The following is a 72,089-nucleotide window of genomic DNA, read 5'->3' as shown; positions in this document are numbered from 1 at the left end:
TCTACAACCCAGCCTCTGAGGTAGGTGATAATTCTTAGGATCGGACAAGTTTCAGAAATGTTGGAGTATTGTAATGCAGTCCTGTGGCCAGTGCTGCGGAAGATGGAAAGGGGGCATTTACGTGTTTCCTTTCCATACTCTATTTGAGAGGACGAACCACGAACGGGAGAGGGGAATCTTAGGTGCCATTCATTTTGCGGGTGTGGTTTCTGGGAGAGGACCCCCTTGCCATCCCCTGAATCGCACCTCTCCATCCTGCCCACTCCCCAACACAAACCTGCGTGTGTGTCGAACCTTTCACCTGGACACAAATGCCCACTGTCTAATTTCCTGGCAGTGGATCACCCCTGCTAGTCCCTAATGCATTTTCCCCTTTGTGCAACTAACTTCAAGGTGAAAACATAAAGGCAATACAATAACATTAATAAGAAAAAATAGCTTTTCTTTTTTTTTCTGCTTTCTCTGTTGACCCACCTAACAATTTCTCATATAGATTTTATACCAAGTGCTTATGCCATATTGCCATATTTGACCTCACCTGGTGCTTGGGTTTTTGGTGAACCCGGTGTTCACAAAAACCGGGCAGAGGCACAAGGTTTTGATACCAGTTTTCCCCACGGCTTCAAGTTCTGCTGTCAGAGCTCTGTGGAAGCCAACAGCCGCAAATTTGCTGGAACTGTAAAAGAATTATCCAGCACTGTTAGGTCAGGGGCAGCGAAACACATTCCTCAGCTTCCTGTGAGAAGAAAAGGTTGGCTTGAGAACAAGTAAAAGCCAAACCTCCAAACCTTCCACGTGTCACCCATTTCCACTTCTGTTTTCATATATGATTTCACTGAATTCTGAATGTGCCAATTTCTTTATTAGCAGCGATAACCATAGAACAAATCCTAGTAGCTTTTACTGACTGGCTTAACTGCTCCCTTTTCCATTCTACATGTAGGGTTTTCCATTCAATCTTTATTTTTTAATTTATTTTTTTGCTTTTTAGGGCTGCGCCGCAATGGGAACTCCCCGTTCAATCTTTAAACTGTTTTCTAATCAGCCTTTACTGCTGTTTTTATTTTGAAGAATGTGAATCAGGAAAAACGTTTAGAAAAATAATATAGCTAGTATTTATATTCACAAACTTCTATGGGACTCTATACATTTCCCCTCTTAATAGTTTCTCTCTTGAATTGTGGAGTCCCCTTTGGCTTCTTAATTTCATTGTGAAGGTCTGGAGTGAAAACACTGCAGGTGATGTGGGTGCTGGTGTGTGCAACCTTCAATACATCACTTTGTCTTCTTCCTTGGATTTTCTGGTCTTTAAAAAGCTGGTGGGAGTTCCCTTCGTGGCTCAGTGGTTAACGAACCCGACTAGGATCCATGAGGATTCCAGTTCGATCCCTGGCCTCAATCAGTGGGTTGAGGATCCAGCATTGCCGTGAGCTGTGGTGTAGGTTGCAGATGTGGCTCGGATTCTGCATTGCTGTGGCTGTGGTGTGAGCCAGCAACTGTAGCTCTGATTCGACCCCTAGCCTGGTGACTTCCATATGCCACAGGTGCTGCCCTAAAAAGCACAATCAATAAAATAAAATGCTGGTAATTAAATATAAGGCTGTCTTATACGAGATCAATTTGGTTTAAGACGTGGTATAAGAAGAAAAACACAATATCATCAGTGATGGTTTCTAACTAAGACCTTCAATTTGAATTATAGACTATAGATTTCCCAGGGTCAGAGGCACAAAATAAAAAAAAATAAGGCTGTCTTGGAATCAAATAGCATATGCATAATAACTTTATTACCTACAAGGAGCTGTGTACCTGTTAATCATATTTTTGACCCAGATGACAATGAGTAATAAAGTTAAAGGCTGGCTGCTTTCTTGAAGGAAAAGAAAACCTTTATTACATCATGTTTCCACATTTCTAAACATTAAAACAAAAGTAAATGTTTAAGTTGTGAAAATTCTTTTGTGTTTTAAGATGGTAGAGGCAGCTTGAAACAACCGTATGTCTGGGCAAGGACACCTTAACCTACAGTGAAATTTTAATTGCAATGAGTGGCTATGTCCAGTGTCAGAAATAATATGGTCTCTGACTAAATTTAACCTTGAACATGGATGTGTAGGTAAATAATGAACCAACTGACTATCACCCCCACATCCACTTACCGACATGCCTGTATTGGCGGTTACATTTTGGGGGGCCAAAATGTTCACAAGTTAAATTTTTCTATGAGGTTGATATAAGGCAGGAATAACAAAATGACAAGCCATTAAAGAAGCTTCAAGGAAAAGATATTTTACAAGTGTTGTATCCTTAGGGCCTTCCCATTTTCTTTTCTTTTTGTCCTTGGTAGAGCATGGAATATGCTATCTGCATCTTTTAATATAGTAGAGGTTTTCTCTTAAAATCTCTCTCTCTCACACACACAGACACACACACACAGACACACAGACACACAGACACACACACACACACACACACACACACACACAATCTTTCATGGCACAAGCACGCTGGAAAATGTTTTGATCCAGGGGCCATTCTGTTTAGCTTATCTTGGGTGCCCAGGCCACGGCAATGATTTGTGTTCTTTGGACTTCTGCATGTTTTGCTTCTTAGTCTGTGAGTTCCCTATTTCTTTTATCGGCAACTACTCATTCCAGGGTACAATGGAAATGGGCTCAGCATTACTGATTTCTTTCATTGCTCTGAAGAGTTTTCAGAATTCTGAAAATATTTTAAATGATTTCAACCAGTTGCCTTGTTTTAGGAGAAGTCATTTTTAAAGTTTATTCTAAACTACAACATAAATTCTGTAAATCCAAATTACCCTGCTATGAGGACTGGAATCTGAGGTCTAATAAGCCTGAAAAGTATGAAAATATAAAGCGTTGCTAGAGGTGAATACTTACCAATATGGAATAAGATAAGGAATCACTCCGTGACCACACACTGAAGCCACTGTGACAACGTGGCCATGGTTTCTGCTCATCATCGATGGAAGAAGGGCTTTTGTGATCTTCAGGATCATTGCAGAAAGAAGAGAAACAACGACACAGGTGTTAGTTTTCCAAATTAGGTAGTTTTATTTTTTAAGACAAAAGGACAATTGAGACAATGTTTGCAATGAAATGGAAGATGAAGCAAGATTCCATGATGACTTCTGCACAGAGGACATAAGTGGTGACTGAAATTATTGGTTTGAGTTGGCCTTGAGTGCTGTGCACTGTACATCACATGCCAAGAATTCATCCTAATACCCCCCGTCATCCCTCCAGAGGGAAAAATAACAAAATCTCTTTTATGGGTGTGTCATCTAAACAATATTATTAAGGGGAAAATTCAGAGTTTTCAGAATTAAAAAATCCCCATGGTAATCTGGTAGCGTGTGATCAAGGGAGGTTGAGGCTTTTATCTTTGTAATGAGGAATCAAAATCTTATATACCTATTTCATGCTGAGTAGAAAAGGCTGACCTCTGGTCAGTAAGCATCAGGATTGGCTCTAATATCTCCCTATTTGCAATATAGCGCATTATATGTTGATGTTACAAAGTCTTCCTTTACCTGCAAAAAGCTTTACTGTTTTAAGAGAAATATCAATAATATTTTATGAGAATTTTATAAACCCACCCTATGGACCCAATGCGAATGCTTAGAGACAGAACTACCAAACCAAGCAACCCCCACATTCCTCACCCACAGAAACTGTGGAGGAAAAGGAACATTTATTGTTGCTTTAATCAACTACGTTGATATAAAGTGTTACGCAGCTACAGACAATGAAACACCTGGTCTCTATGTCGCGGGCGGGCGTAGTAATCAATTCTCATCAGCTTGTGTGATGGGCTTGGGGAAAAGGGGGAACACAGTTCTGTTTTTCCTCTCTCTTCCCGTATCCAGATTTTCCTAGGTTCTATACCTTCCGCTAATAGAGGCACTGGAAGATGAATTCATAAAAACGCTCTCTGCATTTCATATATCGGCATATTTCAGTCTCTCACAAAACCAAGCCATTAAGGTCTGTAGAGCCATATCTCTAAGCCCCAGCCTAGACCTAGAGCTTGTCTCAGAGTCCTGACCAGAGGAATTCCCAACCCTACAGACACCCAGGCAGTGAGTTTTGCTGTCCTTTCCATTCTAAAATTCCATGACGTGAGGTCATAAGTGAATGTGCATAGTATTTTCTCCAAAACACCAAAAAGACCTCATTCCATGATGTGAAGTCATAAGTGACTGTGCATAGCATTTTCTCCAAAACTTTGACGAAGATGAACAATCTTCATCAAAGTTCCCCAAACACTTCTTGAGCGCTGGTACATGCCAGGCTTTGTGCTAGGTGCTCTTGGATAAGACTAACTCGCCTACATTCTGGTGAGTTGTGTCCCCTTGAACTCTGTGTCCTTCCGTCAGAGATGCAAATGCTTGATGAGTGTTGACTTGAGGCAAAGTTAGGGGGTTTCCCCAGAGGGATGGGAACTCAATTGTGAACTTCGTGTACCTTAAGAGGGGGTGTCAGACATGCACAAACTGGGAATGTGTCTGACTCACACTCACCCAAAAATGTCCTAGAATGTTGACCTCAAAAGTTTTGGTAATCTCTTCGTCCTTTGTACTAAGAAGGTCAGCTGGATATATCGTTCCAGCGTTATTCACCACGATGGTTATGTCACCCACTTCTTTCTTTACCTTTTGAAATAGAAAGAAATTCATTGGAGGTATTGTAGAAACTCAGACTTGGGCCTGATATCATCCAGGGATTAGTTCTTATTTCTATTTGATGAGAGCTCTCAGAGTTCAGGCAGGAAAGAACTTTAGCCTAAATGGTGGTTGCAAAGGGAGTACTGTCATGAAGCTGAGACAAACTGTTTTTCACTTTTTGTTGTTGTTGTTGTTGTTTTTGTCCATGTCCGTGGCATGCAGAAGTTCTCAGGTCAGGGATCAAACCTGCCACAGCAGGGTCAATGCTGGATCCTTAACCTGCTGAGCCACCAGGGAACTCTTAAACAGTTTTCTAACATCTAAATTTCAGTGCCCAGTACCTCATACATTTTAAAAACTAACCAATAAAGTGAAATTAATACTTGTCTTGATTAGCTGATATATAAGTTCTAATCAAACATTTAAAAAGTACTAATTGAGTAATCCTGGTTTCACCACCTACTGTGAAGTGAATCTCAATCTGCTCATCTGTCAAATGAAGTTAACAGTGTTTGTAAGGATCAAATTAAAGTGTGCAATCATTTATCAGAGTGCTTGGTCTATTATAAGCATTCGATATTTACTCTTAAAACTGTTATAGGAGTTCCTGCTGTGGCACAGTAGGTTAAGAATCCAAATGCAGTGGCTCATGTTGCCTCAGAGGCTCAGGTTTCATCCCAGTCCAGCACTGTGGGTTAAAAGATCTGGCTTAGTCACAGCCATGGCTCGGATTCAGTCCCTGGTCTGAGAACCTCCATATGTTGTAGGTGTGACCATTAAAAAAAAAAAAGAAAAAGAAAATTGTTATAATAATTATTAACAATATATATTTTTTTTACAGAAGATTAGATTGGCACCAACATAAATGAAGTCCCAAAGAGGAAATAATTAAAGGAAAAAATTAAAGAATTACTGCAAAAGTAAGAGCACTAAAATGAAATTAGAGAGTGAACTTTCTCCCTGATGATAAATCTTCTGCCACTCTGTACCACTGCACACGTCTGATCAGAATGAAATGATTAATAATATGAAACAATAGTAGTAATAGGCGAAGTTGAGTGGATTACATGGAAGGAAGACTTGCATTTCTTTCCTGGTTTACACAACTACCTCAGTTAGCAGAAGATAAAATAAATCTAACTTAAATTAGGCAGTCACGAGAAAACTTTTCATATTTCCATGTAAGGGGCCATAAAAGTACGGGAAGCAATTTGTATCCTGCAGTCTCACCTGGTTTACAGAGTTGTAAATCTCCTCTCTGTTACTGCAGTCTACCACAAACGCATGTGTAGTGGCCCCTAGTTTTTTGCATTCAGCTGCAGTTTCCTCAAGACCATGCTGTAATTGGAAAAAAAAAGTTCAGAAAGATGTAGGTCAGTTAGGGCACAAGGCTGAAGGAGAAAGCATTGGAGAAGAAACTTTTTGAAAGATTAAAATTCATGCCCAAAATGTCCTCCTTGTTTGGAAGCAAGTTTCACGAGAGGCACTGTTTACCTAATTTACAGAGATCCTACCTGACTTTTCTGCCAGGGAATGCTCGTCGTAGTGATGTGTTTTCACCTAGTTTTGCTACATTCTTATAAATTAAAGAACATGCTTGAGGAGTTCCTGTCATGGCTCAGCAAAAAGGAACACGACTAGTATCCATGAGGATGTGGGTTCGGTCCCTGGTCTCACTCAGTGGGTTTAAGGATCCAGCATTGCCGTGAGCGATGGCTTGGATCCCAAGTTGCTGTGGCTGTGGTGTAGACTGGCAGTTGTAGCTCTGATTCTACCCCTAGCCTGGGAATTTCCATGTGCCACGGGTTTAGCCCTAAAAAGACAAAAAAAAAAAAAAGAACATGCTTGAAAGAGGTTGTTCTTTGTGGCGTCATGAAAGGAGATGTTTTAGTAAGGAGAAGAAACGAAAACTCAACAATTCATTTAACATATTTGCTGCGCAGCACAGGGAACTGTATCGAGTCACTTGTGATGGAACGTGATGGAGGATAATGTGAGAAAAAGAATGTGTGTGTATACATATATGACTGGGTCACTTTGCTGTACAGCAGAAATTGACAGAACAATGTAAATCAGCTATAATAGAAAAAAATAAAAATCTAAAAACACACATATTTGTTGAGTACCAACTTGTAATAGGCGGTAAAGCCCCAAGCAGCAATTCTAAACTAGTGGTAATTTTAAACTTTGCCCATCATACTTTTCTCGACCGTTCTGATTTAAGCCTCTAGGAGGGAAGGAGAAAGAAGAATCCTTACTTGAGAAAAGCTTTCGTGGGCAGACAATGCCACAGCTCTTGCGAACATAATATTACATCCTTCAATTGTTCTGGAGCGTCAATGGACAACGGGCACTGGATGGGTTCTCATCTATGTAACTGTTTTGCACATCGATCCAGGACATACGGACAGAGTAACTTATTTTCAGCCTACATGCAAAGACCTCTTTCCTGAGACAAAATCGCCCTGATGTGTCTTGACCTGCATTTCTGGAAAATTAGAATTATTTTCACGTTTTGGCATCTGTTGACATTTATAGAAAAGCTTATAAGGTTTTTAAAAGGGCTGAATCTGAGCTGCAGCTGCCGGCCTACCTGCCACAGCCACAGCAACACCAGATCCGCCTCTGCAACTTCCACAACAACGTGCGGCAGTGCTGGATCCTAAACCCACTGAGCGAGGCCAGGGATTGAACCCACATCCTCATAAATACTGGTCGGACTTGCTACTGCTGAGCCACAACAGGAACCCCCTGTTGTGTGTTCTCTTTTCCCTTGTTGGGATGTTAGTGGTGTAGCTGCTGTCTGGGGTGGTCCCTAAATGGGTGGCTGGTGGTTTCCAGTAGGGTTGGGGGTGGGGACCTCCCCCGCAACCCTGATCCCCAGGCCCTTGGTAGTTCACCCCAGCGAAACCCTGGAGCAGCACTCTGAAATCCCGAAGAACACACCCTCAGAGAGATTAGGACATTCTGTCACAGAGCCAGTGTCCCTCACGGCCTCTTGGGGAGTTGCAGAGGCGTAAAGAAGAACAGGAGGGTCGTTCATGATTGAGGTTTCCGCTAGGAGTTTGCTCTTTGCCCGATTACAAGATTTCACTGTTTTCTCTCTAGATTCAAGGTCAGTAGAGAGCCTAGTAATCAGAGCGTTCATCAGATGCTGAACCAGAGCACTGCAAAATGCAACACCTCGCCTTCTAAGCAAAATGCCTCCTTTGGCTTTCAACTCCAGTGTGCACTGTTTACTTAGTACAGTGTTGCTGAAGCAGCAGTTCAGATCGAATGTGAGCAAACTGCTTGCATGAGGTGTTGTGTAAGGCAAAAGAAGCCAGCATTAAAAAAAGGCAGTTGGCAGCACCTTCCATAGGCAAACGAGATCTGAGTTACAGTTATAGGCTTAGTGTGAATCATTTAATACCTAAAATGTTTAACCATAAAATTCAAGGACTCAGGAGGACCCAGTAATGTTAGGTGTTCCATTCTACAGGCAGACTCTTCAATAAGTCATTTTTATTTCATCACTGGAATTTTAAAAGTATTTAATAAATATCAGGTCTCTCCCCAAAAGTACACATCTGGAGGGATCCAAAGGTTAGATTTCATCAAACCTTTTTCATGGATTTACACTTATTTATTTTTTTTGATAAATGCCTGAGAACAGCAGGCAGTAATTTTCTCAATTCATAAATTCTTGTCCTCTTCTAGAAAGTGTATCGAAATCTCTTCAAGGACCAAACTGATGCCAAATCACTTTTATGCTTATCAACTTATCTATAATACAAAGGCCCATATCTATTACATAAAAACGTATCAACTTTTTCTTGTATAATATCCTTTACTATCTAGAAGGAATCAGAGAAGAACAAGTTTTCTAAATTCAAGAGACATTTTCGAAGGCCTTAAGAAAACAGTGCCAACTAGACATGACAGCAAAGGACATAAAAGAGTAATAATATGATGGCAGTTAAAATCTCACTGAGATGTGTGAAAAAGCTTATTCTCAAAAACCAGACAACTTTTTTCTAATATTAAAATTCTGTAAACATTTTTCTGGGCCTATTTTCATGGCAAAATCAGAATTCAAAAATTTAGAGAAAAGAAAAACCTGACTCTCTGCATGGAGGTTTTATTTAACATGACAAATATTTGCTAGAGCCAGACATTGTTCTAAGCACTTAAAATATTAATTTGCTTAGTCCGCCTTTCTGTAAAGAGCCAGAGAGTAAATATTTTAGGATTGTGTGCAAGAGGAAACTAAGGGGCTCTGTAATATGATTTTGGTTTTTTGTTTGGTTTTTGCTTTGACAACCTTTTAAAAATGTTAAAAAAAAAAATTCTAGCTCATCAGGCTGCTCAGGGACCAAGTTTGGTCCACAAGTTACAGTTTGTTAACCCCAGTTCTTGCCTGTCCTGTGAGGTATTATCCCCATTTCAGAGATAAGGAAATTAAGTGATTGCTCCGTTTAAACAGTTTGGAAGCAGCCTGGCTCCTTAGTCTGTGTTAACAAGCCTGCCAATCATGGCATAAAAAGAATCACTGCTAATATCTCAGTTATTTATGTTCCCTTCATCAAACCATCCTGATGCATATTAGAGTAAGCTCTAGGGAATCTAGTTATTAAACGTTAAAAAAGAAAAATACAAAGAAAGCAGACGTTCAGTCAAATAATTTGTTAAACGCCTATCTCACTTGTAACTTTAAAAGATGGGCAAAGGAATCCATTACCTTATTAATATCCCACAGAACCAATCTGCTCTTCCGCTTTGCAAATTCATAGGCAATCTTCCTGCCTATTCCGTGCCCAGCTCCTGTAATGAGAACAATCTCCCCAGCTACAGATTTTCTCCTCCGGGGAATGAAAACCTTCACCAAGGATTCCAAGTAGGAGTAGATGATGATGATCAGAAGAAAGAGGAGATCCAAGACAATATTCATGGCTCTGCTCTGTACTCTTCTCTTCTGGTTCAGGCTCTGTCCAGTCCCAGCACCCTCCGCACAGAGCTCTAGGGAAGAGCTGTATTTCAGGTGTTGGTGAGACTGACAAAGGTAAGCCGCATTTACAGGCAGGCTTCGTCCACGTGTTCTAAAAACGTCAGCTTTCGAGGTGAGACCAATTGCAAGTAAAAAACTTAGCACAGGGACAAGGGAACTCTGGAGAAATACTCTCTGTACTTACTTTCTGAGAAGCAGCTCTGTATCATGTTTCACAATATCGACTGGAAAAAAAAATTCAGTCTAAAAGTGGAGAGTTATGTTTTATTTGGTGGCTGCACTGAGGACTATAGCTAGTGTTACAGCCTCTCAGAGAGTCCTGAGAAACTGCTCCTAAGAGGTAAAGAAGGGGCCAGGATATATAGGAGTTTTTGCTAGGAAAAAAAAAAAAAAAGCCAAACATCAAAGTTTATGGCCAATCACAAAAAACCCCAGACATCTCAGGTTAATGATTTTAGTGCTTTTCTATGTATGGGAAGATGCAGGAGTCTGGGCTCCTTGATGTTATTCTTTTGATCTGCATCGTAACTATCCTGGGCCAGCATCCTGTTGTTCTCTATCCTCAAGTCCCCTCAATGTGCGTGGCTAGGGCAGCTGCAGTGGCTGATGATTTGATAGGAGGGCAACATTCATTGTTCATAGAATGGCAGGCAGCATATATATATATATATATATATATATATATATAATTTTTTTTGGCCACAACCATGAAGTTTTACCTCTAGAAATAATTCTAGATATATTGCATCAGCCAACGGTCACTTGGTATCTCTCCATAAAATGTGCCACTCCCCGTAGCGGCATAGTGGAAGCAAATCTGACTAAGAACCATGAGGTTGCAGGTTCAATCCCTTGCCTTGCTCACCGGCTTAAGGATCTGGTGTTGCCAGGAGCTGTGGTGTAGGCCACAGATGGGGCTTGGATCCAGCATTGCTGTGGCTGTGGTGTAGGCTGGCAGCTGTAGCTCTGATTGGACCCCTAGCCTGGGAACCTCCATATGCCATGCATACGGCCCTAAAAAAAAAAAAAAAGCTTTTTTTTTTTTTTTTTGAAGGAAAAGGAGAAAGTAGAAATACTAGCTTAAGGAAACAAAGTATGGACTAACCAAACTTAGTTTGATTCATTTATTCATAAAAGCTCCTATCAGTATTTCAGTTAGCTGATCATTTTATAGGAGATGCCCATTTCCCTGAAAACCTCTTGAGTTTGGGGCAGATTGTAGGTTATATAAGGCAGTCGGTTCCCAGAGTTGCCGCTGTGGAGCAGTAGATTAAGGATCTGGCATTGCCGCAGCTGCAGTGTAGGTCACAGCTGTGGCTTGGATTTGATCCCTGGCCTGAGAACTTCCATATGCCGTGGTTGCAGCCAAAAAAAAAAAAAAAAAAAAAAAAAGTAGGAATCAGCTCCTTTTGTGATAATGTGGGAAAGAGCATAGATCGGGAGCCAGAAGTCTTCACTTAAAAGTGGTGTGACTTCCAATTGCCCAAAAAGTGGAAATAGCCCCAAAGTTCATCAGCGGATGAATATGGACAAACAAAATGTGATATGTGCATACATAAGGGAACAAAATCTGCCACCCCAAAATGTGTCCCCTTGGCATGAGGATGAATTTAGGCTGATTATTTTTAAGAAACAGAAGACTGGAAAACTCTTTCTTTTTACCTCCCCATAAGCTGCCTAAAGAATTTAGATAAAGGGCCTTTTCCCAGAATAGAGCTACCACCAGACATATCTACAAAGAACAGAGGCTAGTTGTGGAGCCAGGTGCTAGAAATCAGAGTCCACTCTGTATCCCATTGTCCCCCACGGCCCAGCAAACATTTGTTTACATTCACTTTTCCGTCTCAGTGTAAGTTTCCTTCCTCCTCTTTGAAATCTCAAACCATTAAGCTCAAGATCCTCTTTCTCTTTAGTTGAATTTGCATTTAAGGTGAAGTCTTCAGTCACTTTGTTGATTTACTCAATTTTTGCTTAATTTTCTCCTATTAATCTGTTTCACGCCAATTTAATTCTTAGACCAGCCCGAAGGACCTGGAAGGGTAGAGGAAAATTTCTTGCTGCCCAACACATACAAAGCAATATTATACATGCTTAAAATAAAATGAAATTTTTTTGCCACACCCATGGCATGTGGAAGTTCCCAGGCCAGGGATCAAACCCATACCACAGCAGTGACCCGAGCCACGGAAGTGACCCAAGCCACAGAAGCAACAGGGCCGGATCCTTAACCCACTGAGCCACTAGGAAACTCCCTGAAATGCAATTCTGATACATGCTACAGCATGGATGAATCTTGAAAACATTATGTTAAATGAAATAAGCAAGATACAAAAGGACAAATACTGTATGATTTTACTTGTAAAACTTGGAATAGTCAAATACACAGAGACAGACAATAGAATGGTGGTTACAGGGGTAGGAGAATGAGGAGTCATTGTTGAAGTTTTAGTTCAGGGTGACGAAAAAGGTATGGTGGAGTTCCCATCATGGCTCAGTGGAAACGAATCTGACTAGCATCCATGAGGATGCAGGTGCAATCCCTGGCCTTGCTCAGTGGATTAAGGATCTGGTGTTGCTGTGAGCTGTGGTGTAGGTCACAGACGCGGCTCGGATCTGGTGTTGCTGTGGCTGTGGCGTAGGCTGGTGGCTACAGCTCTGATTCAACCCCTGGCCTGGGAAATTCCATGTGCCATGGGTGAGTACCTAAAAAGACAAAGAAAAAAAAAAAAGATATGGAGATGAGAGCCTCATGCAGATCAATGAAATTAGAACATTCTCACACATATGCAAAAATAAACTCCAAGTTATTTGAAGACCTAAATATAAGATTTGACACCATAAAACTTCTCTTCTAAGAGAACATAAGCAAAACATGACATAAATTATAGAAATGTTTTCTTAGATTAGTCTCCCAAGGCAAAATGACTAAGAGAAAATAAACAAATGAGACCTCATCAAACTTAAAACCTTTTGCACCACGAAGGAAACCATAAACAAAAGGAAAAGACAATCTATGGAATCAGAGAAAATATTTGCAAACAATGCAACCAACAAGGAGTTAATTTCCAAAATATACAAACTGCTCATACAACTCAATTTCAAAAAAAGCAATTCAATCAAAAAATGGGCAGAAGACCTAAGTAGGCATTTCTCTAAAGGAGAAATATAGGAGTTCCCGTCGTGGCGCAGTGGTTAACGAATCTGACTAGGAACCATGAGGTTGCGGGTTCGGTCCCTGGCCTTGCTCAGTGGGTTGACGATCCGGTGTTGCCATGAGCTGTGGCGTAGGTTGCAGACGTGGCTCGGATCCCGCGTTGCTGTGGTTCTGGCCTGGGCCAGTGGCTACAGCTCCGACTTGACCCCTAGCCTGGGAACCTCCATATACCGCGGGAGCGGCCCAAGAAATAGCAAAAAAGACAAAAAAAAAAGGAGAAATATAGATGGCCAAAAGGCAAATGAAAAGACGCCCAATATAACTAATAGAGGAATACAAATCCAAACCACAGTAAGGTGTACCATCTCATACTGGTAGAATGGCCATCATCAAAAAGTCTGCAAATAATAAACACTGGAGAGGGTGTGGAGAAAAGGGAACCCTCCTGCACCATTGGCTGGAATATAAATTGGTGCAGCCACTATGGAAAACAGTATGGAGATTCCTTAAAAAACTAAAAACAGAGCTACCATATGATCCAGCCATTTCAATATCCAGAAAAGTCAAAAGCTATAATTAGAAAAGATACATACACCCCGATGTTCATAGCAGCACTATTTATACTAGCAAGACATGGAAGAATCCTAAGTGTCCATCAACAGATGAATGGAAGAAGAAGATGTGAAATATTACTCAGCCACAGAAAGGAATGAAATATTGCTATTTGTAGCAACATGGATGGATGTACCTGCACAATATCACACTAAGTAAATTAAGTCACACAGAGAAAGAAAAATATTATGTGCTATCACTTATATGTGGAAGCTAAAAAATACAGATGATTTTAGTTGCAAAACAGAAACACAGACTTAGAAAACAAACTTAGGGTTACCGAAAGTTTAAGAAGGGGAGGGATAAATTAGGAGTATGTATTAATAGATAAACACTGCTATATATAAAATAAACAATAATTCACTGTATAGCACAGGAAACTATATTCAATCTTTGATAACCTATGACAGAAAAAAAATCTTTAAAAATGTGTATAACCGAATCTCTTTGCCATACACCTGAAACTAAGACAATATTGTAAGTCAACTATACTCCAATTGAAAAAAGTTATGGAGACGGACAGTGGTGGTGGGGTCACAATAACAGGAACAGATTTAATGCCCTTGAACTGTACTTCTAAAAATGGTGCTCTCACCTCCTAGGTCAGACGTATTCCTAGGTATTGAACTTTTTGGAGTGCAGTTTTAAAGAGTTTTTTTAATAGTTCTTTTTTAATATTTCATTGTTAGTATACAGAAATGCAACCCATTTTTGAATGTTAGTCCCCCTATCTACGGAACAGAAATAGACTCACAGAGAACAGACTCGTGGTTACCAAAGGGGAAGAGTCGGGGAGTGGGATGCACTGGGAGTTTGGGGTCAGCAGGAGGAAACGATCCCGTTAGGGATAAACGAGGAAGCCCTACTGTGCCGCACGGGGAGCTACATCCAACGTCCTGGATGGACTGTGATGAAAAGTAATGTAAGAGGAGGGAGGATGGGTACCTTTGTGTGAACGACTGGGTCACGTTGCTGTACAGCAGAGAACGGTGCACCGCTGTAAATCAACGGTACTTTTAAAAAAAACTTTAAAAAATGGTATTATTAGAATGAGTATTGTAGAGATAAAGAAACTTATGGACAGAAGAGTGACGTAACTTGCCAAAGTCAACCTAGCCAGCAATCGGTTGAGTTAGGATTCGAACTCAAGAAGCCAGATTGCAGAGCCCCAACTTTTAACTTTGACCAACTGCGTTAAAAACAACCAGTCGCATAGTTCTCCACCAAGGAGACTTTTGCTCCAAAGGAGATATTTTGCTTTGTCAGGGTACACTTTTGATTGTCACACCCTAGGCAGACTAGTGGCATCTAGTGTGTAAAGGCCAGAGATGCTGCTAAAAATCTTACAAGGCATGGACAGCACTGCACATGGAAGGAAAGAATTACCCAACTCCAAATGTCAGTAGGACCAAGGCTGAGACATCCTGACATAGGCTATACCATCTTGCATTAGAGAAAGTCTGACTGGTTAAGTTTTAACCCTAAGCGTATTTATAAAAAAGAGTACTTGACTATGTCAGTCTGCAGGCAGCTTTGCAATGATGTTTATGTGGATCCATATACATGTTTAAACATTAACAAAAGTAATTTAGATCAGACCTCATGTTGGCTGCAACATCAGGAACCTGTTTTTAGGGAATTCCTATGATGGCTCAGTGGTTAATGAACCCGTCTAGCAATCACGAGCTTGAGGGTTTGATCCCTGGCCTTGCTCAGTGGGTGGAGGATCCGGTGTTGCCGTAAACCGTGGTGTAGGTCACAGATGTGGCTGGGATCTGGCGTTGCTGGAAGATACAGCTACGACAGGACCCCTAGCTTGGGAACCTCCATATGCCATGGGTGAGGCCCTAGAAAGACAAAAAAAAAAAAAGACTGTTTTTTGGTTGAATGTCTATAACGTCAATATTTCACTTGCTCAGAGTGGGACAGACCAGAGGACTCCGACCATCCAAATTCATGTACTACTCATGTACTTCTGAAAGGCCATGAAAATTTTTATAGTAGGATCTAGGTTCTTTTACCTACGAGGTTACGTGTATTAGCCAAGAATTAAACAATTTTGATAAAGAGAAAAATCACTTTATTAATGTTATTTAGTTCACATTATGCTCAAATTGTTTGGATGCTGAGAAATTTCGTTCCGCCTGAGATCACTTGGAGAACCCCCTTCTATTTATTTTCTGTTATCTTGGAGTCAGAACGTTCGTAGTCCTCGAATACAGGGTTCTACTTTCTCAAAAATGTTAGAACCGCAGAGTCTGCCCCTTGCTTCTTTGCTTCTTTAGGCTTTGGAGACTTTTGTTTGCCTGTCTTTAGGACAGGGAGTTCATTTCAACCAACTTTCGTAACAGATAAAAATGTTTCGTTTACGCTGATCATATTTTACACCATTGTTTTCCCTACTGAAATTAATGAAGGCACATTGAGTTCGCCATTCGTTTGTCTTCACATTACATTTGAGGATGAGTTGCTTTTGGGAAAGTTTTCTCAACTAACTAATACTATCTATAATATTTATTTATTTATGGCCACACTCGTAGCATATGGAAATTCCCAGCCTAGGGGTCGAATCGGCGATGGAGCGGCAGCCTAAGCCGCAGCCACTGCAGCAGGGATCTGAGCTGAGTCTGCGACCCACACCACAGCTCACAGCAATGCTGGATCCTTAACCCACTGAGCAGGACCAGGGATTGAACCTGCACCGTCATGAGTAGTGGCTGGGTTTGTTACCGCTGAGTCACAATAGGAATTCCCCATATATAACATTTAGATTCTTAATAAACTGAAATATTTTCTAAATTTTTTCTTTTCCCTTTTCAATTAATGTCTCTCTTGAGAGCCACCCCTTTGACTGCCTATTTTGGAAATGTAATGATTTTTACACAGATACAAATAGCCAGAAAGGAAAAAAGGTGGAACAGCATAACTAGCAGATTTATAACTTGGAACAGAGATAATAATGATGATGATATTAGTTATAGCATTTACACAGCAAAAGAGGGTGAAGGAAAACAGAATGTATGAGAGAACATGGCAGAAGTACCTTCCGAATTGGATTTTACGTTCTGGGCTTGCCCACTGCAGGGCTCTGGAGCTGATATGACATTGCAGTTGACCGTGGGTAGGTGCCAACTGATGGTGTAAAGAAAGGTCAACGTTAAGCCATTATTTCTTTGGAGAGCATAAAAAGAAGAAGTTATGGGATTTACACACATTATTGTAACCCACTGTTTGTCTGGTCTAGCTGGAGTTATGTGCCAAATAGAGTTATGTACCAAATAGTTGCATAACTCTAGTTAGACCAAACAGTGGATTAAAATAATGTGTGTAAATAAGAATATAGTCTTTTCAAATGAATTTTTTTCTTTCCTTTCTGGAGGGCTTCATTAGTTCATCATGAAAGGTTCTGCAGGCTGCCATTTTGATAAAGCAGTATCAGGCATTCTTTAAGGTCATATAAACGTCACCTTGAGGCTCCAAAGCCTAGGAGCCATCTAATCCAACAAACCAATTCACACTTCATGTGGAGCCTCAGAATATTTCTAATTTTCTAAAACCCCTCCCTTCATCTCTACTTCTTTCCCTGTCGTAGCAAAGAAAAGTCTTGATTTCTATAATCTGTTTCTCCATCATTCTTGTCTCCCTCATTATTCTTCTTTCCCTATTAATTCCACTACTCCTCTCTACAGGCCTTTTCTCTTTTGCTTTCAACTTTTTTTTTTTTTTTCATTTCTTCCCTTGTAAAAACATGCAGTGAAATCTTTGCCCAGTCCCTCCCTGTTGGCCATCCTGTCTTTTACATCTTACTGCCCAGTTAGTCTATGCTGACGACCCGTTTTCTGGCTACTCCCTTTACTTGGGAGTAGAAAGAGCTCTTGCCCTTTTACTTTCCACCTGGTGCGATGTGCCAGGACAGTCCTAAACATAAAGAGCTATGTGAGCTCATAGGAAGGACAAAGCAACCAGTCCTGAAGCGGGGGTGGAAGGTGAGCCACAGATGGGACCTAAAGGATGCGCTAGAGGATGAAGGGGATACAAAAGTTTCAGATAGAGGCACCGGGAGGTGAGGTCATGGCGCATTCAAGGAATGGGAAGTTCTGTCTTGGAGAACAGTGTGTGAGGTATGGAGGGAGGAGACAGACAACACAGCAGAGGCTCAGGGCCTTAGCATCAGTGAAGCTGTAAAAGGTTTCGAGCAGGAGACTGCTATTATCAGCTTTGGACATGCTGTAGGGTGGAGGATGCATTGGAAGAAGGACACGAATTAATAGAGGGAGAGCAGTCAGGAGGCTTTTTAATAATCCAGGCCAGAAATGATGGTGGCCTAATGAGGGTGGTGGCAAAGGAGGTATTTAGAAAGTAGAACAATAATAAAAAAAATAGACATTTCCTTAATAAATATATATATCAAACACTTGGTATGTTTCATGGGCTAGTCCAGGCTTCGGAGATGCAGCAGTGAACAAAATACATAAAAGCAAAAACGCAACATCTCTAGCATGCTCCACAGTGATGAGTGCAAAGGAGGAAATTAGAGAATAGAGAGAAACGGAAGCTTGTGTGTCGGCTGTGTCAGCAGCGTTGTGGTTCTAGGTATGGAATAAGAAATTCTGAAAAGACTTAAGGAGAAATACTTACCGAGGGAGTTAGCTGTGTGGATATCTGGAAGAAGAGATGCTGGAGAGGGAAGAGTGATGCAGGAGGGTCTTGAGATGGGAACATGCTGGTGGGTTCGGGAATATCACGGGACCTGTGTGGCTGGAGTGAACTGAAAGACGGTGAGGGTACTGAGATGGTTAGTCTTATGGGTCGACATGGTTAGGCTGCAGTTCCCAGTGATTCAGTCAAACGCTAAGCCAGGTGTTGCTGTGAAAGTAGTTTGTAGATGTGGTTAACACCTACAATCAGTAATCCTTAGACAAAAGGAAATTATTCTTCACAAATGTGGGTGGGCTTCACCGCAGCCGCTGCGAGTCTTTGAAAGCAAAACTGAGCCTTTTTTATGCTTCGACTGATGTTTGTGTTCCTCCAAGTTTCCTGCGTTGCAACCTCACTCCCCGTGTTAATGGTATTTGGAATTGGGGCCCAGTGATAAGGCCAGGTAAGAATCACAGGATTGGAGCAAATATAAACTGTAGCCAATACTCTAATTCATAGATTACTCCTTTTTTGCACACAGCACAGGTTAGTCAAAGTAGGGAAAATAGGAGAGGGGCTTACAAACCACTCCAAGAAGTCCGGAAAGGACCATGAGCCGTGGTCTCTCTGGTTCTGCGACAGATTGTGAGTGGCAGGTGCCCTCAGGCAGCACCTTTCTAGGACAGCTCTCAGCAGGTGGACTCGGGTCCTCCAGGGAGGAGGCTTCAGTCATTCAACTCAGTGGGATCATTTTAAGGAATCTGCGTGGTGGGTGGGGGTGGGGTGGGGGGTGGGTGTAACGTGCCAGGGGGTCTTGTCTCTGTCAGTTACTCCTCCTGCTAAGGTGAAGTCTTTGTGTGGTCACTACCCAAAACACTTCCTTAAAGCAACACATTTTTTTTCTGGCCACACCCTCAGCATGGGGAAGGTCTGAACCCGAGCCACAGCTGGCCGTGTAAGCGCCAGACCCTTAACCCTGGGACTAGCCACCTGAGAACTCCTAAACTAACAGTCTTAATTTATCACTCGAAGACACTTGCAGTCTATACCAGACCTTTCAAAACAGTCAGTAGTATCAACGTTGATAATGGCCATTTGACTCCAACTTGAACTGTTAAACATAGCTTAAAACCTATGACTTTCACACAAGCTATCTAGGAATCATAACACAAAAGAAATCACAACTTGGGGCCTTTGGAAGGTGAAGCCCTCATGAATGGGATTAGCGTCTTACCACAGAGACCTCACAGAGCTCCCCCGTCTCTTCTGTCCTGTGAGGACACAGCGAGAAGACAGGCTGGCCAGCTGTGAACCGGGAAGCAGGCTCTCAACAGACACCGAAACTGCTGGTGTCTTGATCTCGGTCTTCCCAGCCTTCGGAACAGTGAAGACTAATTTTCTGGTGCTTATAAGCCAGCCAGTCTTTGGCCTTCTGTTACAGCAGTCTGAACTAAGACACTCTGAGTAGGAAGAAATTCGCATCAAGACTGAGGCATTGGAGTTCCCATCATGGCTCAGTGGAAACGAATCAGACTAGCATCCATGATGAAGCAGGTTCGATCCCCTGGCCTCACTCAGGGGGTTTAGGATCCGGCGTTGCCATGTAGGTCACAGACGAGGCTTGGATCTGGCATTGCTGTGGCTGTGGCCTAAGCTGGCAGCTACAGCTCGGATTGGATCCCTAGCCTGGGAAGCTCCGTATGTTGTGGATACGGCCCTAAAACGGGTTTAAAGACAAAGAAAAAAGACGGAGGCATTGACTTCTGCCCAAGAGGTTGCAGCCTGCCGGCTTCCCCGACACACTTCAGATTTTATAGTCTCTACCATCATGTGAGCTGATTCCTTAATCCTTTGAAATCCTCTCTCTCTGCCAGGATGTATGTGTATGAAATCTCCTGCTGTCTGTTTCTCTGGAGAACCCTGACTAATACAGGTAGTGAGGGGGCAGGTCAAAGGCTACAGATGGCCTTGTAGGTCGTGGTAAGGACTTTAGCTCTAAGTGTTAGACGAGAAGCTAGTGGAAGACTTTGAGCTGAAGCCTAACATACTCACATTTAAAGAGTCGACCTGGCTGCTGTATTGAGAACAGCAGGAAGGGGAACAAGAGACGATGGTGACTCAGATCAGGGTGGTAGCAGTGGGAGTGGTAAGAGGTGACAGAATTGTGGATGTATTCTCCAGGGAGAGCAAACGGAATTGTTTTCATAATGGATGTGGGGACTGAGAGAAAGGAACCAAGAACGACACAAATCCTTTTGGCCTCAGCAAATGGAGTAATAGGATTTGGAGCAGGTTTGGGATAACACCAAAAGTCACTTTTAGGGAGTTCCCATTGGGGCTCAGTGGAAACGAACCTGACTAGTATCCATGAGGACTAGTATCCATGAGGATGCGGGTTCAATCCTAGCCCCACTCAGTGGGTTAAGGATCCGGCTTGCTGTGAGCTGTGGTGTAGGTTGCAGATGCGGCTCGGATCTCGTGTTGCTGTGGCTGTGGCGTAGGCCAGCAGCTGTGGCTCAGATTCAACCCCTAGCCTGGGAACCTCCGTATGTTCAGCCCTAAAAAGAAAAAAAACCAAAACCCAAAAAACTCACTTTTGGCAATATTTCTTTGAAATGCTTATTGGTCATACAGGCAGAAATATCAAGAAGGCATTTGGACATGTGTCTGGTGTTCAGAGGGAGGATTCATGCTGAAAATAGAAATGTGGGAGTGGTGATTGGTATTGAGTGTGCGTGGTGGGGATTAGGGTTTTGGTGAGGTGAGGGATGAGGGCGAGGAAAGAAGCGGGCGGGTATAGCTCTAGGTTTTTGGCTTGGGCACCTGTTAAAAGCACCATTTTCTGTTAGGGAGCATAGATGGGGTAGAGATGCTGAGTTTTTCATAGGTTGATTTATTTAAAACATTCATTTTTCACTGGAATGGAGATGATCTAAGAAACTGTGTGATCTAATCTGATCCTTTTGTAGATGAGGAAACTGAGGTTCCAGAACAGCTAGCTTCAAATAGACTGGCCAGTGCTCTGTTGGCAGTACTAGGGTGCCTGCAATTCTAAGACTATGAAAGTAAAAGGCACATCTCTCCAATTCTGAGGTCAATCCAGGCACCCCTGCACAAAAAAAAAAAAAAAAAAAGGGAGGAAAATAAGAGGAGGAGTTCCCTGCTAGCCTAGTGGTTAAGGACTTGATGTTGTCACTACTGTGGTTTGGGTTAAATCCCTGGCCCTGGGAACCTCCACATGCCCAGAGTGCAGGCAAAAAAAAAAAAAAAAAAAAAAAAAAAAAAAAAAAAAGGAAAGAAAGAGAGAAACAGAAAGAAAGAAGGAAAGAGGAAGGAAGGAAGGAAAGAAAGAAAAAGAAAGAAAGAAAGAAAGAAACAAACACCTTGAGACTGGTTAGATTGGCTCTCAGGTCAAGTACCATTTCCTATCTATTTGGGGGAATTATTTGAATTCCAGCATAGATTAAGACACCTTTCGAATATTTTCATGGTCGGCATTTTAACTTCAGGAAACTTTAGGCTGTGGTGATATTGGGCCAGACCAGGGTGGCAGGGTGGATTTTTTTTTTTTTTTTTAAGGTGGAATAATTGGGCATCTGCTTTGTAGCATTCTATTCTACTGAAAATAACCTCTAGATCGAATAGCTTCAATTGCCATCAGAGATTTTCATTTGCTGTTCTGGGATAGGTTAAATATAAATGAAAGCTTGGGTAAAGGAAGCAGAGGGTATTTAGGGAAATGGCTCAAGTCTCCAAGAATTCCATGGAGGCTGTATGATAGTGAGGTCAGCAAATGCAGGTTCAATCCTCAGCTTGACCTCTAAGTAGCTAAGTGATTGTTTCGTGTTTGGTGAACCTCTGGGCTACAGTTATTTCATCTATAGATTGAGGATAATGATGTCGCTCACACACAGGGTTGTTCCAGGAAGCAAAGCCATCGCCTAGCAGGGAGAGGAGGCTCTTAATTTCTTCTCTTCCCCACAGTAAAGTATTTACAAGCCACGTCGGTGTTGAGGGTCAATATTAAAGCTTCTCCTTGGCCTGATTCCCCACTCTTTCTAATCCTCACTTCCATTAAAAAGTGTAGATTTCTGGCAAGTGAGAATGGTGGTGTGGCGGCAGGGGTGGGGAAGACTGCTTCTGAAACAAGCATGGGAATACTCTCAAAGGGAACAGGAGAGAGGCCAGGGAGCCTGGCAGTCCCACGGCAGGGCCCCAGGGGGACAGCAAAGGCTCAGAGGAAGGCTTTACGGCAGGCCCAGGGAGGGCGGTGCCCTACCACAGTCAGGATTTTTGTACCCTGCAAAGGAGGGCTATCAGTCATCAAGATCCTGGTTTTGGACCACAGGGTACCATGACGGCTGTGCATTGGGAGACTTTCCCCATGTGCCTCCAGGCGATGAAAGCCTCTTTGATTTTGGCGAGATCCTCGCAAGTAGCTGGTTGATGGCTGAGATGGATTTTCCCACTAAGCTGTCGAGAAGTAGGTTCAAAGTTAGGACCTAACTTCATTCAAATAATAGTTGAAAGTCTTCAGACTTAGAGTCACAGGAGTAATTGCCTGATGCTGGTGAATGGAAGCACCCCCCCCCCTTCTTTTTATGGCCACACCCATGGCATATGGAAGTTCCTGGGCCAGGGATTGAATCCGTGCCTCAGCTGCGGGCTGTGGCAACACCAGATCCTTTAACCCACTCTGCTGGGCTGGGGATCAAACCTGCCTCTTTGCAGCAACCCAAGTTGCTGTAGTTGGATTCTTAACCCACTGTGCCACAGTGGGAACTCCTGAAATTTTTTTTTTTTTTGGATGCAGAGAATATTCAAAATCCCTGCAGCCTTCATTCACCTTCCAGCAGAGTAGGGCTCCAGCCTCTGGATTCTTTTGGGCGCCTGCTCACTACTGCCGTTTTCATATCTATTTCAAGTCCTGCAACAGTGTCTATGACACAGGATTGCTGGGGGATTAAATAGCAAACGGTGCCTAGCATGCAGTTCACATTGAACAAAAGGTACTGATTACCGTTCTGTTAGCATAGCATCCAAATGCCTGGCAAAAGAGAGAAGTAGTAGTAGTACTTATTTCTCATAATGGTTAATGCCCAAATTCACCCACGTGTTAATGTTAGACAAGAGTGTTAAGAGCCAAAACATGTTTACTGTGAAAAGAGGAAAAGTTATCGGTATACTCTGCGCCTTGGTTATTTTGCTGAAGTTTCACCAACAGCTTTCTCCCAGCCTGCTTCACTACTCCATCTGGCAAAGCTGGAACAGGTATAACTTAATCAAAGGGGTAAAACAACCACATCGCTTTCAAAATGAGTTAGAAGCTGATGCAACAGACTCTCCACTCTCTAGTGTCTTTCTCTGCTAACAGGATAGGGCCTACGTGACTCTATAAACTCTGGGGATTCACAGGTACTCCAGTACAGCTGAGGTATGGAGGTGAGTGTAGGTCACATGATTCAAATATAATGAAGTTTTGGAAAGCAGGGCTTTGGGGTTTTTTTTTTTTTTTGGCTTTTTAGGGCCGCACTCGTGGCATATGTTAAGTTCTCAGGCTGCAGGTGGAGCTGGAGCTACAGCTGCTGGCCTACACCACAGCCACAGCAACATGGGATCGGAGCTGCATCTGTGACCTACACCACAGCTCACAGCAATGCCGGATCCCTAACCCACTAAGCAAGGCCAAGGATCGATGCTACAGCCTCATGAATACCAGTTGGATTCGTTTCCGCTGCGCCACAATGGGGATTCCCCAAAGGCAGGTGTTTTTGACTTAAATTTACATCAACTAAATGTAGAATATAGTTCAAGAGCAATTGTGCTTTGATTTTCTGTTAGAAGTTAATTGATGGGAAAGGAGGAGAAATTTATTATAGACATGATACCTTCTGATAAAATTTTCTTATATGTTATGGAATCTATAGCATAACCACCTTTCTTTAGATTTCCATATACTAAGAAGAAAAGGGGGGAAAAAAGACCTTGGTCACATACTCCCTTTTCCTTTCGTTTGAAGGTTAAGCCATGTTCTGTTCAAAACAAAAAGATGGAAACACCAAAAGTTTAAGTTTGATCCATTTATTATTGTTGCCACTTATGGGTACACTCTCCCAATTTTCTGTCTCAAGTCCCAGTGGTGCTTTTGTATGTGCAACATATGTTCGTCCCTGGTTTCCTTGCGCTGAAATGTCTGGCACTGGAATGTAAGTGATTTCTCAGGAAACAGGGTAGAGTGAGTAGGATGAAATGTTTGCGCATCACAGGAACTCGACATGAAATGCCACTAGACAGTCCTTCATTATATTTAGCTAGCTTGAAGTTTCTGTTTTTATACAGACCAGAAAAGGAAACATGTGAATTATACAAAATTTAAGCGTAGTTAAAAATAAAAATATATCAAATATTTGTAGTACAAACTTTGCAAAGCCTTCAGATGAGCCACAAAATCTTGGAGCTTATTTACTGTAAAACTGTTTTTCTTTTCTCTGTGTTTTTCCATAAGATCAGTTCCCAAGATATTTCTATATATTCTCTGAAATTAGGACCTGCCAGAGCCTCAAAAGGTAGTTTTGAAGAAAAAAAATATATAATTAGGAAAAGCAGAAGTCCAAACATCAAAATTCTGATTAATATTAGATGAAATCAACTTAAGCTTAGTAAATCAATTTTTAAAAAACCAAGCACTCATTGTTCATTAACTTTATAACCAATAACTGCATCAAACCTAACATCGATCTTTCGTCTTAAAACTGCCAAGAAACGCTCAGGAAGGACCCTAAAAGAAAGATATAAGAAAATAATTAGGAAATTAATATTAAGTACATATGTCGAATCCTTATATTGATCATGTATCATGTCCACGGTCGTCTTAGAGAAGATTAAAAACTTCGACTCTGTGTTACTACTACATGTTTTCCCAATGAAATCTATTTCCTTTCCTAAAAAAAAAGGACAGAGGTTTAACCTTCTTTAGGGGAGGAGTGACTTGAAGGATTTAGTTTTCAAAATAAATATATTCCTTTATTTTTCAATAGATCTAAGAGACGAAGTGTATAGAACTGAATAGTTCATATGTTAAAGGCTTTTTTAAAAAGAAACCTGACACTAGAAAAGAAGTAAGAATAGGAACTAATTTTATACTTTATAATCCAAAATCTATTAAAATGTTCCATTAAGAGACTGGGGAAGCAGAACTGCTGAAAGGTGTAAGTACTTGGTTTTGAGCACAATGCTGAGCAAGTTAACTTTTGAATTTAAATTCCTCACATGTAAACGAAAGATTTAATATCTATCCCGTGGTGTTCTTGTGAAGAATCAGTGTGCTAATATCAAATGCCTTAAATGCTGATGGACACACAGTAGGTTTAGTGTTTTTCTCCCCACCTTATACTTAAGAATATTGAGGAACCGGCCATATTCCAGTAAGCCTGAGAGAAACTAAATAGAATAGGTAAGTCAGTCTAACCATATACAGACAGAGATCTGCTTAGAGGGCGTTAGAATTAAGGTTTGGAAATTGAGTATCAAACAGTAAGAGGAAAATCAGGGCAATATGAATAATAGTGGATATTACAATAACAGTGGATATTACAATATTGGTGGCATATAACATTTATTACTTACAGTAAGCTGAATATTTTAAATGCATTATTTTATTTATTGCTTATAGCCCAATAAAGTCTCGTTGTTTGTGTGTGACATGAAGAAAAGGTGAGGTTCAAAGAAATTAAGTAATTTATCCACATTCCTGTTGCAAACAAGTCACACAAGCACAGCTTCATCTAACTCCAGAATACAAACTTTGAGTCTCCATGTTAAAGGTCTAGGTAACAACTAAGTTATTCAATCAACAAATATTTTGGTGCCTCCTATGTGTCCACCAACTCTTCAAAGTTTTGGGGATACAGTGATGAAAACCAGGCAAAATTCTTTCCCACAGTTGCATTCTAAAAGACCGTGACCACCAAGTGCTTACATAATGTGAAAAGCAGAATGTGAAAATCTTAAAATAGGTTTTAATGCTTTTATTCACCAAGGAGATCCTTGAGCTTTACTACCTAAACCTCTAAGGTATTTTTAACCATAGCTCCTAGCAGAAGGAGCTAAAAAGCCTCACACAAGTCACTTATACTTTCGATCTCTTGAATTTTTCTAAGACTCTGAATTTAAGTTATTCAGAGAATTACTAGTCTAACTAGTTAAGATCTCTGAACCAATGGCTCGTTGCCTGTTAAAATAGAGATTTCTGGATCCCTACGCAAACATATTAGAATCTCTAGAGGTGAGATCGAGGTAGTGACCCCTGATGGGGAAGCTTGATTCTAGAGGCTTTTTTTTTTTCCTCTGATCTAAGGCACCTTTTCACTTTCCCAGCCTCAAAGCCACACAGCTTGCCCAGAAGGGTAACAGGACAATGTGTTATGACAAGGCATTCTTGTTTCCAATCTCGGCTGTATACTAGAATCATCGGGGAGCTCCTGCTGTGGTGCAGTGGGTTAAGAACCTTGACTGCAGGGTTTAATCCTTGGCCTGGCACAGTGGGTTAAAGGATCTGGCATTGCTACAGCTGTGGCATAGGTCACAGTTGCAGCTCAGGTTTAATCCTTGGCCTGGGAACTTCCATATGCCATAGGTATGGCTATAAAAAAAGAAGGTTGTATCTCTCTGAGACCAGGCCAAAACTCCAGACCAATTAAATCAAAATATGGGAGCGCAGATTTTAGACATTAGCATTTTTAAAACACTCAAGTGAATTCCAATGGGCACCAAAGTTGAGAACTACTGCTCAAGAGAAACACTTCTCAAATTTGAATATGCATACAAATCACCTGAGGTCTTATTAAAATGCAAATTCTGATTCATGATTCTATGTTTCCAACAACTTCCAGGTGATGCTGATGGACCACATTTGAAGTGGCAAGGCTCAAAGGTCTCTAAAATAATATTTACTAATATAATTTAATATAATATAAAATAAATAATCTTTTATTTAGCAATTTCTATGCTTCAATATGATTTTGCCCAAAGGAAGAGCTCAATGATTACATGTTGTAGATTTAAATGAATGTCTAGGGAGTTCCCGTCGTGGCTCGGTGGTTAACAAATCCGACTAGGAACCATGAGGTTGTGGGTTCGATCCCTGACCTTGCTCAGTGGGTTAAGGATCCGGTGTTGCCGTGAACTGTGGTGTAGGTTGCAGACGTGGCTCGGATCCCGCGTTGCTGTGGCTCTGGTGTAGGCCGGTGGCTACAGCTCCGATTCAACCCCTATCCTGGGAACCTCCATGTGCCGCGGGAGCGGCCCAAGAAAAAGGCAAAAACAAAACAAAACAAAAAAAAAACAACAATAACAACAACAAAAAAGTGAATATCTGAAACCTAACTGTGATCTCTTACAATATCAATGTCCCATAATTCCATTATGTGATAATGCTTAAAAACCATCCTCCTTCAGCAGAAATTGGCAGAACATTGTAAATCAACTGTAATAAAAAAATTAAAAAAACTTATCCTCCTTCATATGCATTCATTTATAAGACAGGACTTTCAGAACTATACAAATTTCTTTCTCAAAAAAACCTTAAAAACTTGGAAATTATTCAATTCCTTTACCCAACTGCTGTACCAGTCATGCTAGAATGATTAAAATGTGATTTTTAAAATGGATGGATTCCTTAAGCCTATTATTCTTACTAATTTAATTCCATATAATTGTACTTTATCATATGCCTAGTTTTAAGTCTGAGCAAAAACATGTAATAGGTAATCTTTCTTTATAATACTGACACACATAACTGTTGCTTACCTTTCTATCACGGTTAAAAAGTTTATAGAAGATGGAATAAAGATCATTTTCTGCTCAGTCAGGATCCCGTTTATTAGCCTATTCACCACTTCCTCAGGTTCCAGGGCGGGTCCCAAACTGAAATCAGAAGCAATCTTCAGAAACAAGACATTTCACTGAGGTTTCAACTTCGGCTTGGTGCAAGCTAAATTATCACACAAACCGTAACATAACTGACTTGTAGCATCTAGCCCGTCATGGCTGCTCGAAAATGGCAGCTGATTTAATATTAGTAACAATAACAAAACAAAACTATTTATTTTGTGTTTATCATGTACTGTATACTGTGTTGAACACTCTACACAGGTTATCTCACTAAAGTTTTCCAACAGCCCTATGAAGGAGATACTATGGTCCCTAGTATTATAGGAGTAACTGGGACTCAAAAATAACTTAGCTAGACTAGGACTGATGAATTAACTTTTAATTCTTTAGAGGTCTTGGGAAAGAAGCTAGATGCCACTATACAAGTTTTATTATTATATCAAGACTATTTAGTGAACAATTTCTAAGGTATCTAGAGGAATTGAAATACAAGAATATGCCCAGCTCTAAGGCCTTGATCTTCTTATGGGAACCCTTATATTTATTTATTTTTTTAAAAATTTATTTATTTTTTGTCTTTTTGCCTTTCTAGGGCCGCACCTGCGGCATATGTAGGTTCCCAGGATAGGGGTTGAATCGAAGCTGTAGACGCCGGCCTACGCCAGAGCCATAGTAATTCGGGATCCAAGCCAGGTCTGCAAACTACATCACAGCTCGTGGCAACGCCAGATCCTTAACCCACTGAGCAAGGCCAGGGATCGAACCCTCAACCTCATGGCTCCTAGTCGGATTTGTTAACCACTACGCCACGACAGGAACTCCATGGGAACCCTTATATTTGCTAGATTTAATATAATTTTCAGCTGTGTTACTTAGTTCCATGCTACATCTTTACTATGTAATTACCCTGGTATATGCATTACCGAGAAGCAGGTGGCCTTTATTATCTAGATGTCAGTGCACTTAGGATTGAGCTGCACGAGTCAGTCCTAAGTTTCTAATATTTTATTAATGATTTAGAAAAGATATGTAATTAAAATAACTCATGAAATTTGCTATTGTCACCAAATTCTTTAGGTGACCAACATCTGGGGAGGCGGATTTTAAATATGTATGACTAGATAAGAGAAGTGAGACAAAAAGAACTGGATAATATTCTTTAAGAACAACTACAGAAGAGTTCATCCTTCAAGAAAAATATGCAGTAAAGTAAAACCGGAACAACTGAAAAGTTTAGTATTATACCTAAAAGTGGGCATGATAATTGGATACCTGAAGGAGGGCCGAGCTTAAAACACATAATCTCTCATTCTCAGCACAGGTCAGTCATTAATTATTAGCATACTGTGCTGACCCCAGGGCCCTGACGCGGTAGTACTACACATGAAAAGTTTGGAGATGTGACAGGAGAGGAAATATAATAATGAGAGTGATCTTTCTTGGCTCAATGGAGGCCAAAACGAAAGGCAATGAAAGTCTGAAGAAGACTAAGCAGCCCTTTAGCCTGTGCAATAAGCAAATAGTGGGTGACAAGGAGGATGACTCTGGAAATTGAAGGATGCTTGAGTCTTGAAAAGTGTTCAGAGGGAAACTCACTTTTTAACATATTTCAACCAGACTTCGTTATTCCCAGGCTCCATCAAAGCTCACCAACACCTGTGCAAATGATGCAGCACACTCCCGTTCACACCAAGGCCTCACTAACCTACCAATCAAACGGTGTTGCATTGACTGCACTTTTCTTAGCTACTTGATCTCTTTACCTAAGGTCTGAGACTTTGTCAGAAGCATTTTCATTAAATTTAATGCAGTCCAATATCAAGATATTAAAAAGACCAAAAGAAAAGGCTTCCAGAAAAAAAATCAGTTTCGTAGCAGAATAAACTCTTAATCATTAAAATGTTAGTATGTGGAAATTTTTTTCCCCTGATAGTCTGATGTTAACAAGAGTTGCAAATCTTATTAAATAAATGTCGATAATGGATTTTAAAGAAACTACCCCAAAAACACTTAGGATCAATCTGTTGGGATAGAGAAGAACGCATGTGGGATCATAAAGATACCTAGGAAGAAGAGTACTTTCAGATAGAAGGCTGAATGATTTTGGAGATGACATTTCTACTCTTAAAAGCCAGGTTTCTGTTTTTGAGTTTCATTTGAAAAATAGAGATGATACAGTGGTATGCTGGTAAATATGTAACAACTAGGTCTCCAGGGCACAGAATTCCCAGTTTTGCAGCTGGGAATTTGATATACTTTGGTTTCTTTGGTATACTTCCACCATAGCCAATTTCAAGCTGACAATATAGCTTCACTAACTGAATATAAGCCAGCTTGAGCACTCTGCTGGTACATATAAGTTCTTATACACTTATACTATTCAAATGTTACCAGTCACCTTCTTATACAAACGTCTCCTTTTTTTATGGCACTAGCCAATGAAAACTAATGTCTTTCTGTAGCACATACACAAATTGAATATTTATTTTTTATTTTTACTTTTCAGGGCCATATCTGTAGCATATGGAAATTCCCAGGTTAGGGGTTGAATTGGAGTTGCAGCTGGAGCCTATACCACAGTAACGGGAACACAGGATCCGAGTCGCATCTGCGACCTATACCACAGCTTATGGCAACGCTGGATCCTTAACCCTCTGAGTGAGGCCAGGGATCGAACCTACATCCTCAGGGACACTGAGCTGTGTTCTTGACCTGATAAGCTGGAATGGCAACTCCAAACTAAATTTTTAGAGAAAGTAAATTTTGTTATGTATATTACACATAGGAGAGTAGATATTTTAAAATGATTGAATCAGAACATCCAATTACAATTAACCTAAGAAATTCATATTATGCTGCATTGTTTATATCACCAACAGAAAATAAAAAGATATTTAAGGGAAATACATTTAATTAAAAATTGTTCATATACTTAAAAATGAGCCCCCAAATTCTTTTTTTTTCTTTTTTTCTTTTTAGGGCCGCACCTGCAGTATATGGAAGTTCCCATGCTAGGGGCTGAATCAGAGCTACAGCTGCCAGCCTAGCCACAACTACAGCAACACGGGATCCAAGCCACATCTGTGACCTACACCACAGCTCACGCACCATATACTTAACCCACTAAGTGAGGTCAGGGATCAAACCCAAATCCTCACGATCCTAGTCAGGTTCGTACCTGCTGAGCCATGAAGGGAACTCCCAAGCCCCCACTTTCTTGAAACAAAAAGTTGACAGAATTGAAGGGAGATATGAATAGGTTAGAAATAAGGGTTGGAGATATTAATCCCACTTTCAACGATGGACCGAACAGACAGAAGATGAGCAAGGAAAATAGAAAACTTGAGCAAGAGTAAAATCAGCTGGACCTAACAGCATCTATAGAACATTATACCCAACAACAGTAGAATATATGTTTTTCTCAAGGGCACAAGAAACATCTCTAGGTCAGATCATATGTTAGACCACAAAGCAAAATCATTACATTTAAAAATACTGAAATAATGCAAAATGTTCTCAGGCCACAGCAGAATTAAAGTAGAAATCAGTACACACCAATGTTCATTGCAGCATTATTTACAATATCCAATATACGGAAGTAACCCAAGTGTCCATCAATAGATGAATGGATAAAGAAGATGTGGTATGTATACATACAATAGAATATTGTTTAGCCCTTAAAAAAAGAAATCTTGCCATTTGCAATAACATGGATAGATCTAGAAAGTATTATGCCAAGTGAAATAGTCAGAGAAAGACAAATATATTATCTCCCTTGTATGTGGAATATAAAAAAACAATAAAGAAAACAAAACAAAAATAGACTCATAGATAACAGCGAAAAAATGCGTGGTTTCCAGAGGGGAGGAGGTGGAGACAAAACAGGTGAAGGGGATAAAGAGGTCCAAACACGCAATTATGAAACCAGCCACAGAGGTGTAGTACACAGCATAAGGAATATGGTGAATGAGGCTGTGCTAACTTTGTATGGGGATAGATGGTTACTATGCTTACGATGGTGATCATTTCATAATGCATGCAAATGTCAAGTCATTAAGTAAGTATATTTGAAACTAACATTCTATTGTACATCAACTATATGTCAATTAAAAAAGAAATCAAAAACATATTGTGGAAAATTCACAAATGGGGGAAAATGACCAATGGAACAAAAAAGAAATCACAGGCAATTATAAAATATTTTGAGATGAATGAAAAAAAAACAGAATACCAAGATTTGTGGGATGCAGCAAAAGCAGTGCTCAGAGGGCATTTATAGCTATAAACACCTACATTAAAAAAAGAAGAAAGATCTTGGAGCTCCCATTGTGGTGCAGCAGAAACGAATCTGACTAGGAACCATGAGGTTGTGGATTTGATCCCTGGCCTTGCTTAGTGTTAAGGGATCAGGGTTAAGGAGCTGGTGTTGCCGTGAGCTGTGGTGTAGTTTGCAGACGTGGCTCGGATCCTGCGTTGCTGTGGCTCTGGTGTAGGCTGGCAGCTACAGTTCCGATTAGACCCCTAGCCTGGGAACCTCCATATGCCGTGGGAGCAGCCCAAGAAATGGCAAAAAGACAAAAAGACAAAAAAAAAGAAGAACTAAACCTAAAACAAAGCAAAATAAAGGAAATAATAAAGATTAAAGCAGAGATAAATAGAGAATAGATAACAATAGAAAGAATCAGTAAAACCAAAAGTTGGCTCTTTGAAAAGATCAACAGAATTGACAATCCTTTTGCCAGAAGAGACCAGAAAAAAGAAAGACAAACTATTAAAATCAAGAATAAAAAGGAATTTATTACTGAGTTCACTGCTACTGACCTTACAGAAATAAAAAGGACTATAAGAGAATACTATGTACAATTAAATACGAAAAATTAGGTAATCTAGACAAAATGCATAAATTCCTAGGAACACACAAAACACTAAAACTGATTCAAGAAGTAAGAGAAAATATGAGTAGGCCTTTAACAAAAGATTGAATTAGTAGTTCCCTGGTGGCCTAGTGGGTTCAGGACCTGGCATTGTTACTGCTGTGGCGTGGGTTTGATCCTTAGCCTGCAAATTTCCTTATGCCATGGTTGCAGCCAAAAAAACCCACAGAAACACCCCCCACCACCCCCCGCCAAAGACTGAATTAGTAATTGAAAAACTCAAAGCAAAGCTCAGGACTAAAAGACTTCATGATGAACTCTACCCAACATTTAAAAAACTAACACCAATCCTTCTCAGTCTGTTAAAAAACAGAAGAGGACAGAACTCTTCTCAACTCATTCTATGAGGCCAGAATGACTGTCACTAAAGCCAAAGATATCACCAGAAAACTACATGCCAATATCACTTCTGAATTCAGATGCAAATATCCTCAACGAAATACTGTCAAACCAAATTCAGCATCATACTAAAAGGATGATATAGCATGACCAAGTGAGATTTATTCCAGGGATGCAAGGTGGTTCATCACAGAAAAATCAATTAATATAATATGCCATATTCATGGAATGAAGGAAAAGCTCCACACGATCATCTCGATATGTACAGAAAAAACATTTAACAAAATCTAATGCCCTTGCATGGGAAAAAAAAATCACTCAATGACCTAGGGACACAGGGGAACTTTCTTATCCTGATTTTTATAGGCACTTGTATAATGTGGTCAGATCTATATAAGCAGAGAGGAATAGAGAAGATAACAGAACTTATTAAACATGGAAAGACGACTGTGAGCCTTTCTAACAATCAAAAATATACTTCTGTAACATAGAAGTACTGTTTTTGCCCCCAGCAGGTTGGCAAAGATTAAAAGCGTGTTAATATTCCAAGCTGGCAAAGGTGAGAGGAACGGACATTGTGTACCCCGCTGGTGGGAAGATAAGTCAGAACAATCCTTTCAAAGGGCAATCTAATAAATCTATCAGAAGTACATAAGTTCCTACTCTTCAACAATTCATTTCAAAGAAACAATTATAGGAGATACGGCAGAAATGAACTGACACAGCAGAAATGAACTGACTAGTACCCATGGCATATGGAGGTTCCCAGGCTAGGGGATGGAGGACAGCTGCCAGCCTGCACCACAGCCACAGCAGTGCCAGATCCGAGCCGCGTCTGTGACCCACACCACAGCTCACAGCAGCGCCAGATCCGCAACCCACTGAGCAAGGCCAGGGATGGAACCTGCAACCTCATGGTTCCTAGTTGGATTTGTTTCCGCTGCGCCACGACGACGGGAACTCCCCCTAGTTTTATTTTTTAACATTTTTTTTTTCTTTTTACAGCCGCTCTTGTGGCATACGGAAGTTCGCAGGTTAGGGATTAAATTGGAGCTGCAGCTGAGGCCTATGCCACAGCCACAGCAACACTGAATCCAAGCCACATCTGTGACCCACACCACAGCTGTGGCAACACCCGCTGAGTGAAGCCAGGGATCAAACCTTCATCCTTATAGAGACAAGTTGGATTCTTAACCCTCTGAGCCACAGAGGGAACTCCTTAACATAATTTTAAATTGAAGTTTTTCCTGAGAATCATTAAGTAATTATTTCTTTTTTCTTTTTTTTTGCTGCACCTTTGTCACGTGGAAGTTCCCAGGCCAGAGATCAAACCGGAGCCACAGCAATGATCCAAGCTGCTGCAGTGACAACAATGGGTCCTTAACCTGCTGTGCCATCAGAGAACTCTGAGAATATTTTTTTTCCTTTTTTCTCAAATACTTCATTGAAAATAGCTTTATTGCTTTTCTGGTGATACATGATGATTATAAAGAAAATTTAAATACTATAGAGAAAAGCCTCTTTAAAGATGCTCCTCTTCCAGAGATAACCACTTTATTGAAAAACTGGATTTCCAGTTAAAGCTTTCCAATTCAAGAGGCTCACTTCTTACTGCATTTCTTGTTCTGGTACATGGAAACATATATCCCATCTTCTTTCTGACTTAACAATATACTGCTGTCGGCTTTCTGTGTTGATATATAAACAGCTACTTTACTCTTTTCTTTTTCCTTACCTTATTCTTTTCATTGGTAGCCTAACAATCTTTGGATGTAGGTCTTCTCTGTTGATGGGCATTTAGATGTCAAATCTTTCATTATTGTAATAAATGCACATCCTTGTTTGTGCATGTATACATATACACATATGCGTTATGTGTTCATATATCCATATACATGTGTGTATATATGTACATGTATGTGTGTGTGTGTATCTTTGCTGTCTTTTCCAACCATTTCATTATAATTTTTTTTTTACGGCCACGCTTGTGGCATATGGAAGTCCCTAGGCTCAGGGTAGAATCAGAGGTACAGCTGCCCGCCCACGCCACAGCCAGAGCAGCTACACTACAGCTCACAACAATGCCAGACCCTTGGCCCACTGAGCGAGGCCAGGGATTGAACCCACATCCTCATGGATACTAGTCAGTTTGTTTCTGCTGTGTCACAACAGGAACTCCTATAATTGTTTCTTTGAAATGAATTGTTGAAGAGTAGGAACTTATGTACTTCTGATAGATTCATTACTACATCTAAAGCACATCTTTGAGAATTTAAGTTCCAAAATTAATATGATAGAAAATATTTTGAATTGGTCACTGAGTGGTTGGTTGTTTCCTTTTTTTTTTCTCGGGGGTGTCCCTCTGCATAAAAATGAGTTTGGTCTGAATCTCAGTTCTGCCAATTATGGGAAAGTGACCTAATCTCCCTAAGCAAAGTACTGTTACAGAGCTTAAAAAAAATCATGATTTTATTTAGGTGTCCGAAATATAAAGTAAGAATTTTCCAGTCTTCTAATTAGAACTAAGTTTCTAGGCTGAAACTTGGGAATCCACTGTACAGTCAGCTTATTTTCAAAAGGGTTCATGAGGCAAACAAGCCGCAGACTCTTCCTTAGCCAGGTTATATTCTTGTGATTAGGCCAGAATCAGGCCAGCTTCTGCTTACCCTCCCCCCATCCACCCTGCGCCCCAGGAAGCCGCCCAATTATTTTTTAATTGTATTAGTAGGGCTTTGCCAGGAGAGGGCACCCTTGCCCAGATGAAGGTTAGCTTTGTGCAGCCTTGTCCTGGGGTTAAGAATTCAATTATAATTTTAAAAATATGTCTTTTTAACTGCTTAAACACTTTAAAGCGTTTTCTAAGTTGTAGTCCCGGGTCACCTCTATCAGAATTACTTGTTAAACACACAGAGGCTCAGGCTCCCTTCTCTACCACTACTCTATCCCAACCAAAGGAAGTCAATCAACGTCTCTGAGGGTAGGATCCTTAGCATGGTGCCCTAGCACTCCTGCAGACGTGTATGTGTACTTAGGTCTGAGAATCACCACTTAAAGAAAGAAAAGAGGAAGGCTCGGCAACTTCACCTGTGTCATTCTATCTGCATTTATATATATTCTCTCTCTCTCTCTGTATTTCCCCGCAATCTACAGAAGCTAAAACTGAGGTGAGGGAAGGGCCTCAATATCAAGTGTTTAAAGGATTAAAACATTTAGGAAAACCCACAGGATGGTTCCCATAGAAATTGGCAATCCTGTTGTCTCCGTTTCTGTCTCAACTTACCTGGTACTTGGGTTTTTGATGAAGCCAGTGTTTATGAAATTAGGGCAGAGACATGTTGTTTTGACTCCAGTTCTTTTTAAGGCAGCCAGTTCTTCAGTCAAAGCTTTATGAAATCCAACAGCAGCAAACTTGCTTGAACTGAAAATAAACAGACGACAAAATAAATCAAGAAAGCTGCTGCATCTATTTAGCTCAGAGGTCTGTTTTCCTCAGTTAAGTGTGGTCCTCTGCCAAGGAGCATGGGCAACATCTGAACCTCAGGTTCCTGGCTGAGACCAACTGAACGAGAATCTGCATTCTAGACCATCCTCAAGTAAATTTATAAGCACAGTAAAACCTAAGACCCATTGGTATAACCATTTACTGTATCCCAGCATCATTTATCAGAATGAGAACTCAGTAGGCTTAAATGTCTCGTTAGGAAAATTGGTAAGGTGTTTGTTTTTGGGTCACTGTTTCCATAAAATTTAATGTTGCTATAGACTGTTCATTATTTACTATAATATGTTCATGAAATTCATTGGGAAATTCTCCTGGATAAGTTCTATTCTTCTTTTAAGTCTTAACTTCCTCAGAGAGGCCTTGCCTGACCCCTAGTCTAAATTATTTCCCCATTATACAGCAGTCTTCTGTTTTCTGTGACAGTACATCTTGGATTCGTAATTAAATATTCATTTGGGTGAACTTTTTTATTTTATTTAATTAATTTATTTATTTATTTATTTATTTGTCTTTTGTCTTCTTAGGGCTGCACCCGAGGCATATGGAGGTTCCCAGGCTAGAAGTGTAATTGGAGCTGTAGCTGCCTGCCTATGCCACAGACACAGAAATGCCAGATCTGAGCCACATCTGTGACCTACACCACAGCTCATGGCAACGCCAGATCCTTAACTCACTGAGCAAGGCCAGGGATCGAACCCAAAACCTCATGGTTCCTAGTCGTATTTGTTTCTGCTGCACCACGATGGGAACTCCTGGGTGAACTTTTTTAATGTCTCGTCCCCACACTTTTACTATAATAATCTCCATGACTGCTTTGGTCTCTAATGAACCTGTGACCGATGGCACACCTTGTGGTAATGCCAGATCCTGAACCCACTGAGCAAGGCCAGGTATTGAACCCACATCCTCACAGAGACAACGTATATTCTTTTTTCCTTTTCAATGTATATTTGTATTCTTTTTTATTTTACTAATCTGTATTTTCTGATTTTTCTTAACCAACTCCAAAGTGCAGAAATGTATCAAAACTCATAGTTAATGAAATTGCATGTGTTAAAGAAATTTTATATTTTTGAACTTCAGAGTGAATTTGTTTTAGACATACATATATGAAGGCTGAAAGTGAGTGGATTTTTTTCCTGCACTTTGAAATATTATATGAAATTTCTCCTTATTGGAATTTACATGGTGGTGCAATGGGATCGGTTGCATCTCTGGAGTGCTGAGACACAGGTTTAATCCCTGGCTCCAGCATCTGGTAGATCACAGATCTGGTGTTGCTGTAGCTGTGGTGTAGGTCACAACTGTGGCTCAGATCTGATCCCCGGCCCAGAAACTCCATATGCCTGCTGTGGGGTGGCCAAAAAGAAAAAAAAAAAAATTTCTCTTTACTATCAATAATCTGAATTAATGTTTCTTATTCCAAATTCTTTTAAATAACAGTGCTTCATGACCTAATGGTCAGGGCTCAGTTTTGCCATGTCTTCCCATTTTGGTAACATTCATGTTTATAAACTGGCTATTAAAGTTAAGATACACCAGCCAGAGTTTATAGATGAACAAAAAGAATGTTAGTGAGGACAGTCTAATCATACCCACAGAATGGTTGCTCTTAGGGAACAACACGACAAATGATCTTTATTTTGTTATTTTTCTTCATCTATATTTTCTTTCTCCCTCCGTCTTGTGGCTCAGTGGATTAAGGATCTGAGTGTTGCCACTGCGGAAACTTGTGTTGCTGTAGTGGCAGGGGTTCAGTCCGTGGCCCAGGAACTTCCATATGCCATGGGTGTAGTCAAAAAAAAAAAGAAAAGATGAAATACTGCTGAAGCAGTTAAGAATAGATTGACTGTCCAGATTACATACTGTTTCTTTCAGAGCCAGTTTAAGTTGGGTGATCAGCCCTTAGCCCTCAAACTCTAATACGATTTGGTATTTACTCTACTCCCTTGATAAAAGATAGTTTCAGCTGCTGCGGCTGCTAAGCTCATATGCTCATATCTCATATGAAAATAAGTTATTGGGAGTTCCCTTAGTGGCTCAGGGCTTAACAAACCCGACTAGGATCCATGAGGATGCTAGTTGGATCCCTGGCCTCACTCAGTGGGTTAAGGATCTGGCGTCGCAGTGAGCTGTGGCATAGGTCACAGGCACGGCTCAGATCTGGCACTGCTGTGGCTGTGGTGTAGGCCAGCAGCTGTAGCTCCAATTCAACTCCTAGCCTGGGAACCTCCATATGCGGCAGGTGCGGCCCTAAAAGGAAAAAAAAGTTACTTACCTAATTCTATGTCTATATGTTTACACACGTATCCACAGCTGCATTTACAACTACATCTATGTTGCTTCTAGAACTTAGATACTTAATCCCAAAAGAGCACAAACGTAGAAAACAAATTTGAGCACTACGGTATGCATACTTGTTTCTACAGTCACAATTCAACAATGAAGAGCTATTATCTGCTAAAATACAGCAATGGCTAAGAACTTGGCTCTGGTGGTCTCACTGATCAATTCTTCACAGCAAACAGTGGAGCACACTATTACCGGGCCCTGCGTGCTACAGCAAGTCCTCCGTTATGACAATGGTGTGGGTTTTTTAAACGCATAGCTGTGAACATTTGTTTTTACAACAATTCCATTGTTTGAATGTTTTTCATGTTTAGAACTCCAGATTATACTCTCTTTATATTGTTTTGTTTCCACAGAATTACTTTATTAAAATTATTAATATTTGTAAGTCAACTGCACTCCAATTAAATTTTTTAATGTAAAAAAACAAATAAATAAATAAATAAAATTAACACTAACTTTTTTCACAGTGCAAAAATGTTGCTCTGGTTTTAATTCCTTGCTGCTAAAAGGGATGAAAAATGCTTTAAGCACTTGGCTTCCTGTTGGATAATTTCCCTGTAGTCACCTTTAGGAAAGTCAACCTAGGAGAGTATTAATTGGCTATGCTGTTGTTTAAGAGACTTTGGCCAACTCTCTCTGCCTACTTTCGCCACTTCAAGCCCTTCGTTGTTGATGGGAATTCTCATTAAACAGGGTGAGAGGCCACACACAAGTTAAGCCTAGGAACCCAATGACAGAAACACACGTTCACCTACCAATAAGCCAGTAAGAAGGGGACCCCAGTATGCCCAGCTGCTGAAGCCACAGTGACAATATGGCCATGATTATGCTTCATCATCGCTGGAAGAAATGCCTTTGTAGTCTAGAAATAGTTTCAATTAAGAGAGAAAAACATTTTTATTTCCGATTGACAAACCCATTGGGAATATTTCAAAGCAAAGGAATATTTTGTAAACACTGCTCTTGGCATAAATGGAAAAACCTAGATTAACTGCCAAATGTGGCAACATAAGGCAACAGGATAGGATGACCAGATCAGAAAAACTAAGTAAAACAATGGACACTGAAAGCTTTGGGAATCCATCTCATTTAAATTGTTAATGTCTTTTTTGTTGTTGTTTGTTTTTCAGGGCTGAAGCATATGGAAGTTCCCAGGCTAGGGGTCGAATCAGGGCTACAGTTGCTAGACTACGCAACAGCCACAGCAGCATAGGATCTGAGCCACATCTGCAACTTACACCACAGCTCACGGCAACACCAGATCCTTAACCACTGAGTGAGGGTAGGGATCGAACCCACTTCCTCGTGGATCCTAGTCGGGTTCGTTAAGTGCTGAGCCACAAAGGGAACTCCCTAAATTGTTAACTTCTTATGTCCCCAATTCTTCTACCTGTCACTGATGTCTTTTATCATCTCATAAACTGAATAGAGTTATTAAAACAGTTTACATTTAATGTGAAACTATTAGAAAACAGTTTGGTTATATCATCAAAATACCAAAGTAATAGCAATCTTCCAATGTCACTGAATGATTCATGCAATAAATATTTATTGAGAACCTACTCTATGCTGGGGATCAAGAAAAAAATACCCTACATTTTAAGAGAGGCAGAAAGAGGCAAATTTGCAAATCATAAAAATGGATATCAGTAACTTGGGAAGATGGCATTCCTGTTGTGGCTCAGTGGGTTAAGAACTTGACTAGTATCCATGAGAATGTGGGTTCGATCCCTGGCCTTGCTCAGTGGGTTAAGGATCCAGCGTTGCTGTAAGCTGCAACACAGGTCACAGATGCAGTTTGCACCTAGTGTTGCTGCGTCTGTGGCGTAGGCCTCAGCTGCAGCTCCAATTCCATCCCTAGCCTGGGAACTTCCTTATGCTGCAGGTGTGACTCTAAAAAAAACAAAACAAAACAAATAGATGCAAACTACTGCATTTGGACTGGATAAGCAATGAGATCCTGATGGAGAGCACAGGGAAATATATCTGGTCACTTATGATGGAACATGATGGAGGATAATATGAGAAAAAGAAAATATATATATATATATAGTAGAAGTTGACAGAACACTGTAAATCAACTATAATGGAAAAAATAAAAATCATATTTAAAAAACCCTTGGGGAGTTCCCGTTGTGGCGCAGTGGTTAACGAATCCGACTAGGAACCATGAGGTTGTGAGTTTGGTCCCTGCCCTTGCTCAGTGGGTTAATGATCTGGCGTTGCCGTGAGCTGTGGTGTAGGTTGCAGACGTGGCTCAGATCCCGCGTTGCTGTGGCTCTGGCGTAGGCCGGTGGCTACAGCTCCGATTCAACCCCTAGCCTGGGAACCTCCATATGCCAAGGGAGCAGCCCAAGAAATAGCAGAAAGACAAAAAAAAACAAAAAACAACAACAACAAAAAACCCTTGTGAATGTTAATATAAAATAATACTACATTTTTGCTAATCCAATTTTTTTAAATTGAAGTATAGTTGATTTATAATATTGTATTCATTTCAGGTATAGAGCAAAGTGATTTATAGCTATGTCTATATATACACATATATACACATATGTATATTCTGATTACTTTCCATTAAAGGTTATTACAAGGTATTGAATATAATTCCCTGTGCTATACAGTAAATCCTTTTTATCTATTTTATGTATAGTAGTTTGTATCTGTTAATCCCATACTCCTAATTTGTCCCCCCCTCCTCTCCCTCTCCGCAGTAAACATAAATTAGTTTTCTATGTCTGTAAGTTTGTTTCTGTTTTGTATATAGATTTATTCGTATTATTTTTTTAGATGCTACATTTAATCTAATATTTGGTTTTGTCTGACTTAGTATGATCAACTCTATATCCATCCATATTGCTGTAAATGACAATATTTCATCCTTTTTATGGCTGAATAATATTCCGTTGTATAAATATACTGCATTTTCTTAAGCCAATTATCTGATGATGGACCCCTGCGTTGCTTCTATATCCTAGCTATTGTAAACAGTGGTGTTATGAACAACTGGGTCACATGTGTTTTTTCAACTTAGAGTTTTCATTTTTTTCAGATATATACCCAGGAGTGAGATTGCTAGATCATATGATAGCTCTATTTTAAGATTTTTTTTTTCTTTTTATGGCTACACCTGCTGCATATGAAAGTTCCCAGGCTAGGGTTCAAACTGGAGCTACAACTGAGGCCTACACCACAGCCATGGCAACACCAGATCTGAGCTGAATCAGTGACCTACACCACAGCTTGCAGTAACACCAGATCCTTAACCCACTGACTGAGGCCAGGGATCAAACCTGCATCCTCATGGATACTAGTCGTGTTCTTAAGCCACTGACTCACACGGGAGCTCCTATTTTTAGGGTTTTTTTTTTCTTTTTTTGTCTTTTTGCATTTTTTCTAGGGCTGCTCCTGCGGCATATGGAGGTTCCCAGGCTAGGGTCTAATTAGAGCTGTGGCTGTCAGCCTACACCACAGCCACAGCCACAGCAACTTGGGAACAGAGGCGCCTCTGCGACCAACCTACGCCACAGCTCACGGCAACGCCAGATCCTTAACCCGCTGAGTGAGGCCAGGGGTCAAACCCACAATCTCATGGTTCCTAGTTGGATTTGTTAACCACTGAGCCACCACGGGAACTCCTATTTTTAGTTTTTTAAGGAGCCTCCATATCTTTTTCCATAGTGGCTGCACCAATTTACATTCTGAGATTACTCATCCCAAACTCACCTCCAAGAACTTTGAGGGACTCTTTTATGAACTTGCTATTTGACCAATATTTAAACTTTCTTTCCTTTATTCTCTCTCTCTATATATATACAATTTAAGACTGTGAATAATGAGATTCATAATAACGTTTGCAATTTGGGGAGCAGGAAATAACCTGAAGCCCGAGTCTCATGAGAACCTGAGAGTAAACTGGGTTTATCTTTTATGGAATCATAGCAGGTGACTCAGATGACGATCTCTAAGCCTGTCTTTCATCTCTAAACAGGATCCCACAGAAATGTGAAATTCTAGTTTAGAATTAAAAGATATATAACAGCTGAAGTTTATTTATTTATTTATTTTTTGCCTTTTGGGGCCACACACATGGCATATGGAAGTTCCCAGGCTAGGGGTCAAAGCAGAGCTGTAGCTGCTGGCCTACACCACAGCCGCAACAATGCAGGATCTGAGCCACATTTGCAATCTACACCACAGCTCACGTCAACACCAGATCCTTAACCCACTGAGCGAGGGCAGAGATCAAACCCACACCCTCGTGGACACTAGTCAGGTTCATAACCCGCTGAACCACAATGGGAACTCCTGCTAAAGTTTATTCCTATTAATGTTTTTTTTTGTTTGTTTTGTTTTGCTTTTTTTGTCTTTTTGCCATTTCTTTGGGCCGCTCCCGCGGCATATGGAGGTTCCCAGGCTAGGGGTCTAATCGGAGCTGTAGCCACCGGCCTACGCCAGAGCCACAGCAACGCAGGATCCGAGCCACGTCTGCGACCTATACCACAGCTCACGGCAACGCTGGATCGTCAACCCACTGAGCACTGAGCAAGGGCAGGGACCGAACCCGCAACCTCATGGTTCCTAGTCGGATTCGTTAACCACTGCGCCACGAGGGGAACTCCCCTCTTAATGTTATTAACATTTTTTTGATGGATGAGAATGTTTGACAGGATTTGATCATAGTATAAAAAATGGTCTCTTTGTATAACGTTATCCCCTGGTACATTAAATTCAGTACAATACTTTAGTACTGTCTTTAGTATTGATTTGATATCCTTATGTCTGCTGACAGCTCCACTTTAAACTTAATCATTGGATTGTACAAAAGTGTATGTTTTTGTAAAAGAAGATATACTTACCCAGAAATGTGCAAGTATATTAACTTCAAAAGTCTTTTCAATCTGAGGGTCTTGTGTAGCAAACAAATCTGATGTGTAGACTACACCAGCGTTATTTACTAAAATACTAACGTCTCCAACTTCTGCCTTCACCTTTAAAAATAAAATAAGAAAAATATTTGCAACGTTAAGGGGTCTGAGATAGGCTTGCATGCAATGACTATTAAAGGAATATAATTTTTCTATTAGATGTGGGGAAAACTATGACACATATAATTTTGTAATCTATGTGTGTCAAACGGAAAAAAAAAAAAACCTTTAAAGTACTTAACTTCACAATAGCCCTATCTGTAAGTCTACTAGGAGAAATTTTCTTTCACAATTTAGTCTCTTAAAAACAAACAAACAAAACAAAACAAAAACAACAAACAAACAAACAAACAAAAATGTGGAGTTCCCGCTGTGGCGCAGTGGTTAACGAATCCGACTGGGAACCATGAGGTTGAGGGTTCGGTCCCTGCCCTTGCTCAGTGGGTTAACGATCCGGCGTTGCCGTGAGCTGTGGTGTAGGTTGCAGATGTGGCTCGGATCCCGCGTTGCTGTGGTTCTGGCGTAGGCCAATGGCTACAGCTCCAATTAGACCCCTAGCCTGGGAACCTCCATATGCCAAGGGAGCGGCCCAAAGAAATAGAAACAAACAAACAAACAAACACAATTTAGTCTCTTGATTTTGTTCCATTGATTACAGCCCGAGGCATTTTCCGAAGAAAAACCTAACCAGGGACAGATAAGCAGCACTTACTTTTTAAATACTATTTCAATAGGTAAGCAGAAAAAAAATTAAATTAATTGGCAAAGGTAAGGACATAAAAAATTATGGGTGAACCATGTAAGACTGATTAGATAAGTAAGTGGCCACATCTTCTATTACAGGTTCTATTTTTTCATTTCTGTGGTCACTTCATCTACTGCTCACCAACCTTTCCCCACCAGGTGACAAGAGGCTTAGGGGTTAGCAATGCAAGAGTATCTTCTTCCGTATTTCTGTGGTTCTTTGAATAACTAAGCTTCTGGTGTCTGGTTCCTAGAGTTACAGTACATGTTGTCATACACTGTGTTCCAAGTAAAAGCTATTTGGAGTTATTATTTGGATAGTGCTGAGTGCTGGGGGGCTGAGGGTGAAGTGGTATATAGCCCACTAAAGCCTCCCGCTCTGCTATACATTTTTCAAAATTTCATTTTTTGCCTCATTTAATTCTCACAATTCTATGAGATAGTTAACTCATATATTCGTTTTAAAGGTCAGAAATATGAAAGGGCTGTTTCTTGCTCAAAGTCATATGGGTGTCAAAGGTCACACGGAGCTGGTACTCTTTGAGATCCTCTGAACTCAGAGCCCAAGAAAAGCCACCTCAGACAGAAAGGAAGCCAGGGTGAAGGCCCATCAACACCTCAGGCGGATATTAGGGTGTCAGGAGGACATCAGTGGGTCACTGCTGAACGCTCGCAGCCGGAACTGAATTTCACCAGGTTGTACTTAAATTGTTGGTGTGTCAAGTGGAGTTGTTTGGCCCTTGATGAATACTATTTGTACCTATGTCCACATCTCAAACACAACATAAAAACTTGTTCAGAATAATGCCCTTAAGTGACTGGCAAAAACAGGACATTCTGTGTGGTTGAATTGATGAAGCTGCCATAATGCTTCCAAATTAATATGACTCAAGATATAAATTATTGTTTCATATTGTCAAAGTCATGCTTGACCCTTTCTTCATCCTTGAGCTCTCCCTCATCACGTGTTGTCTTCCCCAGTGTTTGCATATTTCTTAATAATAAAAACAAGCTGAAAGTTTAACAGTTTAGGTGACATAAAATTGTCCCAATACCAAAATAGCCACTTCAAAATAGCTACATCAATCCAGACACCTACAGTCAATTAATCTTAGAAAATGAGGCAAGAATATAAAGTGGGAAAAAGACACTGTTTTCAGCAAATGTTGCCAGGAGACCTGGACAGCCACATGTATATCAATGAAACTGGAACACACCCTACACCATGCACAAAAATAAACTCAAAATGGCTTAAAGACGTAAATGTAGGAGTGTCCGTTGTGGCTCAGTGGTTAATGAATCCGACTAGGAACCATGAGCTTGCAGGTTTGATCCCTGGCCTTGCTTAGTGGGTTAAGGGTCTGGCATTGCCATCAGCTGTGGTGCAGGTCGCAGACACGGCTTGGATCCCACGTTGCTGTGGCTCTGGTGTAGGCCGGCAGCTACAGCTCCAATTAGATGCCTAGCCTGGGAACCTCCATGTGCCACGGTAGCAGCCCTAGAAAAGGCAAAAAAAAAAAAAAGACTTAAATGTAAGACAAGACACCATCAAACTCCTAGAAGAGAACTTGGGCAAAACATTCTCTAATATCAACCTTACAAATGTTTTCTCAGATCAGTCTCCCAAAGCAACAGAGATAAAAGCAAAAATAAACCACTGGGACCTAATCAAACTGACAAGCTTTTGCACAGCAAAGGAAACCATAAAAAAAAAAAAAAGACAACTGACAGAATGGGAGAAAATAGTTTGAAATGATGCAACTGATAAGGACTTAATCTCTAAATATACAAACAGCTTATACAACTCAACAGCAGAAAAACAAACAACCCAATTGAAAAATGGGCAAAAGACTGGAACAGACATTTCTCCTAAAAAGATATACAGATGACCAACAAGCACATGAAAAAATGCTCAATGTCAAGGATTATTAGAGAAATGCAAATCAAAACTACCAGGAGATACCACCTCACACCAGTCAGAATGGCCATCATTAATTACTTCACAAATAACAAATGCTGCAGAGGGTGTGGAGAATAGGGAACCCTCCTGCACTGTTGGTGGGAACACAAATTGGTACAACCACTATAGAAAACAGTATGGAGGTACCTTAGAAAACTATACATAGAACTACCACATGACCCAGCAATCCCACTCTTGGGCATATATCCAGATAAAACTTTCCTTGAAAAAGACACATGCACCCGCATGTTCATTACAGCACTATTCACAATCGCCAAGACATGGAAACAACCTAAATGTCCATGGACAGATGAGTGGATTAGGAAGATATGGTATATATACACAATGGAATACTACTCAGCCATAAAAAATGAATAAAATAATGCCATCTGCAGCAGCATGGATGGAACTAGAGATTCTCATACAGAGTGAAGTACGTCAGAAAAAGAAAGAAAAATAACATATGATATCACATATCTGGAAGTTAATATATGGCACAACAAACCTTTCCACAGAAAAGAAAATTGTGGACTTGGAGAACAGACTTGTGGTTGCCAAGGAGGAGGGGGAGGGAGTGGGGTGGACTGGGAATTTGGAGTTAACAGATGCAAACTATTGCCTTTGGAATGGATAAGCAATGGGATTCTGCTCTATAGTACTAGGAACTACGTCTGGTCACTTGTGATGGAGCATGATAATGTGAGAAAAAAGAATGTATACATGTTATGTGTGACTGGGTCACCTTGCTGTGCAGTAGAAAATTGACAGAACACTGTAAACCAGCTATAATGGAAAACATAAAAATCATTATAAAAATTAAAAAGCAAAAAACCAAAATAGCTACATCAAAATATCTGATAATCACGTCACATTGCATGTACTCTGTTTAAGCATTTAGTTTATCTCAGAGTAAGTTCAGTAAAAACACAATGGAATAGGTTCAAATAATAAAACTATCTTTTCCAGAAAAGCCTATTCCCAGATGAATCTGGAAACAAATGTTTTCCATTTAGGTAACTAAAGATGTTGGGCTAGTAAATCCCCTTAACAAGGGCCAATAACAAAATTATACAGATAATATTGGTGATTTTACTTTAATACTTATAACTAATTCTTACAAAGTGGCTATTAAGTGCCAAGTACTGTTCTAAGAAGTGTATACCATTAATTCACTTAATCTTCATTAACTACCCTATGAGGTCAGTCTGCTGTGATCCCCATTTTATAATGTGAGAAAAGTTAGGCACAGAGAGGTTAAATAATTTGCCCAAGGTAACATATCTACTACTAACTGGAAGAGCTCGCTCATCTCTATGAAGGAAAATCACTGTTGACTTAAGTAAAATAGTTATTGTTTTTAAAAAAAAATTTTATTATACTTGATTTACAATGTTCTGTCAATTTCTGCTGTACAGCAAATCACTCAGTTATACATATATATATACATTCTTTTTCTCATATTATCTTCCATCATGTTCCATCACAAGTGATTGGATATAAAATAGTTATTGTTAAATGCAGATATTTCTTACTCTGCAGGCCAGAAGGGAGTAGAATGATATACTTAACATGATGAAAGGAAAAAAACCTCCAACCAAGATTATTTTACCCAGCAAGGCTCTCATTCAGATTTGAAGGAGAAATCAAAAGCTTCACAGATAAAGCAAAAGCTAAGAGAATTCAGCACCACTAAACCAGCTTTACAACAAATACTAAAGGAATTTCTCTAGGCAGAAAAGAAAAGGCAGCAACCAGAAACAAAAACATCACAAATGACAAGGCTCACCAGTAAAGGTATATATACAGTAAACATATGAAATAATCCATACACAATTATGCCATCAAAATCAGAAATCATGAGAAGAGAAGGGTACAGATGCAGGACACGGGAGATGCACTTGCAATTAAGAGACCAACAACTTAAAACAATCTAGTATATATACAGACTCTTATATCAAAACTTCAGAATAACTGCAAACCAAAAATCTGCAATTGATACACAAATAAGAAAAACAAACTCAAATATAACACTAAAGATAGTCATCAAACCACAAGAGGAGAGAACAAGAGAAGAAGGGAAGAAAAAAGAGCAACAAAAACAAATCCAAAGCAATTAATAAAATGTCAATAAGAACATACATATAAATAATTACCTTCAATGTTAATGGACTAAACGCCCCAACCAAAAGACATAGACTGGCTGAATGGATACAAAAACAAGACCCATATATATGCTGTCTTCAAGAGACCCACTTCACTTCTAGGGAAACATACAAATTGAAAGTGAGAGGATGGAAGAAAATATTCCATGCAAATGGGAATCAAAAGAAAGCTGGAGTAGCAATACTCGTTACAGACAAAACAGACTTTAAAATGAAGACTATTTTAAGGGACAAGGAAGGTCACTACCTAATGTTCAAAGGATCAATCCAAGAAGATGATATAACAATTTTAAATATCTGCGCACCCAACATAGGTTCACCACAATATATAAGGCAACTGCTGACAACCTTAAAAGGAGAAATCAACAATAACACAATAATAGTGGGGGACTTTAACTCCCCACTTAGAGCAATGGACAGATCACCCAGACAGAAAATCAATAAGGAAACATAGGCCCTGAATGAAGCATTAGACCAGATTGACTTAATAGATATTTATAGGACATTCCATCCAAAAGCAACAGAATACACATTCTTCTCAAGTGCACATGGAACATTCTCTAAGATTGATCACATCCTGGGCTACAAATCTAATCTCAGTAAATTTAAGAAAATTGAAATCACATCAAGCATCTTTTCTGACCATAAAGCTATATGACTGAAAATGAACAACAAGAAAAAAAACTGCAAAAAATACAAAATGTGGAGACTAAACATCATGCTACTAAATAACCAATGGATCACTGAAGAAATCAAAGAGGAAATTAAAAAAATACCTAGAAGCAAATGACAATGAAGATACTACACTCCAAAACCTATGAGATGCAGCAAAAGCTGTTTTAAGAGGAAAGTTTAGAGCAATACAAGCCAACCTCAAGAAACAAGAAAAAGCTCAAATAAACAAGCTAACTTACATCTAAAGCAGCTTGAGAGGGAAGAACAGACAAGACCTAAAATTAGCAGAAGGAAAGAACTCATAAAGATCAGAACAGAAATCAATGAAATAGAAACAAAGAAAACCATAGAAAAGATCAATGAAATGAAAAGCTGGTTCTTTGAAAAGATCAACAAAATTGATAAATCCTTAGCCAGACTTATCAAGAAAAAGAGAGAGGACTCAAATCAATAAAATTAGAAATGAAAAAGGAGAAGTAACAACAGACATCTCAGAAATACAAAGGATCATAAGAGACTACTATATGAAACTATATACCAATAAAATGGAAAACCTAAAAAAAAATGGACAAATTCTTAGAACAGTACAATATTCCAAGACTAAATCAAGATGAAATAGAAAAGATGAATGGACCCATCACAAGAACTGAAATTGAAAGTGTGATTAAAAAACTTCCAACAAACAAAAGTTCAGGACCAGATGGCTTCATAGGAGAATTCTATCAACCATTTAGAGAAGAGCTAACACCTATCCTTCTGAAACTATTCCAAAAAATTGCAGAGGAAGGGATACTTCCAGACTCATTCTATGAAGCCACCATCACCCTGATACCAAAACCAGACAAAGATACCAACAAAAAAGAAAACTACAGGCCAATTTCACTGATGAACATCGATGCAAAAATCCTCAACAAAATACTAGCAAACACATCAAACAATACATTAAAAGGATTGTACATCATGATTAAGTGGGGTTTATCCCAGGGATGCAAGGATTCTTCAATATCCACAAATCAATCAGTGTGATACACCACATTAACAAACTGAAGAATAAAAACCATATGATCCTCTCCATAGATGCAAAAAAAGCCTTTGAAAAAATCCAACACCCATTTCTGATAAAAACCCTTCAGAAGCTGGGCATAGAGGGAACCTACCTCAACATAATAAAGGCCATATATGACAAACCCACAGATAACTATCATTCTCAATGGCAAAAAGCTGAAAGAATTCCCACTGAGATCAGGAACAAGACAAGGATGCCCCTCTCGCCACTACTCTTCAGCATAGTCTTGGAAGCCCTAGCCATGGCAATCAGAGAAGTAAAAGAAATAAAAGGAATCCAAACGGGAAAGGAAGAAGTAAAACTATCCCTCTTTGCAGATGACATGATACTATACCTAGAGAACCCTAAAGACTCTACCAGAAAACTGTTAGAGCTCATCCATGAATTTGGTGAAGTCACAGGATACAAAATTAATACACAGAAATCGATGTCATTTCTATACACTAACAATGAAAGATCAGAAAGAGAAATCAGGGAAGCAGTACTGTTTACCATCGCACCCCAAAGAATCAAATACCTAGGAGTAAACCTACCTAAAGAGTCAAAAGACCTATACTCTGAAAACTACAAGACACTGATGAAGGAAATCAAATATGACACAAATAGATGGAAAGACATCCCATGCTCTTGGATTGGAAGAGGCAATATTATCAAAATGACTATACCACCCAAAGCTATCTACAGATTCAATGCAATCCCTATCAAATTACCAAGGACATTTTTCACAGAACTCAAACAAAATATTTTAAAGTTTGTTTGGATGCACAAAAGACCCAGAATAGCCAAAACCATCCTGAAAAAGAAAAATGGAGCTGGGGGAATCTGGCTCCCTGACTTCAGACTATACTACAATGCAACAGCCATCAAAACCGTATGGTACTGGCACAAAGACAGACACATAGATCAGTGGAACAGGATAGAAAGCCCAGAATTAAACCCATGCACTTACAGCCAACTCATCTATGACAAAGGAGGCAAGAATATACAATGGAGAAAGGACTGCTTGTTCAATAAGTGGTGCTGGGAAAACTGGACAGCCACATGGAAAAGAAACAACAGCAACATCCTCTCAGATCCACCTCTTAGAGTAATGACAGTAAAAATAAAAATAAACAAATGGGACTTAATTAAACTTAAAAGTTTCTGGACAGCAAAGGAAACCCTAAACAAAACAAAAAGACAACCCATAGAATGGGAGAAAATCTTTGCAAACGAAGCAACTGACAACGGATTAATCTCCGAAATTTATAAATACCTCCTACAGCTCAATACCAGAAAAACAAACAACCCCAACAAAAAATGGGCAGAAGATCTAAACAGACAGATCTCCAAAGAAGACATACAGATGACCAAAAAACACATGAAAAGATGTTCAACATCACTCATTATCAGAGAAATGCACATCAAAACCACTACGAGATACCAGCTTACAGCAGCCAGAATGGCCATCATCAAAAAGTCCACAAACAATCAGTGCTGGAGAGGGTGTGGAGAAAAAGGAACCCTATTACAATGTTGGTGGAATTGTAAATTGGTGCAACCACTGTGGAAAACAGTATGGAGATGCCTCAGAAAACTAAAAATAGAACTACCATTTGATCCAGCAATCCCACTTCTGGGCATCTATTCAGAGAAAACCATGACTCGAAAAGACACAAGCACTTCAGTGTTCATTGCAGCACTATTTGCAATAGCCAAGATGTGGAAAAAACCTAAATGTCCATCGACAGAGGAGTGGATCCAGAAGATGTGGTACATACACACAATGGAATATTACTCGGCCATTAAAAGGAAGGAAATACTGGCATTTTTAGCAACATGGATAGACCTAGAAATGATTATGCTAAGTGAAGTCAGTCAGACAATGAGAGGTCAACATCAAATGCTTTCACTGACATGTGGAATCTGAAAAAAGGATACAATGAACTTCTTTACAGTATAGATACTGACTCACAGACTTTGAAAAACTTATGGTTTCCAAAGGAGACAGTTTGGGGCGGGGGGGGGGGCACGGCAGGATGCGTTGGGGTTGTGGGATGGAAATCCTATAAAACTGGATAGTGATGATCATTGTACCACTATAAGTGTAATAAATTCACTGAGTAATTTTTTAAAAATGCAGATATTTCTTATCTATAGGCCTTGCTTTTACTGTACCCCTTTCCAGGAAAGCCATTTCCTACTACTGGCCTGAGTAATTTCTTCTCATTCTTTTGACATAGCTCAGGTCTTACCAATAATAGAGACATCAGTTTCAAATTTTAAAAAATTATAATCTAAAAATAGAAGTTAAAAATGCCCCCAAAGAGTTTCTGTCGTGGCTCAGTGGTTAACGAACCCAACCAGTATCCATGAGGACACGGGTTTGGTCCATGGCCCTGCTCAGTGGGTTAAGGATCCGTTGTTGCCATGAGCTGTGGTGTAGGTTGCAGATACGGCTCGCATCTGGCGTTGCTGTGGCTGTGGTGTAGGCCGGCGGCTACAGCTCTGATTAGACCCCTAACCTGGGAACCTCCACATGCCGCCGGTGCGGCCCTAAAAAAAGACAAAACAAACAAACAAAAAAACGAGCCCCTAAATCTAAAATTCCCTAAACAATGAGGTTCTCGAAGCCTGGTTGAACTCCACTCTTCATACTGCACTAAATCATAACGTCCAGGGGGAGGTCCAGGAATGTATATTTTAAGGAATTTGCCCAGGCCCTCATGAACCTTCTACTGGTACAGCATTTAGTCAGCAAGGATGGGGATGAGGGCCCTCAGGGTGAAGCACCATTCCATAGAGCACACCTCAGCTGCACCTAGAAGAGGTAAACACCACTTTCTAGAAACAGATCGCTATGTGATCAAAGCCTGATACACAGTTAAGTTCTTCCTAACTTCCTAGCTCCGTGGTTTTTTTTTTTTTTCCTGTCTTTTTTTCTATTTTTAGGGCCGCACCCACAGCATATGGAGGTTCCCAGGCTAGGGATCCACTTGGAGCTGTAGTCGCCAGCCTACACCACAGCCACAGCAACACTCCATCCGAGCCGCATCTGTGACCTACACCACTGCTCGTACAATGCCGGATCCTTAACCCACTGAGCGAGGCCAGGAATCGAACCTGCACCTCACAGGTACTAGTCGGGTTCATTAACAGAGCCACGACGGGAACTCTCCTAACTCAGTTCTTTGACTGGGCTTTAGAAAACCCTGTCAGTGATTCTGCAGGTCATCAAAGGACTCACCTGCCTGGAAACTGACGGGCAAGATGGGGGCGTGGAGGGTGCTGAACAGGCAGATTCCTGGCACCAGCCCTCAGCTACTGAAAGAAAACCTCTGTGGTGCCTATTTTTTAACAAATTTCCCGGAAGATTCCTGAACACACTGAAGTCCAGGAATCTCAGTTCCAGGTTCTAGTTCTGTCACTAGTTAGCTGCACAGCCTTGGGCAAACCATAAAACGTGTATTATACGTTATAACTGGGTCATCTCCGAAATCCCTCCAAACTCTGACATGATATGATTTGAAGGGAGTATAAAGCGTCACCTTCTTCGCAGAGCTGTAGATATCTTCGCGGTCACTGCAGTCTACCACGAAGGCATGGGCCTTTGAGCCCAGTCGCTTGCATTCATCAGCTGTTTCCTCAAGTCCATGCTAGAAAAAGCAACAAAGGGTAAGGGGAATAAAGTAAATGACACAAGCATATCATATCAATAGCGGAAAATAGTTAAGGGTAGCTAGATTCTTTGGACTAGGATTGGGCAAGAATTTCACTAATGTAATTTTCACAGGGACATAGGCACACTTAGCTCTCTATATTTCGCCTAGCTTCTCTTATCTGGAACTGAATTTGAAGCAAGCTTTTTTAGAGAAGACAAAAATCTTAAAATACTGGACTTATGTTCATGAATTTTATATACTTTGTGAATTTATGTGTGTATCAGTGTGTATTGCATATCAGGATTTAAAAAATGATGGCAGGCTTTTTTTCTGTATCACTAAAAACTATACCGGGACATCAATTTTCTGGCTGTAAAATATATAAATAAGGAATTAACTACAGTTGCTTCATTCACTCATCCCACCAATACTTTAATGTGTAGGTCATAGTCACAATGCTTAGGAAAATCCTGTGAACAGAGTCCTGATCTCAGCAAGCTCACGGTGCAGTAGAAAGAAAGATAAAATAAGTATAACATGGAGTTCCCATTGTGGCTCAGTGGGTTAAGAACACAGCATAGTGTCGGTGAGGACTCATGTTTGATCCCTGGCCTTGCTCAGTGGGTCAAGGATTCAGTGTTGCTGCAACCTGCAGCATAGGTCACAGATGCAGTTCAGATTCAGTGTTGCTGTGGCGTAGACCTGCAGCTGCAGCTGCAATTCAGCCCCTAGCCTGGAACTTCCATATGGCACAAGTGCAGCTGTAAAAAGAAAAAAAGAATAAAAGTATAACATTTAGGTAGGACCATATGAAATTCTTATTGCTTTGGAATAAAGAACTGAATATTTCATATGGTTTGAACTAAGATATTGTGATAAGTATAATAATAAAGTTATATAAAGAGAGTTACAGGAATATGGAGGAGGGCATGCAATACAATTCTAGAAGAAGAGAACCCTGAGTCGGGTGTTAAGCGTGAGTAGAACAGCCAGGTACAAAGAGAGGAAAGGGCACACCAGGCAGTGTAAGCAAAGGGATGGACAGGACAAAGGGCCTGTGGGGAAATGCTAGCAGATTGGTATTGCTGAGTCCAAAAGTTCAAGGCCAGCTGGAGTCCAGATTAAAAGGGCTTTAGATGTCATACTAAGTTTTCTCCAAAAAGTTAGTGTACAGCCACTGATTAAATTACAGAACTGGATTTGTGTATTATATTGTTACTCTTTGTAATGTATGGAGGACAGATTTTAGGGGTCAATGTTGAAGGAAAAGAGAAAAATTAGCAGGCAGTTACAGTGATTTAGCAAGAGATGATACAAACTTGAATTGTGGCACCAGTATAAAGAATGTAGAGAAGAGAATAATCTTTAAAATATATCTCAGGAGTTCCCACTGTGGCACAGCAGAAATGAATCTGACTAGGAACCATGAGGTTGCAGGTTCGATCCCTGGCCTTGCTCAGTGGGTTAAGGACCTGGCATTGCTATGGCTGTGGTGTAGGCTGGCAGCTGTAGCTCTGATTAGACCCCTAGCCTGGGAACCTCCACATGCCACAGGTATGGCCCTAAAAAGCACAAAAAATAAAATAAAATAAAATAAATCTTCAGGTGGCAAAATCATCAGGATTTGGTGATTGGATGAGGAAGGTGGGAGGGCACCAAGTCCCATGTCCTTGTTTTTCTGTTTTGCTAACTGGCTACATGGCAGCTGGAGATCACAGGGAGAGAAGATTTGAGACAGGAATGATGAGCCCAATCAGGGGCATTAATTTTGAGTCACCTTAAATTCAAGATCAGACCATAGGGTTGTGTGTTTGTGTCTATTTTTGTTTGCTTGTTGGCTTACATCTGACCAATTTTGTAGCTTTTCTATTTTAAAGAATGTCTCAAAAGATATGTCGGGTTGAGGTTTAACTCGTGAACTCTGTATGCCAGGAAATCACTGTCAGCTAACGCACAAGTGGACAGACTCACTACACAGAACTGCAGTAAATGCAGTAAGAGAACTTACTCCATTTTCCTACGGAGAGAATGGTAAAACAGAAGGCTAGTATGCAAATTTGCTAGTAAACAGCATTTACTTTTGCAGGGAAACCAAATTTGGATATCTACGGAATGAATTAGCAGTTTGTGTAGCGAATTTATTGCGGCAATAAAAGGAAACAGGTCTTCTTCCTTTACCTAAATCTCCTACACAAACTTGTATACTCTGATGAGAAGCCTTGATATTGAGGGATATCAAGCCCCAAGGGATATCAAGACATCTCAAGTAAACCTTACGTTGCCTTCCTATACCTATTAGGCAGCTTTTGTCACTTTCCTTTAAAAGCATATTTTATTAATGTGGCATATGCATATGATGGAATATTATTCAATCTTCAAAAGGAATTCTTTTGTTTGTTTTTGCTTTTTAGGGCTGCACCTGTGGCATATGTCAGTTCCCAGGGGAGGGGTCGAATCAGAGCTGCAGCTGCTGGCCTACACCTCAGCTACAGCAACGGGGGATCGGAGCGGTGTCTTCCACAGCTCACAGCAATGCCAGATGCCCAAACCACCGATCGAGGCCAGGGATCAAACCTGCATCCTTATGGAAACTAGTCAGATTCATTTCTTCTATGCCATGACAGGAACTCCCAAAAGGAATAAAATTCTGACACATACTACAGCATGGTTAAACCTTGAGGATAAGCCAGAAACAAATGCCAACTATTGTATAATTCCAGTTATACGAGATACCTGGATAATCAAATTCAGAGACAGAAAGTAAAACGGTGGCTGCCAGGGGCTAGGAGAGAGAGGAGAATTTGTTTAATGGGTAGAGTTTCAATTTGGAATGATGGAAAAGCTCTGGAGATGGAAAGCAGAGATCATTGCATTACAGCGTGAATGTTCTTAATGCCACTGAACTATATGCTTAAAAATGGTTGAAATGGAAAATTTTGTTATGTATATTTTACCACAACTTAAAAAGAATAAAAGGCGGAGTTCCTATTGTGGCACAGTGGAAACAAATCCGACTAGGAACCATGAGGTTGTGGGTTTGACCCCTGGCCTCACTCAGTGGGTTAAGGATCTGGCGTTGCCGTAAGCTGTAGCGTGGGTCGTAGATGCGGCTTGGAGCCTGCATTGCTGTGGCTGTGGCGTAGGCTGGCAGCTGTAGCTCTGACTGGACCCCTAGCCTGGGAACTGCCGTATGCTATGGGTGCAGCCCTAAAAAAACCTCCCAAAAATAAATAAAATAAAATAAAATAAAATAAAATAAAAAGTATAAAAGGCATTAAGATATTGATTTTGGGGTTCTTATCCTTATAAAATTCTGTCCTTATTTGGACAAATTTATCAATAAAAATCCAGTTACCAGAGCTCCTGTCTTGGCTCAGCGGAAATGAATCTGACAAGCATCCATGAGGATGCAGGTTCAATCCCTGGCCTCGCTCAATGGGTTAAGGATCCAATGTTGCTGAGCTGTGGCATAGGTCACAGACTCGGCATGGATCTGGCATGGTTGTGGCTGTGGTGTAGGCCGGTGGCTACAGCTCCGATTCGACGCCTAGCCTGGAAACCACATGCCTCAGGTGCAGCCCTCAAAAAAAAGACAAAAAAAATTCCAGTTACCATTTATTTCATTTTCAGAGATTTGCTTATTACTGGCTTTCTTTGTCAATGGACAGAGTGCATAGAGGCAAAGATGTCTATACAGCCTCACTTTTGCCCTGTTGCCTTGGTCTTCCTCACTTAGGGCCATGGTCTGTTTTCCACCTCTTCTCAACTGTGCAACAAATTTAAGTTCTAAATTCCTCCAGGAAAAATTTTTTTTACAGCCTCCATATTCATTTCGTAAGAAATACAAAATAAGCAGGCCTCCTGGAAAGAACGAATTCCTCCCTTAAGATTTTTCTCAGCATAGTGGAACTGTTCACTGTTTTTTTCAATCTTTCCCTTGGTAACATTTTTTTTTTTTTCTTTTCTGGCCGTACCCGCAGCAAATAGAAGTTCCCAGACCAGGGACTGAATCTGTTCCTTTGCTTTGACCTACACCATAGCTGTGGCAATGCCAGATCTGATCTTTAGCCCACTGCACCACAGTGGGAACTTCCCTTGGAAACTTTTTTTAATGTGTTGGATTCAACTCTCAAATTTTAATCCTGGGCTCGTCTTTAGTCTTTACTTATTACTCTTTGCCCTCTATCTCTACAGCTAAAACCTTTGTTACCTAGATTACTAAACACAAAAGGTTTTCTGATTTTTTCTTTCTTTCTTTCTTTCTTTTTTTCTTTTTGTCTTTGCTATTTCATTGGGCCGCTCCCGTGGCATATGGAGGTTCCCAGGCTAGGGGTCTAATCGGAGCTGTAGCCGCCAGCCTACGCCAGAGCCACAGCAACGCAGGATCCGAGCCGCGTCTGCGACCTACACCACAGCTCACAGCAACGCCGGATGATTAACCCACTGAGCAAGGGCAGGGACCGAACCCGCAACCTCATGGTTCCTAGTCGGATTCGTTAACCACTGCGCCACGACGGGAACTCCTCTTTCTTTCTTTCTTTTTTTTTTTGGCTGTACCCACAGCATGTGGAAGTTCCCAGGCCAGGGATCATACCTGTGCCACAGCAGTGACAATGCTGGATCCTTAACCTGCTGAGCCACCAGAGAACTCCCTCTGATTTTTTCTAATACTATTTTTCCAATTCTGCATTAATTCACTCCTTCATTCAATAAACAATCATTGAGTATACACTATATACTCACCACTTACTGTAAATCATCTTTCCAAACTTATCTAACCAGGTACAGGGGAGAAAAGAGTCAATAACTATGGGATTATCTGCATAAAAAAGAATAAACAATTCATGGCATCGGTTTCAGTAGAATAAAGAAGCTGAAGCCACTCTTAACCCCGCTAAATTCAGGTTCCTTTTTTGTAGACTTCATGATGAACATGGAGACGTCTGTCCCTGACATCCTGATGAGAGGGATATACTTGGACAATGTTATCTTTGCTGCGTAAAGGTAATCCTTGAAATTGTCCCTGGGAACAAGTTGTCTTTGTACCCCAGGTGAAAAGAATTTGATAATTTGATAATGGCCCTTCCAATTTGATCCTAAAACAATCTTAAATTCTCCTTCAATTTCTTACTCATTTTTCACGTATCCACCAGCCCCAAAGTTTTACCTCTCTAGGTTCTGCTGCCTGGACTCCTCAAAATTGCTACCCTACTCTTCTTCCCTAGTCAGATTTAGTGGTTTCTGGCCTTTCATAATTTTTAAAATCTGTAAAACTCCAAGAAAAGTAGACGGGGATGAATATACTGAACTAGGACTGCCAACCTTTGATTTAGACAACACAGCAACTATTATTTACTATCACTGAAATTTCATTTTTATATTATATATAAATGAAATAAATATATAAAAACACATATATATATCCCACCAAAAAGTAGGAAGCTCATAATATCAAAACAAATGATGAATTATTTAAATAAATTTAACATAATAAAAACTCACTATATTATCCTTAACTTTCTGACTACTTTTGCTACTACTGGCCTGATCTGACAAGCTGGCATCATCTCCTACCTGGATTATCGCAAAAGTCTCCTGCCTGCTCTCCCTGCAACCCAGAAAGTAGCTGGAGAAACCTCTTCAACAGAAACTGGCTCCAGGAGTTCCCGTTGTGGCACAGCTGAAACAAATCTGACTAGTAACCATGAAGTTGCAGGTTAAATCTCTGGCCTTGCTCAGTGGGTTAAGGATCCGGCATTGCCATGAGCTATGGTGTAGGTCACAGACGTGGCTCGGATCCTGCGTTGCTGTGGCTGTGGTGAAGGCCAGCACCTGCAGCTCTGTTTCGACCCCTAGCCTGGGAACCTTCATATGCCTCGGGTGCGGCCCTGAAAAAAAAAAAAGAAACTGGCTCCAAACCCTCCACTGTCTCCCCCAATAAAAGCTGCAGCATAAATAGTCTACGGGAACCTTTATGATCTGGAGCTGCTGGTCCTTAGTCTCTCTATGAGTCCCAGAGCCATCTCATAGCCATATAACACAAACCACATACTGAACGTCCCCACAGAAATAAAATGCAAGCTATGTATTTAAAATTTAATTCTAATTTTCTAATTAATGAAAATTTAGTATATTTTATTTAACATATCCAAAATATTATTTTGGAATGTTCATTATTACGGAATATTGTTATTTCAACATGTAATCGATATAGAAGTTATTAATGAGATATTCTATATTATTTTTTTCATACTAAGTCTTTGAAATCCTGTGAGTACTTATACTCACAGCACATCTTAACCTACATCTCAAACATTTGAGAGCCACAAGCGGCTGGTGGCTACTACCTATTATTGTACCAAAACAACAGCAGCAGAGCTCAAGACCTTTCTTTTACTTCTCTCCCTTTTGTGCCGGGCTTTGCCTTTGTGGATCCCTCTCTGCGGGGGATCCCCCATCATGTTTTATTTTTCCCTTACACTTATCACCAACCAACAATTATACATTTTATTACACAGCATGTCTTGTTTCCTGTCTCTAGCTCATAAGATTTTCCACACTGCTGTATCCTCGTTCCGCATTAGAATGGTGTCTGGCAGAGAGTAGGGGCATGATAAATATTTGTTGGGTAAAAGCACTTCACTCCAGGTCAGAAAAAATTTCATACAAACCAGCACTGGGCACTAAGAGTCATGAACCTAGAGGTATAACTGAACTCACACACCTCTGAATTTTGACTTAAATTTCACTTTGTGAAGGAATAATAACACCTGACACCCTCGTGTGTTTACCATTCGCCAGACACTGCACAACATGCTTTGCTTACGTTTTTTTGGTATAATCCTCCCAGTCCTCTAGGGAAAGTACTGTTATTTTATCTGTTTTGCAGAAAAGGAACCTAAAGCTCTAGAAGCTACCCACGATGCTGAGTAAGTCAGCCACGAAGGGCAAAACTCTTCATGAGTCTGAGCGCACGTTACCTTGCCCACCACTCACGGCTGTGACCACGTCAGATGAAGCTGGGCCTGATGTCTACCCTCCATTGTACAGGCAGTTATTTAATGCTTATTTTCTCTACTAGATTCAAGGCAGGAGACCTTAACTCCTGTTGCCGCTGGGTTCTTAAATATCTAGGCAACAAATGCTGAACGAGTATTTGTCGATGGTATCTCAATCAACCACTCACTGGTTAGCTCTCAGCCAGCTTCAATCCCCTGAACTCTTGTTTACAGCACTGGATGTTCACTAATGTATAAGAGTAGTGTTTCAGGCCACCAAGTGCCTCCCAGAAACCCCTCTGTCCGTCACTCCAGATAACACTGGCCAATTCCCTTTCTTAAGCTACAGCTATTCTGGTTAAACCTTACAATGAAGTGTTTTTTTGTTTGTTTGTTTGATTGTTTGTCACTGTTTTTTAACTAAAGGATGATTTAGAAAAATTACTCGGCAGTAACTATGGCATAGTAATTTTGCTTTGTGTTGGGTATCTTTCGCACTTATCTCAGGGACTGTAAATCAGAGTTTTCTCTTAACAGGTACAAACTCTTACTCTTTTAATATCCTAGCTAAAACGACTACTTTTTCCATGTTATTGAAATAGAGGGATCAGTGATATCAAGTTCAGGAGGAGATTACGAATTATTTTCAGAGCAAGGTGAGGATACATTTACAATGTCAAATTAGTGATGGCCAGTGACTGGGAATCTTATATCCTCTAGGTTCATTTATCATGTGATCATCAACACATTAATTAACCCATGTTCCCTACCCCCAAAACTCACCTATAAAATGGCAAAACTAGTAATGCTTTTCTATCCGGTTTACAGAGATGTTCTAAGGAGCTGTTGCCAGCAAAATGCAGCACAGATTAAAGGCACCAGAGAGTAAAACGCAGTCAGCACTATTACCTTATTTATATCCCACAGGACCAGTCTGCATTTAAGTTTGGCAAATTCAAAGGCAGTCAGCCTCCCAATTCCATGCCCAGCTCCAGTAATCAGGACGATTTCTCCGGTGACTGATTTTCTCTTCTTAGGAATAAAAAGCTTCAGGAGAGACTCTAAGGTGAAGATGAGCAGTAAGGGCAGAAGCAGGAGGACGTCCAGAAGGAATCGCATTCTTTTTGTTGCTGTGAGCTTATTTCCTTTTACCAGTCACTCTAAATTGTCTCCAGCGGGAGCTGTTTCGTCAGACATCAAAGAGAATAAAAGCAGGAACAGGGAAGGGTTCCTTTATCAGAGAAGAACACCACTCAGAAACCGTTCCTTCCGCTGGGCTGGACTTGGTTAGGTCTCTTGCAATTGGCTCAGGCTGCAGTGCGGCGCGACTGCTCGCCAGCTCAGAATCTGGGAGGGACCAAGTCCAGCGAGCACAGCTTTCTAGTTCTGGGTGGAGCAGCCCCTTCCAGGCGCGCCGGGCTCGAGGCTTGAGTCGTCCTTCACTCACTTTCACCTGGTCAGGACGACCTGGGACGTTAGTTGCCACTTGTTTTGCTAAATTTGATTAATTTGCTTCCAAATTACAAGGCTAATAATTGACAGTGTCTGCAGGCCAGTTGCTTCCTGGAAACTTGATTGTTGCCCTAAGGATGCAAATAAAATTTACTGTCTTAATAGAACCTGGGGAGAAGGCCAAGTATTCTGCCCTGACTAAAAAGGGCACTACATCGCATTTTAGTTTGAGCTAAGCATGATTTCTGGAGGACAAAGGAAATTTTGTTCTTTAAAGGACAGTGATAATCAAGCCCCAGGAAAAATCTGATCATATTAAGGGAGATTGTTTCCACAAAGAAGAGCTGTGTTTGGATGACGTTTTTCACTCAGCTTATTAGAACTTGTGCAAAAACATGTATTACACGTTAGCAACTGTATCTTTAACCAGGTTAACAAATCATTGCCCCCAGAATGAAAATAAAGTAGAAAGAAAATTTATCTAAATTTTCTAAATTTTCACCTTGCCTAAAGATCACTTATGTAATTTTTGGTTTAGCAGCCTATGTATTTCCTATATAAGTGGTGATTTAAACAAAAATCTTAGATACTGGTTATTAAAAGAAAAGACCCAACCCTGGGCTTGCATGCAGTAAGAGCTTAATAAATGTCCCTTGTATGTATTTTTTTCCAATTCAGTTCTTGACAGTAATTGAACTGGGACTTTTTGTGAGACACTACAGTGCTTGGAAACATAATTTTGTCATGTGGGTCACTAACGGTCGCCTTTTATATTTAGGAGGCAGGAAGATCACAAAAATTTGAAGTTCACAAATAATTCACAGTCACTTCTCCCTGTTAAACAGCCCGACATGTCAGAGTGCATGCAGTGCTAGTGACAGTGCGGCAACAGGCAACTCCATCACGGAGTTCCTAAAGACTCTGAGCATCATCTGCAGGTGTTTCCTTACAGCCCCCCAATCCAAGTTTACGGCAGCAAACACATTTATATAGACAGTTTCCAGTTTCCAGAGCTTTTTTCCCACATATATAATCTAATTTGATTTCAAAAACTTGCTAGGAAGTAGAGAAAAAAACCCCTTATCTCCCTATTTTAAAAGCAAATCAGTTAGATTGACTTTATTTATTTATTTATTTATTTTGGTCTTTTCGCCATTTCTTGCCGGCCGCTCCCGCAGCATATGGAGGTTCCCAAGCTAGGGGTCTAATTGCAGATGTAGCTGCCGGCCTACGCCAGAGCCACAGCTCTGCGGGATCCGAGCTGCGTCTGCAACCCACATCACAGCTCACGGCAATGCCGGATCCTTAACCCACCCAGCAAAGCCAGGGATCCAACCCGCAACCTCATGCTTCTTAGTCGGATTCATTAACCACTGCGCCACGATGGGAACTCTTAGATTGACTTTTTAAAGTTCTCACAGTTAAGTAAAAGTATTAACTGGGGCTAGAGCAGAGTCAGTGTTTGTCAAGCTTTTTGCCCAATATCTATTGTAAGAAATCAAATTTTACATGTGATGTTGTTTATATTGCATGTCTGCTTTTGTACATGTTGACTTTTATATATTGAGATATTGGCTCTGCTCTATTTTAGAAAATTGCATTAAAAAAACAAAACAGAACAGGAAGTTCTCGTGATGTGTCAGTGGAAACGAGCCCAACTAGTACCCATGAGGATTCACTTTCAATCCCTGGCCTCGCTCAGTAGCAAATAATCAAACAAGCAAATGGTGAGTTTTGACTAAGTTGACTGAGGTTTCATTGGTCTAGGGGAAAAGGAAATGGTGTTTGAAAGCCTTCGCACCTGAATCTGGTATTTGTGACTGCACCTCCCTGAGTATTTCCCGATTTGTACTGGGATGTTACTGATACTTGCCCTACAGGATTCTTGTTAAGTTCGAATGAGTTAACGTAAAGCACAGTGCTTTATCACTTATTCAACTCTGTATAAATTATAATTAACCCTAATAGAATTATAATGTGAATTGCTTTTGTGAAGGATGATTAGCTACTTACCTAACAGAGTGGTAAAGTAAGTGATTTTCTATATTTGCGGTTTTTAAAAATACCTTTCATTGGGAGAAAGGTATTTTTATACATGGGGCATCTTAATTTCATGTTGCCCCCCCCCCCATTTAAAACAAGACAACAGTCTCAAAATGGAGTTACCTATACTAACCCTCAGGTCAGCAGACATTTTCAGCTCTCCCAGGAATGGAATCTTTTTTTTTTTGTTTTTTTTTAGGACTGCACCCGCAGACATATGGAAGTTCCCAGGCTAGGAGTCGAATCAGAGCTGCAGCTGCTGGCCTACGCCACAGCCACAGCAACGACAGATCCGAGATGAGTCTGCAACCTACACCACAGTTCACTGCAACATGGGATCCTTAACCCACTGAGCGAGGCCAGGGATCGAACCTGCATCCTCATGGCTACTAGTCAGATTCATTTTCGCTGCGTGGAATGGAATCTTAAAGCTGTCAATCAGGAATCACCTGATCAGCACTAGTTAGGTCATCTGCCTGACAGACCCCTATGAATCCCCTAAAGGAAAGTAATTTTGCAATAACCAACTCATTTTTTTTTTGCCTGGTATAACTTCCTTTTTCCACTCCTTCCTATCTAGAAAAGTTATTTCATATAGCTTTTCAGAACTTCTTCCTACTGCTAGATTGGATACTGCTGGATTCGAATTGATTTTTACTCAAATGAATTTTTTAATATATCTCAGTTTACCCGCTAATAATCCCCAGATATTGAAGAGGTTATTTAAAAAGATAAGCATAAAGGGTCCTTTTCGACGACATTTTGAGCACTTACCACGGCCAGGCATTTTGCTAAATGCTTTCACATAAACACACAATTTAATATATCCTCTCAATAACCTTAACCAGTAGGTTCATCTGATAAGTCTATTACCTGAATAAAGGATTAAGAGAAATAAGCAAATTGTCTGAGGTCATAGGATAAGAGGTAGGCTTGAACTTAAATTTAGGCCATTATCACTAGATTGCCTTCTTTCTTAAGGCAAAGAAGAAAGGTTAAACAGGTTCTAAGTCTCTTTGAAAATTCAAAAGGATCTAAATGTTTACTCTTCATAACTCAACACTCAACGGTATTCATAAGAGCTCCCTCCCAACACCTGCAATTTAAATGCCTAGTTTGCAGGTGTCAGGGAAGGAGAAATCCCCCCATCCTTCTTGAGTTCTTTTGGGGGGTCTAATAATTAAACTGATACAAAATAGGGGGTCCTGCTATGGTGCATGGCTCTTCACTTCTCAGATCAACTACTTTAAATCCATTTATCCGTCTCTTGTAGACTCTTTATCCTTCCTAATAAAATACAGGTAGGGGATTACTATCAATTCTATTTAATCCAATTCAATAAATATTACAGCATTCTAGGTGCAAGGCCAGGTGAGAGAGATGAGAAAAAGACGTCTTTAGGAACCTACATTCTAGGACAGGACAGACAAGTAACACTGGGGAAAACAAATATTTGGACAGAAGCAAAAACAAGGGAGTTCCTGTTGTGGCACAGAAGAAACGAACCCACATGAAGATGTGGGTTTGATCCCTGGCCTTGCTCAGTGGGTTAAGGATCTGGTGTTGCCATGAGCTGAGGTGCAGGTCACAGATAAGGCTCCGATCCCACACTGCTGTGGCTGTGGTACAGGCCGGCAGCAGTAGGTCTGATTCGAGCCCTTTCCCCCCATCCCCCCATCCCCCCGACCCAGGAACATCCAAATGCCGCAAGTGCGCCCTAAAAAGAAAAAGAACAAAAAAAGAAAGAAACAGAAACAAAAAAGTGCTATCTATGGGAGTAAAGAGGAGAGGCTGATTTTGGAAACAAGCAGGGCCCTGTGGGCTTCTGGGCACACAAACCTTTCTGTGTCCCCCATTTCTTGTTTTTAGGGAATAAACTTCAGCCTCCATGACCTTCCCTGAGTTTCTAAGGGCAAGTGCAAATGTTGCTACTCAGGGAAGGGAGGGGTGCAGAGACCAGAGAGGAGCGGTCAAGAAAAAAACAGTGCAGCTTTGGGGCAGGGTCCTGGTCCCTCCTCAAGGAATATAGATAAGAATATCTTTGAGTTCTTCTGCAGAATGAAAACCCCCAACAAATGGAAGATGTTAATGAAGCCTTCTTTATACTGGAAGTAAGACCACCAGACCACTGAGCACCAGCTTTGAAAACAATGCAAGCTTGTCTCTACCCAGATCCTTCTCTGTGGCCTTATTTTTCACTCCCCAAACTATAAAACCACCTCCCAATCTCTCCTAAGGTGGGGGGGGGGCAATCTTTGAGGCATTAGCCTGCTGTGACCCTCTTTTGCTACTTTTTCTCCTTTGCCCAAAACTCTGTCTCCTCTATTCACCACCACCACCACCGGGGAGCAGGGGCTGAGTTCTGGCAACAAATTGGTTAGGAATGACATAGACTAGGAGGTTGGACTTGATTTGTGTCCCGAGGGTGAGCAGGACTCAGGCAGGCTCTGGGGCAGGGCTTTTTAATCCTGTTCCTAAATCCAACCAGGAAAAAAAAAATCCCCGAAAGGATTATGTTGGTCCATGTGAGAAGAGTCTTCATTTTCAAAGAGTGAGCTCTATTTTGTTTAAGATAATTAAACTTGTTTAAATCCATTCAGTGATATTATTAAAGGCTTCAAATCTCCTTCAGGGAGATTAAACCCAAAAGCCTTTGGCTCTGTCACACTGTAATGTGGGGTTGGGAGGGTGGGGTGGGACTCTGTCCCGGGCCTCCCCAGGGCTTCTGGGCCTGCACTTCCAGATTCTTGTGTGCAGGCAAGGACCGAAGGAGAGAGAGTGCAGAGCAGAGGAACCTCACATTATCAAGGTTACTTGTTTCCTTAACAACTAAGCAGAATAAAGGAAATTCTGACCAACTGGGAACGAGTTTGGGAACTCCAATCTGGTTTTTGTTTTTTTTTTTTAACTGTGCATCATTATCTATTAGTGAGTCAAGGAATTAATTTTATTTTGTTGTGTGATCAATTTAAAGGGTTATACTAGCATTTAAAACTATCATACATAGAATATTTATAGCAAATAGCATAGGGTATTCCTTTGGCTTCGTATTCTGGTGAACCCTCTTTCAGCTTTTCTATAGGTAGGTAGGAGGGGTGGAGGAGTGTGTGTGGTGGGTAACTTGGTTACTTGAGAGGCAACAGTGCAAAATGTTAAGAGAATAGGCTCTGCAGCTAGATTGTCTGGAGTTGAATCCTGGCTCAATGAATGACTCTCTGTGATCTTGGTCAAGTTATGTAACTATTTGGTTTCAGTGTCCTTATCTGCACAAGAAAGATAATAGTATCTATCTTGCCATGATTAGTACAAGATTAAATGAAATAATATTTGTAAAATGCTCAGAATAGAGCTTGGTACATAGCTGTGCAAGTATGACCAAGAGTCTCAGAACGAGTGGCAGAAATTTTTGCAAGCCACTCTTGTAGTCAAATCTGAATTAACCCAAGTACTTCAGAATGTGATAGGAACCACTTGATTATTTACCAGTAATTGTTTTAGGTTGAAGGTGTAGTCTATGATATATCTTTGACTTTTTAGTTCCCCTTTGAGAGGTTTAAATATTGAATACATGAAAAGGAAAATAAAACTTTATGAATACAGTTTACAAGGGAAGATAGGTTCAGGGAGATCAAGTAACTTGCCAAGATGATGCTGACAAGTTGTAGGGGCTTGGATTTACATCCATGGCTTTTATTTACCAACCAATTGATTGATCGATTGCTGTGCAAGCAGCATATGGAAGTTCCTGGGCCAGGGATCAAACCTGTGCCATAGCAGTGACCTGAGCTGCTGCAGTGGCAATATCAGATCCTCAACCCGCTGCACCACCAGGGGAACTCCACTAACAGCTTTATTGAGATGTAATTCACATATCATAAAATTCACTTGTGTAAAGTGTGTAACTCAATGCTTTTAGTCATTTGCAGAGTTGGACAGCTATCACCAACAATTTTAGAACATTTTTATCATCCCCTCCCAAAGAAACCTTGTACCCATTAGCAATCACTCCCCATCCCCTCCCATGCCCTCTTCCCCAGTCTTAGACAACCACTAGACTACTTTCTGTCCATATAGATTTAGTCTGTTCTGCACATTTTATATGAATGGAGGTATTCTTCCTCGAATCATGTGGAAGTTCCTGGGCCAGGGATGGATCAAGCCTGAGCCACAATAGCGACCCCAGCCACTGCAGTGACAATGCAGGATCCTTAACCCACGGTACCACAAGAGAGCCTCCCAAATTCATTCACATGTGAATATCCAGCCCCAGAAAAATTTGTTGAAAAGACTATTCTTTCGTCATCGAATTTTCTTTACAAGCTTGTCAGAAATCATTGTCCATACATGTGTCGATTTATATTTGGGCTGTCAGTTCGATTTCATTGATCTATTCCATCTATCTATGCTGATATCACTACCACCCTGTAATTATTATTGTAGGTTTGTAGTTAGTCTTGAAATCAGGAAGTGTGAATTTTCAAGCTTAGTTCTTCTTATTCAAAATGGTTTGGCTATTCTGGGTCACTTGCATTTCCATATAAATCTTAGCATTAGCTTTTCTATTTCTACAAAAAAAGGCAATGGGATTTTAATATAGATTGTGTTGAATCTATAGGTCAATTTGAGAGTACTGTTATTTTTTTTTTTGTCTTTTGTTGTTGTTGTTATTGTTATTTTTGTTGCTGTTGTTGTCGCCATTTCTTGGGCCGCTCCCGCGGCATGTGGAGGTTCCCAGGCTAGGGGTGGAATCGGAGCTGTAGCCACCGGCCTACGCCAGAGCCACAGCAACGCGGGATCCGAGCCGAGTCTGCAACCTACACCACAGCTCACGGCAATGCCGGATCGTTAACCCACTGAGCAAGGGCAGGGACAGAACCCGCAACCTCATGGTTCCTAGTTGGATTCGTTAACCACTGCGCCACGACAGGAACTCCTGTCATCTTTTTTTAATTTTATGGTGGCACCTGTGGCATATGGAAGTTCCCAGGCTAGGGATTGAATCCAAGCTGCAGCTGTGACCCTACACCATAGCTGCAGTAACACTGGATCTTTTAACCCACTACACTGGGTCAGGGATTGAACCTGCAATTCCACAGCAACCTGAGCTCTTGCCATCAGATTCTTAACACACTGCACCCCAGAAGGAACTCTAAGAGAGAGTACTGTCATCTTAATGTATTGTCTTCTGATCCATGAACATGAAATGTTTCGTTTACTTAGACCTTCTTTCATTTCTTTCAGCAATGTTTCAGTTTTCAGAACATGTCCTGCACTTCTTTTGTTAAACTGACTCCTGATTATTGTATTCTTTATGACGCTATCACAGATGGAATTCTTTTTTCTTTTTTTTAACGGCTGCACCTGTGACAAATGGAAGTTCTCAGGCTAGGGGTCAAATCAGAGCTGCAGCTGCAAGCCCATGCCACAGCCATGGCAACACTGGATCCAAGCCACATTTATGACCTACACTGCAGCTTGTGGCCATGCTGGATCCTTAACCCACTGAGCCAGGGCGGGATGGAACCTGTATTCTCACAGACACTGTGTTAGGTTCTTAACCTGCCGAGCCACAATGGGAACTCTTGGAATTATTTTGTTAATTTCATTTTCAGATTATTATTGAGAGTATGTAGAAATATAATTTATTTTTGTATATTGATCTTGAATCCTCCAACCTTGCTGAACTTAAGGCAGTCTCATAAATGTTTAATCAATTTGTTAGACTTTTCTATGTACAAGATCACGTTGGAGTTCTCGTTGTGGCGCAGTGGAAACGAATCTGACTAGAAACCATGAGGTTGTGGGGTTGGTCCCTGGCATCACTCAGTGGGTTAAGGATCCAGCGTTGCTGTGAGCTGTGGTTACAGCTCAGATGTGTCTCGGATCCTGTGTTGCTGTGGCTGTGGTGTAGGCCGGCAGCTCTGATTGGACCCCTTGCCTGGGAACTTCCATACGCCACATATGCGGCCCTAAAAAAAAAAAAAAAAAAAATCACATCATTTGCATTTGTCCACTATAATGCTGACTAGAGGTAACTAGAAGTGATCAGTGGTAAGAACATGAACAGAGATGTCTTATTCCTGATCTTAGGGGGAAAATATTCAGTCTTTTATCATTAAGTATGATGTGAGCTGTGGGTTTTTCATAGAGGCTCCTTATAAGGTTGAGGAATTTCCCTTCTATTCCTAGTTTGTTGAATGTTTTTGTCATGAAGAGGTGTTGGATTTTGTCAAATGCTTTTTCTATGTCTATCACGATAATCATGTGGTTTTGTTTTTTATTCTATTGATATAATGTAAAGGTATTAATTAACTGATTTGCACATGTTAAACCAATCTTACATTTCCGGGATAAATTCCTTTTAATCATGGTGTATAATCCTTTTCATACATTGCTCAATATGATTTGCTAGTATTTGGTTGAGGATTTTCATGTCTCTAAGCATAAAAGTATTAGCCCATAGTTTTCTTCTGATGTCTTTCTCTCATTTTAGTATCATAATGTTGAACTCATAACATATGTTCCTAAGAATTTTCTTTCTCTCTCCCTCTTTCGCTCTCTCTCTCTTTCTTTTACCTTTTAGGGCCACACCACATATGGAAGTTCCCAGGCTGGGGGTCAAATTGGAGCTGCAACTGCTGGCCACAGCCACAGCCACAGCAACACTAGATCCAAGCCACATCTGCAACCTATACTGCAGCTCATGGCAATGCTGGATCCTTAACCCACTGAGCGAGGCTAGGGATTGAACCCGTATCCTGAAGAATATTAGTCAGGTTGGTAACTTGCTGAGCCACCATGGGAACTCCTGAAGTTTTCTATTTTTTTAGGAAGAGCCTATGAAGAATTAATATTAAATGTTTAGTAGAATTCACCAGTAAAGTCAAAAGCCTGGGTTTTGCTTTGTGGGTATTTGGTTTGGTTTGTTTGTTTGTTTGTTTTGTTGTTGTTGTTTTTGTGGTTGCTGCCTTTTTTTTTTTTTTTTTGTCTTTTTTAAGGATACTCACGCGGCATACAGAGGTTTCCAGGCTAAGGGTCAAATCAGAGCTGTAGCTTCCAGCCTACACCACAGCCATAGCAATGCGGGATCCAAGCTGCTTCTTCACCCTACACCTCAGCTCATGGCAACACCAGATCCTTAACCCACTGAGCAAGGCCAGGGATCAAACCCATGTTCTCATGGATTCTAGTTGGGTTCGTTAACCACTGAGCCATGACAGGAACTCCTTTGGGTAGTTTTGGAATGCTAATTCAATCCCTTGACTTGTTACAAGTCTATTTGAAGGGTTTTTTTGTTTTGTTTTTTTGCTTTCGAGGG

The 72,089-nt window shown here is 40.6% G+C and overlaps 2 protein-coding genes across 2 annotated transcripts in view; both read right to left on the bottom strand.

Moving 5' to 3' along the window:
• The window catches only part of HSD17B13 (hydroxysteroid 17-beta dehydrogenase 13), a 14,417-nt gene extending 4,573 nt beyond the window's left edge, over positions 1-9,844 (bottom strand). The window contains exons 1-5 of the mRNA XM_047799314.1: positions 9,414-9,844; positions 5,924-6,031; positions 4,550-4,681; positions 2,907-3,013; positions 539-676 (exon numbers count right to left, since the gene is read on the bottom strand). Of these exons, the coding sequence (XP_047655270.1) occupies positions 539-676; positions 2,907-3,013; positions 4,550-4,681; positions 5,924-6,031; positions 9,414-9,623 (695 nt within the window). The 5' untranslated portion in view covers positions 9,624-9,844. The remainder of the gene's footprint in view (positions 1-538; positions 677-2,906; positions 3,014-4,549; positions 4,682-5,923; positions 6,032-9,413) is intronic.
• Positions 9,845-24,149: 14,305 nt separating this feature from the next.
• On the bottom strand, positions 24,150-62,574 carry HSD17B11 (hydroxysteroid 17-beta dehydrogenase 11). The gene is made up of 7 exons (XM_047797967.1): positions 62,186-62,574; positions 54,165-54,272; positions 43,962-44,093; positions 39,858-39,964; positions 36,529-36,666; positions 27,892-28,008; positions 24,150-24,862 (listed from the first exon to the last, which is right to left on the bottom strand). Exons 1-7 carry the CDS (start codon positions 62,393-62,395, stop codon positions 24,772-24,774), a joined length of 903 nt encoding a protein of 300 aa, XP_047653923.1. The 5' UTR covers positions 62,396-62,574; the 3' UTR covers positions 24,150-24,771.
• Positions 62,575-72,089: the final 9,515 nt, after the last annotated feature.

This window comes from Phacochoerus africanus, chromosome 10 (assembly GCF_016906955.1).
Source record: "Phacochoerus africanus isolate WHEZ1 chromosome 10, ROS_Pafr_v1, whole genome shotgun sequence".
Lineage (NCBI taxonomy): Eukaryota > Metazoa > Chordata > Mammalia > Artiodactyla > Suidae > Phacochoerus > Phacochoerus africanus.
The sequence above is the reverse complement of the archived record's forward strand: the minus strand, read 5'-3'. Positions and strand labels throughout refer to the sequence as shown.

Coding starts and splice junctions, on each gene's coding strand:
- HSD17B11 (XM_047797967.1), bottom strand. CDS start 62,395: ATGCGATTCCTTCTGGACGTCCTCCTGCTTCTGCCCTTACTGCTCATC. Junction 36,667..39,857: donor CCCTTCTTACTGGCTTATTG/GTAGGTGAACGT, acceptor GTTTATTTTCAG/TTCAAGCAAGTTTGCTGCTG. Junction 28,009..36,528: donor ATCAAAAACCCAAGTACCAG/GTAAGTTGAGAC, acceptor TTCTGATTTCAG/TTTGGGACCCGCCCTGGAAC.